The 72089-nt window shown below is 40.9% G+C and overlaps 2 long non-coding RNA genes across 5 annotated transcripts; one reads left to right on the top strand and one right to left on the bottom strand.

Moving 5' to 3' along the window:
- Nucleotides 1–19318: 19318 nt before the first annotated feature.
- LOC139357763 (uncharacterized) lies at nt 19319–26748 on the bottom strand. 3 transcript variants are annotated; one of them, XR_011611426.1, is made up of 5 exons: nt 26614–26748; nt 26336–26487; nt 26181–26258; nt 21211–21291; nt 19320–20155 (listed from the first exon to the last, which is right to left on the bottom strand). It is a non-coding gene; the product is annotated as an uncharacterized lncRNA (long non-coding RNA). The 3 variants fall into 3 exon arrangements; XR_011611427.1 differs by having other exon boundaries at nt 19320–19736; XR_011611425.1 differs by having other exon boundaries at nt 19319–21291.
- Nucleotides 21645–62659, top strand: LOC105486538 (uncharacterized). Of its 2 annotated transcripts, XR_011611429.1 has the most exons (6): nt 21645–22001; nt 23095–23182; nt 30358–30480; nt 31840–31922; nt 60221–60644; nt 62431–62659. It is a non-coding gene; the product is annotated as an uncharacterized lncRNA (long non-coding RNA). The 2 variants fall into 2 exon arrangements; XR_011611428.1 differs by lacking the exons at nt 60221–60644; nt 62431–62659 and adding an exon at nt 32997–51086 and having other exon boundaries at nt 21650–22001.
- Nucleotides 62660–72089: the final 9430 nt, after the last annotated feature.

Below are 72089 nucleotides of genomic sequence, written 5' to 3'. Positions count from 1 at the left end.
CAGACATTGTGGAGGAGTGAGCAGCAGTTTGGGGCACAATGTGGGTGCTTTGGTGTCCTATAATCTCATGAGGGATCTTAAAAATGTGGTCCTTAATGAAAATGTAAGAAGAACAGGGAGAAGTCTGACATAGTTACAATTATTTCAAAAATACCCATTTTAAAAAAGAAAGACAACCATGATATAATATTAAAATTGTTGATAATGGGAGGTAGAAATATATTATGAAGATCAAAGTGAATAAGTAATAAAACAAGAGAATCTTGCATGACCAGTGATAATAATGTACAGTAAACTGAAAAGTGTGTGTGTTTAACTCCATCCTTTGCACTTCTGTGTTTGAGGTTAAAAATCAATATATAATTGTGTAAAGCTCTTTACTTTTTTGTTGGTTTTTGTCTTTTAAAATTTATTTTTGTTATTCTTTTATTGATTGGTTTTAAGAGACAGAATCTCACTGTGTTGCTCAGACTGGTCTTGAACTCCTGGGCTCACATGATCCTCTTGCCTAGGCCTATCAAAGTGTTTAGATTACAGGCATAAGCCAATGCACCTGACCCTAAAACTCTCTATTTAACCTAACTATAATATTAAGGAGACATAAAAGGAAATTAATATATAAAATAATAAGTATATAGAGATACATAATACTCTGACCCAAATTCAGAATTCTTTTGGATTTGACAGGTACAATTGCAGATGATACAGGAGTTGTAGAGGGCCCTCGAATGTCACCAGCAGTGTCTCAGTGAGGCTGTGATTTTTCAGTTTTCTGGCTTTTGGTAAAATCCCCAATAACACAAAGCATATTCTACTTTTGAATTAAAAAGTAGCTGTGTTCTTGGAAAATTAGTAAGTATTAAAGCTGTGCAAAGAAAATTGTGTGTTTATATTTGTAAACTAGAATTAAATTCTAGATTCAAATAATTTTTAAAAGCTTTTCCTCTCACATGAATATCAGGTGAGTGATTTGAAAATTGCATCACATAAAGAGAAGTCTTTGTGGCACATAATTGTCCCATAAATTAGAGGTCATCTGGCATCTAAACAAATGCCAATAAATCCCACCCCCAAAGGTTGTGACAAAAAGATAGACCCGAATACTCATGATTTCTCCTAGGAGGGGATACAGTCTTCCTTGATCTCTATTGGGAATATGAAATTCAGAGTGACTCTAATGGAAATCCAACTTCTTGTTCTCTATATTGTAAGACTTCTATAATCTTCAGATTTCAGAATATGATATCTTGAAAGCGAAGGTTAGAAAAAAGGTAAAATCTCGTAAAAAATGATTTGTAGGAGATGAGAATTTCATTTAAGTTGACCTGAATCAGGTAAGCCTTGGTGGTCTCTGTCATGCTATGATCATTGATATAACGACAGAAGCAATGAATAAATGGTTATTTCCCAGGGAAAATCCCCAATCCTGGTTCAACTGGAAATAACTCATGGCACATGAGAAAAGCTAAAATAATGATTAATTAGAACATGAATTTCCGGAAGCTATGAACATGTTGTTATCATACCAGCAATTTCTGCTTTAGGTATTGAAAAGTCACATGGATTATGATAACTACCCTTGGTCTGATATTGGTTTCCTTTAATATTTTTCAAACTTTTAAAAAAGAGGATCCTATTTTCAAATGAGCTATTAGGTGTATCTGTAAAATGTAAAGCAGATGAAAGATGATATCAGTATTTTGTAATGCAAATATATTTTATAAGCTCAAATTTATAACATTTTTCTTATTATAATATCAAGTAATGACAACATGAGGCAGTTTTTTGGCTTAATTGAAATCAGAGTTATGGATGATAGCCCAGTCTAATTGTTAGCATTTGATTTATCCTGGATTTTTGCTGCGACTGTACAAGATTAAAATATCCTGGTTCATTACAGATAGGTAGTTGCAATTTCTTTTTAAGTTTGCATTCTCAAGACTTAATGTATAAATCTGTTGCCAAAGCCTAAAATATAAATGATAAAATTTTCATTTAAAAATTAAACACATCATCAGCAATATGAAACTTCTCTTGTAGCCAAACCATAGTGCCTGTTCTCGTAGCCAACACATAAATCTAAAAGCTAGACAAATAGCAAAACCAACTAAACTAAACCGAACAAAACAAAGAGAGAAATCACTTAAGCCCTGAAATTAACTGCATTAGGACACAATCACATAGAGGTGTGTCATATGTTCTTTTGTTTTTTTTTTTTTTTTGAGATGGAGTCTCACTCTGCCTCCCAGGCTGGAATGTAGTGGTGTGATCTCAGCTCACTGCAGCCTCTGCCTCCTGGGTTCCAGCCTCAGCCTCCCAGGTAGCTGGGATTACAGGCGTCCACCACCACGCCTGGATAATTTTTGTATTTTTATTAGAGATGGGGTTTTACCATGTTGGCCAGGCTGGTCTCGAACTCCTGACCTCAGGTGATCCACCCGCCTCGGCCTCCCAAAGTGCTAGGATTACAGGCATGAGCCACTGTGCCCAGCCCATATGTTCTTTTATGGCACAGATTATAATGAAACTGGGACAGGAGCACGAGTCATTCACGGGTGCCTGAGCCTTGCCTGGCACTGATGAAAGAAGACCCATAGCTGTGATAGGGCCCAAAACACACTTCAATTTCAGGTAAGCGTGGATTCTTGCAGAAGTTTGAATCTTCTGAAGGTCAATGCAGACCTAGAGTCTTTTTCTTCAATCATTTATCTGGCATGAATTTAGATATATTCATGGAATACATGCAAAAAAGATGTTCAGATCTGTTTTAAAATAAGGTATGCTAGTAGGACAAATAAATACCTTGGTCCAGTATGTTAAAATTTGATGCAGAACTGCACCATTTTAAAATTGTTAAATATGAATATTAAACATAAAATTCTGAGATGCCATTTACACAGCTGAAAGCAATCATTTGTAGAATCTGTCCTATTTAGAAGTAACTACATTTTAAAGAGCTAGTTAGATGTTTCTCGTTAGAAACATATTCTTAATACCAAAGCACAGAGGAAACTAGAAATAAACAGACTTCATGGCTATCGATGAGTTTCCCCTCCCTGGCTGCCATTCCCCTGATTGTTTTGGTTCTTAATCTTCTTATGCCCATTGATGATATTCATCGTGTTTTAATTTGCTGAATAAGATAGTTTTGAGGATCCAGTGATCACTTTTTGTGACAGTGCTTTGATTAGACATTTCAAGCCTTCTCTGCCTCTTACAGATGAGTAATTTGCCTTGTAAACAAGATCCAGGCTTTGCATGCTTGTCGTAAGACAGTAGGTGTCATTCTAAGATAGACATGTCAGTCCAAAAGGAAGTTTAATTATAAGACAACCACGCTTAAGAAATCTTACAATATTTTATGACCTATTCAATTCTAAAGTATTAACTACTCATAAAAATTCACTTTGTGTAGTAAGTAAAAAAGAAGAAAAATCACTCCCACTAACCACGCTCACAGACACCCGAAGTCAACAATTTGATTCACTTCCTACCCATCTTTTATTTTCTTATTTATAGCTCTACTTTTGAGCATGGTCATATTTATACTTTTAATTTCACTATTTTGTCTTAATGTTATAAACAAATATTTTCCCATATGAAACTGTAGATTTTTATAACTCCAACTTCAGAGTGAACAACAAGCTGTCTTATTTTACCCAGAGACAACATATCTGACTTCCTCTCTACCTTTACCCTTCTCCAACTGTCTCTGTCTGTTAACATAATTTTTTAAAAGTTTATGAATAACGAATGGTGATATTTGGGAAACGACTTTCAAGAGTAGTCAGTAGGTGCCTAGTACTATCTAAAATACAGGGCGAGAATTTCTGGAGCATATTAAGACTCACTGGCAGATGTATTTCAATATCCATGGATCAATGTTGTTAGTCTCAAAGGCCACAAGTGTGAGCCATTATAATTGTAGGGGCAAGACTTCACTAGAAGGAAACATAAAAACAAAAAGAGGACTGTGACTGGAGATAGCACAACTGGAGAGGAAGGCTGTCTCCCACAGTGGTTGTGGTGGGCTGAATTCTGTTCTCTGAAAATTCACATGTTGAAGTGCTAACAGTGCCACAGGATGTGACTGTATTTAAGAAGAGAGTCTTTAAAGGGGTAACTAAGGTAAAATGAGGTGATTGGGATGGGCTGTAATTCAACATGACTTGTATCCTTATAAGAAGGAGATCAGGACACAGACACACACACAGGGAGGACCATGTAAAGTCCCAAGGAGGAGATGGCCCTCTAGGAGACAGAGAGAGACGTCAGAATGAAATACAACCTGACGGCACCTTGATCTTGAACTTCAATCCTCCAGAACTGTGAGACAAGAAATTTCTGTTGTTTTAAGCCACCCGGTTTGTGGGACTTCATATGCCCTAGCAAATTATTACAGTGGTTGAACACTGGGAAGGCAGAGTTTCCACGTGGCATCTCAGCTCCATCCTTAATAACTCTGTTCCTGACTCCATCTACCCAGCCCTCTGGTTTACCATCTGTACTTGGTGATAAGGATACCTACACCTACCTATTTCTTGGGGTTTCATGAAGATAGAATGAAGGTATCTAAAGCATTTAGAACCATACCCAATCTATAGTCAATGCTACATAAGTTTCAGTTTTTGTTGTTTTACTAACATTAGTATGATAGAAATAACATGGACTTTGGCTTTATGCTGACCAAAGTTTAAATCTTAGCTCTGCTACTAACTACCTATCTCTTACTGAGACTCATCTCATTTGAAAAATGAAAGAGTAATTTGTTCATGTGAATGCTGGGAGAATTAAATGTGCAATGGATAGAAAGAGTGGACAATTTCAGCACAATAAATATCACCCCTTTACCCAGCCCTCTACCCTACGCCAAGCTGACCAACAGGGCCTTATGGTTGAAGAGAGAGAGACGGATGAAAAACAAAAATTTTGCAGCGATCACAGGCATTTCTAAATGATGCGAATCAGAAAAAACAATTGAAGGAGGAAATGGTGGCTGGCCAGGACAACCTCGGCAGCTCAATGCCTGGACACCCCACTTTAGGAGTGAATAAAAGTCACACTTAACAAGGATTTCTCACCCTATTTTTCTTATCATTGGTCTCAGGATTCAATATGTATCTTTCCAACAGAAGCCCACAGTTGCTCCGTAGGCTAAGTGGCAACTCTGCCTCATAGTTAATTGTCCACATGAATTGCCAGTGTCACTGGAACCCTTGCATTTAAGATATTTTCCTACAAGGTTATGACTTAAGGGTTTATTTCTCTATCTCATGACACAGCTTCTGCTTCAGGTATCTTCCATGATAAGTACTTACTTCTTTCTTTGTGGCCTAGAAGGAGGAAGATTGAATTACAAACAGAAGCCCTCCTGTCCAGTTGTTACTTCCTTATAATACAATTATTTCTTTTTTGTTTGTTTTTGTTTGAGATGGGATCGCACTTTGTTGCCCATGCTGGAATGTAGTGGCACCGTCATAGCTCACTGCAGCCTGGAACTCAGGGACTCAAGCAGTCTTCCCACCTTTGACTCCCAAGTTGCTGGGACCACAGGTGCATGTCATCATGCCTGGCTAATTTTTAAATTTTTTGTAGAGATGTTGGTCTCACTATGTTGCCCAGGCTGGTCTGAAACTTCTGGGCTCAAGCATTCGTCCCATCTTGGCCTCCCAAAATGCAGGCACAAGTCACTATACCGGCCCAATTATCTGTCATTATTCTAAAACACTTGTTGAGTACTTTACAAGTGCCAAGCTTATGCAGGCACTTTCACATGTGTGATCTCACTGAATCGTCATGACTTACTAGGACACTATTATGATAACATATACGAGAAATATAGAGACTGACATGCAGAGAGATGTTGCTCTCCCAGGGCCTGAGAACACATACCTGAGGAGCCAGGTGCACACCCACCCTGTCCACCTTCGGCTGCTTTATACCCATCATGTCTCACTCCTTTCATAAGACACACCTTGGCTTATCTGCCTGCTTTATCTGGCCTTAAATCTCCAGTGGAATTCCTACCAAAATGATTCACAGTAATTTTCACCCTGTAAAAACTGCACCGAAATTTTGGGGAAACGATGTTGTAACCAGACATATTTTTCTTTAATGTCTCTGCTTACCTTTTTAGTTCTGTGTTTTCTTTCTAACCAGCAACCTTGGCCCTTGAGTTTCTTCAATTTTATTACTCTCAAGTATTTGCCTGTCTGTCTCTGCTGGCTCCTGCTCCTCCCACCTCCAGCTTTCTCTCTCCCAAGCTGTAGTCACTTCCCTCCTTGAGGAATGTGCCCTGTCTGTTGAAATCCCTTACCTGAGTCAATGGTGTGGCTTTGCAGTCATCAGTTCCCCACAGTTGAAGATGGAATATTCTCTGGGCTCCTTCACAGGCTGCACCCAGCTTTTTGTTCTGACACTGATGTGAGGGGTAATGGCTGAGATTCAGAACATGAGGCCACACTTGGGACCCCAAGAATCAGGGGTGTGGCTCTTGCAGAAGGGTCCCGACCGCCATGGTGCAGACTTTGAAAAACAGCTTCCTATCATTTTTAGGGAAAAGCAATTCCTAGTGGAGTTATCTGGGTGAGAATGTTTTTCAGGAACTGTTTGGAGACAGGGGCCTTTTCTAACAGCCTGACCTGGGCCTCACACAAAAGCAAACATAATATTTTTTGGAAGAAAAGCCAAGTCTGCCCCTCTGGCCGCAGGCTTCATGCGGGTTCTGCTTCCCTCCAGCTTTGCAACGATTAATGCAGTACGCACCTCTCTGAGCCTCCGCTGCCTCATCTCCAGGATGGGAAGAATGACAACAACAACAATGCCAGCCTGTTACGAGCTGAACTGTACCCCACAGAGTTCATCTGCTGAAGTCCTAATCTCCAGTGTTTCAGAATGTGACCGTATTTGGAGACGATCAAGTCAAAATGAGGTTATTAGAGTGGGCCATAGACCAACGTGATGGTGTCTGGATGAGAAAGGGGAATTTGGAAAAGACATGCAAAAAGAAAAGAAAACACAAAGACACAGAGAGAAGACAGCCATCTCCAAGCCAAGGAGAGAGTCCTGGGACAGATCTTTTCCTCACTACCTTCAGAAGGAACCAATGTCCCCCACACTTTGATCTTGGGGTTCTATTCTTTAGAATGGCAAGACAGTACATTTCTATTGTTTAAGCCACCCAGTTTGTGGTTCTTCTTAGGCCAGCCCTAGCAAACTAGTGCACAGCAGCCTCAGGGGTTTTTGAAAGATTAAATGACACAATTTGTGTAAAGTGCCCAGGAGTTACACAGCGAGCTCTCAAAAATTCACTGTCATCATTGTCATATTCATCACATTAGAGGTGGCAACATCTTCATTGACATTGAAAAGGAAATACCATCTTCATGGACATGGACATTGAAAGTTATGCCCTGTGTTGAAGCCTATACCAAGATCTTCATCTATTCCCATTTTAGAGCAGAATGTCTATATGAATGTGTGTGTGTATTGCATATTTCCATTTCATGATTTTGTGGTGGGATAAATAGCAACTCTTTACTTATCTTACCCAGAATTGCTTCGGTTGCTCATAAAATTAGGAGTTGGGGTCTGTGTCTAGCATCTTGTAAAGATTTCTTTCAGTTCTAGCAGCAACATTCCTATAACTGAGTAATGATTGCATAGTATTTTCTTATCAATGTAGTTACTCAGTTCTCCACTTACAGAGGCAGCAGCAAGGGCACTAAATCTAGAGTGAGGAAATCAGCATTTTGGTTCTGGATCTGCTATTAAATATTTGCAGGCCTTTCGACAAGTTAATTACCTTTTCTGGACCATCTGCAAAGAGATGGATGGCAGAACAGAGCTCAAGTGATCAATAAAGTCTTTAAGAACCTATGACAAACTAAGATTCTGATGGTCACCTAATTGAGGCAATAACATTCCTTCCATCTGTGGAGAGCCCAGTCTTGCTGAACAATGCAGTACATCTCTTACTGAAAAAGTTTTTTTTAATGTAGTTTAATCATCCTCCTGCCATACGATTAGCATTTTCAAGTGGATCTGAGTTAGTTGAAGCAGATGGTTTATCTTCTCTCATAGTGCTTCGACTTGGACATTATATCATTTCTACATCTAACTCCGTCCTTGCAGTGCTCAAGGAATCCTTCCAAATTTTGCGCACTGTGTTTTGACTTATTTAATGCAGACGTACTTTACCCGCAGTAAACATGATTACCAAAATACTTTAACTTGAGAGCTTCTGCTTTCCTCTCTGGTGTAATTAGTCACACTGCACTCTCTCTGCATTTAGGGGAAAAGGGAAGAAAAGAAAACACCACACACAGCATCTTACAAATGTGTCTTTACTTCTCTCCAGCTGCTGGCTCCACTCTTTTGAGTTTTCAGAGTGTCAGACCCTTGGAACAACGGTAAAAAAGTGGAAAGTTCCAAGAGTTGTCACCTGATTACACGCCTTCAAACGCAAGGGATGGAAGCCACACGTGGGTCGGGTGAGAACTCACCAAGAGAGGAAGCTTTGAAACTGAGAAGTCCCCACCCAAGCAATTGGCTTTTGCTGCTGCTCTAAGTGTCTCAACACTGGGCCGAAATGTTTTGTCTTCATGACTTGGAAAGAGAAAAGTCCCTTTGAGTCGTAATAGCAACATGAAATACTAGAACGTCTTACCAGTTCATAACACACCTCACTTTTCAACTTGATCTTCCCAACAGGGAGGCAGCCACTGTAGTCATAACTATGAGACCCATGGAACCAGACCTATCTGGCTCCCATTCCTGATCTTGGCCAAGACAAATAATCCAACTTTCCCTGGGGGATGACCGTGAGTTTTAGAGCTGTAAAGTTGCTAAGAGAGGGCCTTGCGCGAGGCAGGTTTTCGGTAAGTAGTGCCCATTATGTCTTCACATGAGGAAACTAAGGCCCAGAGCAATTTCATAAACTTGTGAACATCATTTAATATCAAACAGATTCAGGTTTCAATCTTGATTGTTTTCTTTGGATTAGGGTAGAATTTACATAGAGTGAAATGCGCACATTTACAGCATACATTTGAGCCTAACCTCTTTGGCAGCACCAAACCCCATTCCCCAGACACCTCAAGCCACATAGACTGCAACTTTCCTCCTGAGGCTCAACTGCTGTGCTGCACAAACTGAGTGTTCCAGGGGGACACAGCATCCCTGGGGACACTCTGTGCTTCTTGCACCTGGTTCTCATGCAGTGAGCGCTTCCCTGCTCTCAAGGCGGAGAGCCTCCCATTTCTGCCTGCTGTTGGCCACTTTGCAGTGCCTTCAAATACACACAACCACTCACACACACACCACCCACCCACATGTAGGTTTATTATCTGATGATAAGCTGCTCCACAATGACCACATTCCTAAAACCCAATCTAATTTTTTTAAATGTTCTTTTCACTAACACTCATTTTCCAAGGGATGAGAAATTCAGAACACACACACACACACACACACACACACACATCTGCATAGAAATATAAAGATATATACATGCACATTGCCTGGGATTGTATGGAAAAATTGTAGCCATCCCCAACCACGAACAGATTAGGAAATTTCTTGAGTTCTGTCTTCTTTTCCAAAGATGTTGACTTTCTCATAATCATGCCAGAGAGCAAAGGAATATTCTAAGTCTCCCAAATGTTTATAACAGAGAGAGAGAGTCTTAAGAAGTATGAGGGGGTCTTAGAGATTTCCTTAGCATTCTAAAAACACTTATGAGTGCAGCCGATTTTCTCTTCTGCTGAATGCACTTTTCAAAGTAGTCATCTCATACAGTCTCTGGCCTGCAAATCCAATGCTAGAATTTTCCTAGAGAAAATGAGGACCCATTTGAACTGGGAGATTTCACACAGCAACAGCCTAAACACTCAAAGATTATGAGAGAGGGAAGCCAGAGAAGCCAAAGGCTGAGAAGTAACGCGGGGCCTTTCAGTGCTGGCTGCCACCGTGTGTTTTTTGTGACGACTATGACTTGAATATGAGTTAATTAGTAACGAATGTGATCTTACAGAAAGGGAAAGAAGAATTCAGCCAGGCGCAGTGGCTCACACCTATAATCCCAGCCCCTTTAGGAGGCCAAGGAGGGCGGATCACTTGAGGTCAGAAGTTCGAGATCAGCTTGGTCAACATGGTAAAACCCTGTCTCTACTAAAACTACAAAAATTACCCTGGCATGGTGGCACACACCTGCAGTCCCAGCTACTCAGGAGGCTGAGGCAGGAGAATCACCTGAACCTGGGAAGTGGAGACTGCAGTGAGCCAAGATCGCACCACTGTACTCCAGCCAGGGTGACAGAGCAAGACAAAAAGCAAGAATTTTACTATTAATCTTTTATCGTGATATCTGTTACACAATAGGATGTACAAGATTGATCATTTTTGGATATAGTTTTTGTGACTCTAAAATTATATTTATCCTTCACTACCCCTCCCCCAATTGAAGAAAAAAAACTATGTATGCATGTATGTATGTATATTTATGTCTATATATACTTGTACCTATATTGAAGGAAGGAACAATTAGAAATCAGCATGTGTGCGATCAGCTAATTTAACCACCTTATCCTACAGAGAAAATCACTCACACTGTTGTGGCATAAGATGTCAGCTGTGCTGGCAGAGCTGAGCTGCATGCAGCCTTGCCCAGTAACTTTTAACTTTGCTGGACTTCTCGCCTGTCCTGATAGCACCACTGATCACCTGAAACCATAAAAGTCATCTGAACTCCTAGATTTTTTTTTTTTTTGCTTTGATTTCAAAATCTCTCGTATTTTTATTGTCTTTTTTGCATTTCACCTGCCAATAACCAGGTTCAGGTCGTGAACCTTAGTCTTCTCATTACAACTTCCAAATAATTTTTCTCTACTCCTAATTCTGCACTTTCAACCTATCCTGTACTTTATTGGTAATTCTAGAGATGATTACTTTTAATAATTGTTAATACATGTTAGAGATTCGTACATAATTAGCACGTAAAACCTGAGCACCTATGGATAGTTTTGCTTAGGATGGGTCTAAAATCAAGAAATTGAGTCAATTTAAGTTTAATTTAAAAGGAAGAATAAATAAAGAATAGTATAAGTAAAGCCTAGCAGAAACTGAACATTTAAAATACACTGGTGCCAACAAGAACACGGAGTGTGGTGAGACAAATTCTCTTGGATGCTTGGTTCTGCCATATAAAAGTTCTGGGTGAGTCACCTTGCGTCTGTGAGCCTTAGACTTGTCATTAGCAAAATGAAATAATGCTATGCACAAGAATTTTTATATATATATATATATAGGTGTACACACACTATGTTATATATAATACTATACATATATAATATATGTATACACACACTATATTATATATAATACTATAGGTACACACATTATATTATATACATATGTGGTGCCTTTATATCAGTTACGAATTTGTTTTGCTTTTTAATGCAGTGTCATCTGTCTCTGAGCCTGTTTTCACCTGGGAGATGAGGAAAATCTCCTATAGGTTTTGATTGATTGTTGCTCCTTCTCTCTGATGTGAGCTAAGAATCCAGGACTTCAGTGGTGCTCAGAAAATAAGGAGCAGGCTGGGCACAGTGACTCACACCTGTAATCCCAGCACTTTAGAAGGCCAAGGTGGGCAGATTGCTTGAGCTCAGGAATTTGAGACCAGCCTGGGCAACATGGCGGAACCCCATCTCTACCAAAAATACAAAAACTTAGCCAGGCATGGCGTGGTGGTGTGTGTCTGTGGGAGGCTGAGTTGGGAGGATCCCTTAAGCCCAGGGGTTGGAGGTTGCAGTGAGCCAACTGTGCTACTGCACACAAGCCAGGGGACAGAGTGGGACAAAAAGGAAAAAAAAACAAGCAAGAAAGCAAGAAAGCAAGAAAGCAAGAAAGCAAGAAAGCAAGAAAGCAAGAAAGCAAGAAAGCAAGAAAGCAAGAAAGAAAGAAAGAAAGAAAGAAAGAAAGAAAGAAAGAAAGAAAGAAAGAGAAAAGAAAAAGACTTACTTCACAGAGATTGTTGTAGCCTCATCCCACAAGATGCTGCTGTGAACCGTTCTTCTCAGGGTGCCTCAGACTTTCATTTTCCACTTTGAAACACATCTGAAGACATTTATGCCAGATTCAGAACATGAAGGCCTGGCAATATTCTTAGGGTGACAAGAAATTTTATTTTTTCCTTAATACTCTCATAGTAGAAAGAACCACACCCACGTGAATTCAATAGTTTCCTACAACATGGGTAACACTGTCTTGAAAGAGCACACATATCAGCTATTCTAAAAATCAGCAGCAGTATTATTTAATGCACAGTTCTCTCCTCATTCCACTCCCTCTTCTTAATCTTTGATGACTTCTCTCACTCCCTGGGTTAGGCCTAATCTCCCCGTCCAGGCATTTAACCCACTCTGCTTTAAACATAGCCTACGTCATCAGCCACATCTCATAAGCCCTCTACAAAAGGACTACCTGAACAGAGCCAGAACCACAAATACATGTTGTCTGAATTAATACCCATCTGTATCAAAGCTGGTGACTTTGAGCCATCGTGGGTGTGCTCAACTCTATCCTCTCATGCCTACTCAAATCTTTCCTAGGTAATTTCCTCCTATTGTACCCATATCATAATTTGCTACCTTTCTGTGAGTCTTTCTCCTAGGTACAGTCTGTAGCTATTTTAGAAAGTTACTGACCCCCTAACTACAGCTTTATGCCTCTACTCTCCTTGAATACCAAATTCCTCGGAAGTCTCATGCCCATCCACTGTTTCCACTTCTCCTACAATTTTCTCTCGAAAGATTGGCCGCGCACTACACCAGACCAACCCTTACAAGGTGGTAAACATGGTGACATCCAGTGTTCAATTGTCACTCCTCGTCCTACTTGACTTTGCAACAATATTTACTATATTTAATATTTCTTCATTTTTAAAATATTTTTTCTGCTTGGGTTCAAGATAATCCACATCGTTTGCTTTCTTCCTTCTCACTGGCCTTCCTGCTAAGTGTCCTTTGCTGGATCCTCCTCCTTTCCCTGCCTTCTGAACACTGTGGCATCCCTGGTCTTAGCACCCAGACTACTCCTGTCCTCCTTACTCATGACCCAGGTGACATCATCCAGCCTTCCTCCTTTAAACACACCTCAGCACTGACAGTCCTAAATGTCTATCTCTAACAAGACCCCTTTCCTTCTGAACCACAGGCTCATATATTCAGCTACTTCTTGACATCACCTCTCTGATGTGTAATAGGCACCTCTACATATCAAACCCTGCATGTCTGAAGTGAACTCCTCCTTGGCCCCACTCTCCAAACTTGTGTGTTTCACTGTTCAGTTATCTCAGTCAATGGCAGCCTCATCCTACCATTCGTTTAGTATCTGGCAGCATGGTTTACTCTGCTCTCTCTAATGCCCCACGTTCACTCCCTAGCAAATCTAGTGGATTCGGCTTTCAAAACACATCCAAGTCTGGGTGCAGTGGCTCATGCCTGTAATCCCAACACTTTGGGAGGCCGAGGCAGGCAGATCATTTGAGGTCAGGAGTTTGAGATCAGCCTGGCCAACATGCGGAAACCCTGTCTCTACTAAAACTACAAAAAAGCTAGCTGGGCGTGGTGGCACGTGCCTGTAATCCCAGCTACTCCAGAGGCTGAGGGACGAGAATCACTTGAACCCTGGAGGCGGAGACTGCAGTGGGCCGAGATCTCACCACTGCACTCCAGCCTGCATGATGGAGTCAGATTCTGTCTCAAAAAAAGAAAAAAGTCCAATCTTGGATCGTTTGTCTCTGCTCCCCTGATACTCCTATGGTTTGAGTCACTGTCATCACTAACCTGATTATTGAAATAGCATCTCACACAGTTTCCCTCTGTACATTTCTGATTTCCTACCATCTATGCTCACCAGCAGCCAGAATGATCCTTTATATTTTTATTTATTTATTTATTTACTTTGTTTGTTTGTTTGTTTTTGTTGTGAGATGGAGTCTTGCTCTGTCACCCAGGCTGCAGTGCAGTGGCATAATCTCGGCTCACTGCAACCTCCATCTCCCAGGTTCAAACCATTCTCCTGCCTCAGCCTCCCAAGTAGCTGGGATTACAAACGTGCACCACCACACCTGGCTAATTTTTTATTTATTTTATTATTTTTGTTTAGTAGAGATGGTATTTTGTCATGTTGGCCAGGCTGGCCTCGAACTCCTAACCTCAGGTGATCCACTAACCTCGGCCTGCCAAAGTGCTGGGATTACAGGTGTGAGCCACCACTCCCAGCCTTGATCCTTTTTAAATATGCTAATTCAAGTTATATCATCTGCTATTTAAGTCACTCCAATAGCTTCCCAGCTTATTCAGAGTAAAACCCAACATTCTTTCAATGGTCCATGGCATTGCATAGTTGACTTACTTTCTTGCTAACCTCCCCGATGCTTCCTCAACTCCAGTCATTTCTGTCTCCCTGCCTGCCCTGGGACATGCCAAATGTGCACTCACCTCACCGTGTTTTGCTATTCACTCTGCCTAGACCTTTCCCTGAGTGACCCATTTTGTCAAACCATGGAAGGTCATTTTAATTACTTTTTATTATGTTTATTGTCTGTCTCCCCTTGTCTGAAAAGTAAGTTCCACAAAGGTAGAGTCTTGTTTTCGTTCACTGTTTTGTACCCAGAATCCAAGACAGTGCCTGGCATTTGGTTAGCATTCAATAGATATTTGTTGAATGAATGAGCGAGTGAATGAATTAATAAGTGGATGAGAGTAATGGTTTGAGAATAGAAGTGGACCAGTATTTCTGTCGAAAAAATATCTAAAATGAAATGTTAAAAACTCCTAAACTTTAGAGTTTTTGAATTGAATTTAGAAACAGCGATCACAAGAGACAACAAGGAATTTCTTGCTTTATTTTTTTCCTTCTTTCCGTCTTTTCTTTCTTTTGGCTGTGAATCCCACTACACTTCATAGAATTAAGAAAGCTAATATAAGAATGTTTTATGAGGTGAGATGTGTTAAGCTAAAGGGAGAAGACCATGTGAAGATGCCTCAAAAATGGTGACAAGGCATGAGTGATGATCGGAAAAAGGGATTACAGTCTCTGGGTCCACGTTCAATAGCTCTACTATTTTATCTACATCTTTTTGAATTTATTGAGTTGCATTCATATCCTCTGCTCTTCATTCAGATATTAATACTAAATAAGCTTAGAAGCACGTGTACAAATCATTGAGGAAGTCAGAGTAGTTCTAGGAAGGTCACATGGCAAATACTAACATTCAACATTTATTCTTTAGAAGTTGTCTCCAAGTTTAAATTGTAAACCTGCATTTGTTTTTCCTCCATACCACTGACTGTTAGGGGAGGGATGAGTGAACTTCTCTAGTCTAACCCTACTTGGCCAGTGACATAAATTTTCTTGACTTTTGTGTTGATGTGTAAGTTTCTGAGTTATTTGCCTAAGATTCAAGGAATACAGGTATGCGTGTGTATGCATATAAATATATATATAGTTTCAGTGAACTCTCATAAATGCTCTAAATTTGATATTTTATTAACAAAAACACAGGCTCAGAGAGGTGGAGTACTTTGTCCAAAGTCACATGACCTGTTGGTCCCAGAGCCAGGATTCAAAGATAAGTATATCTAACTCTAAAATCTATGCTCTTTTCACTGGGCCCCCTTGAAATCTCATCAACACACATTAAAGCAATTTGCATGTCTTGCTTGCAAAAAACCATCTATTGATTCTCAGACCACCCCAGAAAGGTCAGATAATTTGCATTTTCAGTGTATCTGTCCAGTGCATACCGCTCACCGGTGGAAGTGAAGATAGGTAGGAATTCTGAAGGGAGTGCAAATGATGACACATCCAGAGCTGGGATGCTCTAGGTTTGGACATGGGCCTAGGAATCTGCACTTTCAAAATAACTTAACATGACCGTTATGTAGGTAATTAACTCAACTTAAGAAATGCTGTCTTGTTGGGAAAAAAGTCTATTACATAGTAATCTCATAACATATTGGAAATACATGTTAAACAATGCATTTATACCTTAAGAAAAAGAAAAATCACACTGCATAGCAAGAAAAATGTATCCAAAAAGCACAAGAAAGTGTATTCAATATTTAATTATGATGACATTAAAGTTATATAGTTATCTAAAAATCAAAATACCATCTTAACAAGCCCGTCAGAAACAGGCAATCCAAAATTCCTCTTTGTGGCTAATCTAACTAAACCGGGTGTTTCCTCTTTTAATAAAACTTTCCTTGGTTTGAATTTCCCTCAAGTGCAGAGGCTAATGCAACAAATAAAAGAAATGTAGCCTCCAAACTGAGATGGAGAAAGTGAGGCAGTGTCAAGGTATCAAGGCAATAATCAGTTGCCACAGAAGAATATTAACAAGGGAGATTGTGGCCGGGCCCGGTGGCTCATTCCTGTAATCTCAGCCCTTTGGAAGGCCAAAATGGGCAGATCATGAGGGCAGGAGTTCGAGACCAGCTTGACCAAAATGGTGAAACCCCCCCATCTCTACTAAAAATACAAAAATTATCCAGGCATGGTGGCGCATGCTTGTAGTCCCAGCTACTCAGGAGGCTGAGGTAGGAGAATTGCTTTAACCTGGGACGTGGAGGTTGCAGTGAGTTGAGATTGTGCCACTGCACTCCAGCCTGGGTGACAGAGCCAGACTCCCTCTCAGAAAAAAACAAAAAACAAACAAAAAGAATAAACAAGGGAGATTGTAAAGCCATGAGTCAATCTAGTTAAGTATTCCGTATTTGTTGATTTCAACATCAACACTGTTGTGTATTAAACATTGCAATACCAAATAATACTATGGAAATGAACAAGACATATCTCTGCCCTCCGGGAGCTCACAGCTGGGTGAGATGGGAGTGTGAGGAGCTGATGATTCCTCAGCAAGCCCTCCAATGGAAGGAAATGCACACAGAGGCTGTGGATGACCACAGCAGGGGAGTGGTGACGTCTCAGTGAAAAGGACAGCTGAAGTGAGTCCCGAGGGAAGGGTGACATTTAGGGATCAGTGTGTGCTGAGTCATCCTCTGAAGGACATTCACTATTTGTGGAACTAGGAGTGATGAGAGATGAGCCAGTAAGAGTCAGGGGAAATCCCTTCAAGGGCCTTGTGGCCATACCAAGGCCTTTGGGTTTATCCTGTAGCAGAGTGTGAGGCTGGGAGAACCGTGTGGTTGGATGGCTGAAGGTCACTTCTCATTCTGAAAAGGCAAAGAAGACTTCTAAGAGGTTATAGTGTTTGACACCTGGAAAACGTTCAGAGATCCCATGGGAGGGTAGAGACCTGAGAACATGCCAGGCAAAGGTTACAACATATATGGAAGTCCTAGGGTTAGAAAAATTAGGACATGACACATTAAGAACAGAAAGTCACATAGCAAGAGCAAGAGAGGGAGGGGAGGATTCCTAGCAGGTGATTCTCCAAGTTCTTACTCCCTCACCTCACCCTCACAGAAATCCTATGTGGTGGGATTTTTTTTTTTTTTTTTTGAGACAGAGTCTTGCTCTGTTGCCCAGGCTGGAGTGCAGTGGTGTAATATCAGCTCACTGCAACCTCCATCTCCCGGGTTCAAGCAATTCTCCTGCCTCAGCCTCCTGAGTAGCTGGGATTACAGGTGCACACCACCATACCTGGTTAATTTTTTGTCTTTTTGGTAGAGACAGGGTTTCACCATTTTGGTAAGGCTGGTCTTGAACTCCTGACTTTGTGATCCACCCACCTCAGCCTCCCAAAATGCTGTGATTACAGGCGTGAGCCGCCGTGCCCGGCCCAGGTGGGGATTTTTATTCCCATTTGACCAGTGAGAAAATCAGGACTCAAAGAGAATAAGTAACTTGAGAGAGAGGGAGATGGGATTTGGGCATGAGTCCCTCTGACCTCAGAGTCTGTACTCTTGTCTTTTATGTTAGGGGAATTTACAGTGTCTGGAAGGATCTAAGCAGCTTTGTTCCTACTGTAGACACCATGTCTCTGCCATTTTTCGTAACCTTGCAGAACTTTTCTTTCTATTTGAGCATGATGGTTTGGATAACGTTGAAAGAACATATTCAGTTCTGTCCGTGTAAAAAGGAAATAGTCAAATGATTTCAGTCAAAACCCAATCAAAGAAAAGAGAGAGAGTGAAAAGAGAAACACAAGTTTAATTCCAGTTTCCATTGTGCATTCCCCATAAGATCCATAAAAACCTCCTCTGCCAACAAAGGCATGGTCCAGTGTCAAAGCTTAATGGGAAAAGTGAGTGCAGGGAGGCCAGGCCTGGGCATGAGAATCACATTTTCCCACTTCCCTCTCCAAGTCCAAGGCAGGAGACTCATTAAAGCCAACAGAACTGGCAGCAAATGACCTCTCATAGCTGAAGATGCATGCTGAAATGTACAGGGAACCACAAAAGAGCTCAGTCCTTTTCCAGGACCCAAATGAAGGTGGCAGGATGGGTTCATTAGATAGATGTGGCCATCTTAGCCTTCAGAAGAGCTGTGTGGAAGTCGATTTATTTCAGGAAGAGACACGCTGCCTGGGCATCTGCAGCAGAGCTGATGTGTGGTTCCCAGGGCCGTGCTGGATGGTCAGCCTGTATTGCTACTGTCACCTATGTGTCTCGGTCACTCTAGAGAAAGTCTGAATTTTTGCTTAAAGAGTCATCTTTTCCAGGAGAATCACCTTAAGAAAACCCTCTTCAGCATCAGAATTTCTTAGGTGTAATGGAAGAAGGAAAAAAGAGAGAAAGAAAGAAGCGAGAGAGGGAGAAGGACTGTGTGTGCCAAGCTACTAAATCCAAGGGTGAAAAATGGGAGAAAAGTTCATGGGGTGAGAATTGGGGTGAAGGGTTGATCAAATTTGGTCAGAGTAATTGCCTTTCTATGTGGAGTTTTAGAATAGAATTCAAGTAGTGTTTAGCCAGTGATGACTATGAGCCAGCCACTTCCACGTACACTGCCTTAATTCCTCTTCCTCAATCCCTGGGTGGTATATAACCTTGGCTCAGGACTGCAAAGGAGACGACAGAGGTTCAGAGACACTTTATAACTCATTCAAGGGCACACTGATGATGGCAAGTATCTGTATCTGAGTCAGGCCTGAAACTTGTTTCTCCCAATTCCAAACCAGTGCATTTCCTATGCCACCTGCTCTCATGATGGGACTCTTAAAAGGAAGAACTCTTCCTTGCTGCAAAGACTCAAGGGCTAGCTCATTTCTCAACCATCTCCTCACATAGTACCTAGGAGAAGTCCTCCAATCCCTTCTCATGGGCGAGAAGACTTCTTTGTGGAAGAATGTAAAGACAGTCCACTCTCTGCTGCAACCGGGAAGCCCTGCCTGAGATCTTTCTTATCTTTGGATGGCCATGAGTTTGTGGGATGGGGAGAGAATGGCAAAAGCTGGGGTGGAAAGATGAGTAGGTGACCTGTGGGGGGACTTGTGTGCCAACGGTGACCCTGTTCATTCATCCATGAGCCACTGAAGAGCTTACAGCAAGAGAGTTACAAATCTTGATTTTTATTTTTTTAAGAAAAGTCATTGTTGGCCATGAGAAGGGTGGACCACAGGTAGGACTGCTGGCATGAGACTTTGTCACAGCAGCTTATGATTGCTTCTTCATCATACTGTCAAGGGATTGAAGCTCCTTCTCCTCTTTAACAAATGTAGGGGTGAGATTCCCAGGGGAGACATTTCCCTGCCATCACCCCTTGATCTGTTTGAAAAACCAGACAGTTTCTAAATCTAGGTGAGCTTAAAAGGAACCACCTGCACACTCTCCGTCTCAAAAAAAAAAAAAAAAAAGAAAGTTCCTCTTATATTCCTCTAGAGTAGAAGCCAGAAACTCTAGTTACTTCATGGAAATGTCTTTCCTTTTGGTTTTCCAGCCTGTTTTGGCTGATGCCCAGCCTTCTGTGTAGGTAAAATAATTTTCTGGAAAGTATCCGAATGATTCAGCACATCCCCTGAGTTTCTAGTCAGGAGTCTGGCCCTGTCCCTGGTGATGGAGCTTCTGTTTGGGATTTTCCCCTTTTACTGGTCGACACCAAGATTTCCCCAATTGACACTTTAAATGCCAGTTCAAATGCTGCCCTCCGATACTTTCTTTTCAGAATCGATTCCAAACAAGTTGCTCTTTAAAGAACAGATGAAGAAGAGCATATTGAGGCAGAAAGGTTAGAACCGAGATGTGGAAGAGGGAAAAGAACAAACACACACACACAACAAAATAAAAAGAGGAAAAAGGGAACTGAAGGAGGCTGAGATCTGACCACCAGCGCAGACCCCAGACTTGCATGGCCGGGCACCCAAGGACACCACGCCTGTAGACTCCAGAGGCAAATCCAAAGTGACTCTCTCCTCAAAGCATTGTGCACCCTGGATTTTCCATTCACAAATGTTAAAATGGCCATTGCATAGCCTGCACCTGGGATTTCAACCTGGAACTTTTCACACCCTCTGTGCATTTCCTCGCGACCCCTCCCATCATCCACGTGATCACTAAGAGCACCATAGTCTGTCAGTTCTGCCAGCTAAACTGCTCTTGAATTCACTTTCATCCAGATGGACTTTTTCAGAAGGCCTCCTCGGCCTGTGCAACCCCAGCCTCCAGCATTGCTCCTTTCTTACCGCAGCGGGAGTGATCTTTCCAGGATGTTTCTCTATATCTGTTAGGTGGCCATTCCTCCCCTGCTTAAAATTCTCCAGCAGGACTTCAGAGTTGCCAGGGTGAAATGCAGAGCCACTGGCTCACCCTTCCTGGTCTGATCCTGTGCATGTCTTCTAAACTTATCTCTGACAGCACGGCCATGTGAAATAGTCATTCCAACATTTCTTTAAACATATCTTTTTAATCTTCTTTTGCCTGCTATTCCTTCTATTTGAAATGTCACCCACATCACTTCCCCATTAATAGCTGCTTTTCTGTCTTGCTAGCTCCTACACATGTGCACATCACCTGGACATTATTGGCTCCTAGAAGCCTCTCCTGGCATTGTTCCTTCCAGAGTGAGGTGCCCCTTTCGGTTCTCCCATAAAACCATGGGTTGCCCGGCCACTGCACTCCAGCCTGGGCGACAGAGCGAGACTCCGTCTCAAAAAATAAAAAAAATAAAAAAAACCATGGGTTGCACTGCATGTAGCTCTCTGGACTCTGATTGTTGATTTACTTTCCTTTCTCCCTTAGTCACCTTTGAATTCCATGTGCTGTCAGCCCATCCCAAACTCATGACACAACTGTTGACACATAGATGGTAGCCAGTGCTTGTCAACTAAAGAAGAGAATGGGAAAGGAAGAAGACAAAATGACCAAAGGAAAAAACGGTAAACTCAGTGCTGATGTTAAAGAATCAAACGATGTTGTGCTACCTTGAGAAGGTTTTTGCACACTTAAACATGGGTCGAATATTAGAATGTCAAAAAAGGAGAGGCACACAATGTTACCAGACCCCTCTCCTCCCTGGGCTGTGTAGGAACAGTGGTAACCTCAGCCTTCACAGAGAGAGAGATCTTCCTGTAATAACCTGCATGTCAGGGCGGTGTGTGCTATCCTACGCACGCCTGGGTGCTGCGTTAGCCTCCTCTGTTTCCTGTCTGCCCACTCACATTTGATTTGACCTCTTTCTCACCGGAAAAGCTATATTGTCTCACAACATATTTTTTTTATTCTACCCATCCTTCTAAGATGCTCGCATCTCTCTTTAACATTTGTCAAAATGGCTTCACCTCATGACTTTATTTTGCAAATTCACTTATTTAGAGACTTGTTAAAACAAAGATCTGCCCTTGCAATTTAGGGATGCAGCCACCAGGTGGCAGGATGGTGCTCAAACTGCAGGGTGCGGGCTATTCCTGAATTCTTCGGGATTCAGCTTTCCAGTCCATATAAGAAGCCCTTCTTCCGTCCATTCAAGATCAGCCTGCTCTCCGCAGGGCGCTTCCAGGGACAAGACCTCATGAGGACAGCCCACTCCATAAACAGGTAAATCTTGGGAGTAGAGACACTCTGGAGCAGGTGAACAGTATTTCCTGTGCAAATGCCAGGGACCCAGCGTTTGATAAGAGCTGCAGATATCAAAGATGCTGAAGAGGTTCTCTTAAGACGAAATCTCTTTTTAAGAGCTCACATCACCGAAAATGTTTTCCTTTAACTCAGGTGGAATACTGCCTTGATAAAGTGCAGCCTGCTTCCCAGCTTGGCAAGCGCACCCTGGGCCCTGACGTCCCCATCCTCCTTTCACGCAGCCTCACACTGACGTGTCATTGCTCCACAGTCCCTCAAGCCCTCAAGCTTCTCCCTGCCCCAAAGAAACCTGACAGAAGAAACTAAACTTAAATAAAGAGGCTTTGGTAGCTCTGTGTCCTAAGATGTTTTGTTCTTTTTCTACCCATAAGGGAATGATTCAAAATGTCCCTCCACCTGGGTCCAACCGGTTTGCCTGAAGTTAATTCACTCACCAGCTGTTAAGGCTGCTTCTGTCCTTGGGTGAAATTTGGCTGGCTCACCCACTCTTCGGAGCTACAACTGGGCCTGGCCTCATTAGAAGCCATGTGGCCTCTGTAGCTGGCACCGTGGCTGTCCCCCGAGTCAGCCTGGATTGCATCAGCTCCTCTGATGGCCAGAAGCAGATTTCACGCTTTTTCCTCTCTCAAATGTGTGCTGTCTTCTTGCTGTGTTCTGATTTAGCTTCCTATCTCCGGGACACATATTTAGCTCCCATCTCATTTGCAGAGGTGCTGTCGTGCTTTTGAACGATGTGGTCTTACTTTTCCAGCAGTTCCATGTCCCCAAACCAACATTCTTTGGGGTTACACTTGTGGGGAATTGTCTTCCAAAGTATTATCTTTCTATTTCGAGTTTTGCCTAAGTACCTCCAGCAGACATTATCAAAGATATAATTTTTGGCAAACTTAGGAGCGTGATCCTGCATACCAGATGCTTAGGAGAGCACTGATAACTCACACAAGATGATTACCATTCCACCGGCTTGACCCTCCTAGGTTGAGAGCACATGGCAGAGGGTTTTTTTGATAGAATTGATGAGACTGAAAAAGATCTGATTTTGGTCTTTCAGTGTCAGTGGATACCACTCAGAATGTGTTGAACTGGGGAGTGAAGCTGGCCTCTACTAAACACATACCACACGTCCAGCACTCTGTAAGGTAGGCTCAGCTATTCTCCAGGTAACCCTGTAAGCATTCTGCTATTGTCCCTTTTTAAAGATGTGAAACTAAAGACCCCAGTCTAAGAAATGTTTAGCCAGTACTATACAGATCATAGGGATTCAAAGCAGGCTGTAATTCAAGGTCTAAGAAATGTTTAGCCAGTGCTACACAGATCATAGAGGCTCAAAGCAGGCTGTAATTCAAGGTCTTTCTGTATTCAAAGCTTGTGCTCCTCAAAAGCAGTGTAATTTCTTTCTAAATTAACTTTGATTTCTTTTTTCTGATTATAAAAGCAAAAGTTGCTAATGTAAAAAAAAAAGGAAAAATACATAAAAATGTAAACAGAGACCTCAAATCACTTTTAATTCATTAACATTTTGTTATTTTTTTTCTTCTGTACCAGTTTTTCTAGATAACTAATTAGACGGATGAGACAGACAGACAGACAGATGGCCCATAGTATCTTTAACCATTTCTCTATTGTGGTTCTAGTTACATATGTCAAACTGACTTCTAGAAATAAATTAGTAGCAATTCATAGCAGTATATGAGTATATCTATTTCATATCAGAAGAGACAATAATGTAGTAACTTCTATGGCCTTGGTTTTTAAGAGAAATTGACATCCTATTACTTTAATTACATTACTAACTAGATTGAACAATTTTCAATTTGGTCATTTTTAGTATTTATTTCCATATTTACTTTTCAATAAAAAGTAAATTTTTTATATTTTCTCTGTTAGAGGTTAGATATTTCTTTTTTCAGAACTACAGACCTCTTTCTCATTTTATGGCAAACAAATCTATATTTGTTTTATATGGATCTATAATTCTTCCTGGTTTTAGAAACGAAAGCTAACTTCTTACTCTGGAAAATAATGCTTAAGTAACTTCATTCAGGGTAGTCTTTGGGCTAATAGGGAATTCCTACAAGTGCCAGTCTGCAAATGAAAATGAATTCTAGCCAAGTTATTATCATTTTGACCTTTAATTACATGTGTCCTTCTTCTCCCTCCTTTGAAGATCAAATTTAAAAAAGCAAAACAAAACAAAACACTTGGTTTTTGTATATCTCCTAAATCTTACAAGCAATTTTTGGTTTCCTCCTAAGTTTCTGTTGCTGTTATTTTCCATGGAATTTTTAAAGATACAGTATATAAGGAAAACAATTTGTGTTTGCTTTTACACACAGTGGTTAATTTTTAAAATTTAGACATTTAAAACTCCTTAAATAACTGATTTTTGAAATTTGTGTCCCTCCAGTTGCTTGGAAGATTAAAACATTCTTTGGAGAAACTGTATATCCTTTTAAAGATAATTAATGATATAAAATTTAATATTTATGGTTACTAGTAATCAATCAATACATATTCTTTGAGTTAATGCCTGAACTATTCTTTTTTTCCCTCTTCATCTACCCAAATCTTAACCACTTTTCGAGGCTCAGGCTAAGCCCCTTGCCCACCCACACTAGGCTATACAGAAAGTCCTCACCCGCCTTAGAAGCCATGTTGTCCTGTTAAATCTCCCTCGGCACAAAGCAAAAATCACTCCAAACATTTTTAAACTTTCCATGCGTTTATATTTTATGTTTTCAACTAGCTTCATTAAGTGTGCATCCATTCAATTCAATTTATTGAACGCTTTATTAAGCTTCACTTAAGTAAGACTTTGTAAAATTATGTAATTTTTACATACTGGTAAACATACCCATATGATATACTTGTTCCAAAAACTGAAGGAAATGGGGAGACTGGGTGCCCAAGTGGTGTGTTGGAGCTGACTTGTACCAGCCTGCAAGAGCCTATGGTCAAATTTTCAGCAATTTTGTAATTTGGTTGTTAAACACAGTCATTATTAAAAATCAAGTGTACTATTATAACTTCTCTGCCCAACTTTGCCTTCAGTGATATCATGTTGATAGCTTGAAATTGGGCATGGTATAAATATTTATAAAACAGAAATTGGCAAACACTATAAAACAAAACTTGATTTAATGCTCTGTTGACTGACTAGACTTAAGAAAGTATTGCAGAAAATGTCAGTAATGTAGGTTAAACCTAATTGTGTGCTGTGCAGGTAGCTACTACATTGTGTATAGCAAAAGATATTGAAGAAATATTCTTCCTGTATTTGAATACCATTATCCGATTAGACAAAAAAAAGTTCCTGACATCATTGAACAAAGAGTGAAATTCTGACATACGTAGTGATGAAGCAGAAACAGGCTTTGATTTACTAAATGTATAATAGTTTGTATGAGAATGAGAACTAGTTTAACGATAGATCACATATTGGACTTAATGATAACAAATTTAGTGAGGAAAGAGTTAGCAGAAAGGGATTCAGTTTCAGTTATCAAATCATAACTGAATCGTAACTATTGGTTGGCTACAGATACTGCAGCTTGGCAAAAATCAATGAAAGCATTCTGTAAGAATTAATTGCTTATGTAAAATTTGCAATAAACATTATTGTGTATTTTATTATTTGTAAAGTGTGTGATATACATCCTTTATATGAATAAAGTTTATAATGACATTATATATATGTATATATAGTCTAACAATTTTTTTTTTGGTGAGCTTGTTGTTAAACATCTACCTGCAAATCACTGTATGTGTTCTTCATTGTAAAATTCAACCATAGTTGATTTTGAACAAGGGAATGTAGAGCTCTGGCTACATTATGGGCATTATCTCCCCACTCTTCCTAGAGATGTATCCTCTCTTAATACCTTATAAAATATATGTTGCTTACCTTTTGTTTTCTGGGGGGTAAGGGCATTCAGAATATCCCCATCTCTGCTCTGCCTGTAAAATACCTACACATGCTTTATCTTTTTGTTAATATCAAAAAGCATACAACTAACATATGCTTCTTAAAAAGACATCAGGACAAAAGACTTAAGCTTCATAACTATCAGTGAGATCCCCAGAATAGCATATTTCAATTTTCCCTGCTGTAGTTCTCTAGCTTAGAAATTCCCATACCTCCAGTGATGACTCTGGTAACTCTCTTCTCCACTAGAAATCCCATCGTGTAGAGCCCCATTCCAAAACCAAAGATACCTAAGGAAGAAAATAAATGTAGATTTTGTAAATAAATAAATCAGGACTCATGAAAGCTACTTCTCAATTTTACATACCCATAAGGTTGCCCATTTTGCCCTCAAAGGATGATGATTATTTTGTCTTCAGGTAGATGATCCTTCTGTCTGAAACTCTTTTGCCTGTGTGTGGTATTTAATGTTGACCCCGCGGTCTCCATCTCTGGGTTAAGTCATGGAGGAAGGAAACCCTGTGTGTGGACAAGATGCCTAGCTCTGGTGACCTTCTCCATCATCACGTGATCTCACCTATAAACACAGCATCCCAAAGAAGATGACCAATTAAAAAAAAAAAAAAAAAAGCTTATCTGAATGACCTTCAATCAAAGGCTTCCTCAAGGTCTCACTTCCTCTTCTCTACTCTCAAAACCTGAGCCCTAATTTTTTCCTCTAAACCTAAAAAGATACCCAGTTTTGATTGCTAAAATGTTTCCCACAGGAAGCAAAATAATTCGACTTAATGGATAGAGGATGGCTACTGAAATTCATTTATCTTGATTTGGTATATTTAAATACCAAGAAAGATCAAGGAATTCATATGAGTTACATATTCACTAATGAGATAATCAGGGTTTAATGAAAACCAACAGTTATTAGCTAATCAGTTCAGCTTGGTGAGTATTGGTCTGTTATGGCAGGACAAGAAAAATTAAGTGACACTTAGAGGTACGAGAAGAACGTTAGTCAGAAATTGATGTGTCTACAGAAGGCTCCAAATGGCCGACGTTTAATGGTCCTCTCTACGTTGCCATGGCAACTCACTTGGTAACTCGTGTATCCTCAGTTTAGGAAAACAAGGGGCAGAGTGTTCTTAGGAAGGTGCCATCCCCTTTAAGCGGATCTATAAGCATCACAGATGAACAGAACTTTAAACATTCCGCCATGAATATTCATGAAGTAAGTTGTTTTTTGTTGCCTGCCTAGTCAGCAGTCACAAAACACATGGTGTGTGTTGGCAGCATCTTGCCTAGGTAGAGGGCTAGGGACTGAGGCAATGGCAGGAACCAGGACCTGTGAGGCTGACTGACATTTCCATCTGTAGCGAAGGCTGGTAATTAACAGGAAGGAGTATGCCTGCAGCATTGCACCATCTGCTAGGGAAACGGCTCAATAAGAAAGGAACTGGATGGAATCTCAGCAGTGGCGCGATCTGGTTCCGACATGAGGCTGGGCATCTGTTAGCTGAGGAGATAGACTATTAGGAAATTCAACTGGGAATGAACAACATGGAAAGAGAGCACTCTGACCTAGCCCATAAAAGCAACTCTTCAGAAATGGTGTCTTTTTATCTTACTTACCCAAGTCTTCTGAAAATGGTTTGCTGAGGGACCATTACAGATCTGTTTGAAATAACACAATGGTTTCAAAAATGCTGTTTTATTCCAACATGAAATTCTTGAAATCAGGATACAGCTGTCATCTTTTGACAATAGAGCTAATTTCAGAGCGAGGATATGAGGTTAAATTCCTTCTTTTGTTGTTTAGATTGGGGAGCAGCGGGGAGAAACAAAAATGATCATTTAAATGCTATGCTGTTCAAAATTGAGAAGGCAAAAAACCCTGGGATGCCCTGATGGAAAGTGAGCAGGTCAGAAATCACCCAAAAATTCTTACAATGTCTTCCTATTCCTGTTTTCCTTTTTCTATCTGACATCTGCTTCACAACGCAAATCTTCCTCACTGTGGAAACCACACTTCCTGGCTTCAGGCATAGCTGTACTTGGCTACTTTCAGGACTGTGGTTTCAGGTACCAGATCTAGAGTAAGTGCATGAAACAGATAGTGTCTGTTACTGTCACTGGCCCTGTTTGAGGGCACGATGAGTAGGGAACACATTTCTGACACTTCCCTTTGGCTTGCACCTGCTCTCGCCCCGTACTCTTAGGAGGTACATAAACCCCTTCTGCAATGGAATGCATCTTTGAGAGGAACCAACACACAGAAAACTTGATTTTTAACATAGCTTATAGTTGATGCCACTTTTAAGAATATAAAGGTGTTATTAATCTTTCAACAATCAGGAAGAAGTTATTGACTCAAACTATCTCAATCAGGTTAGAGGTTCGTGTCTATGAGCACCATTCCATTGACTGAAACTACCGACTCTCACATGAAGTCCAGCAGATGGCAGATGACTCGTGTGTGTGTGCGTGTGTATGTGTGTGTGTGTGTGTGTGACAGTGTTACTAAATCGGAGCCATTGAGTGATATTTACTGAGACCTCATGGTACCATATGGAATTGAAGAATATATAGGCCTTGGAATTTAAATTCCTCTAAGAAAGATGGACACAGGCTTCAGATTTAGAACCTTTTTTTTTCCCCCTCAGTCTCTCTCCTCTTGTGAATGCTGATTGTTTTGCTAATCCAGGGAAATGCTGGTGTCTGAAAGGGCTAGTGTGAAACAAATAGAAAAAAATCTTATCCTTATCAGATACGAGAAAGATTAACTGGAAAAAACAGACATTTTGTCCAGTCTTGTGTTGGTAAAGTTTTAACAGCCTCTCTCAGAGGAGAATAAAGAGGTCCTGATTTGTAGCATTTTCCAAATTTTATGGTGTAAACACTCTCACTGTGGCCAAGGGCAAACTACCCTCATTAGATCACTGAAGGCTGATTTGGGAGTAGATGGATACAGTCAGCTCTCTGGAACTGGTGGGAGCTGACTTTGACACACCTCTGATTTTATTCCTGCATGCTTCATATGTCACAAATTGGTAACACCAGTTTTTGTTATGTTGGTGAAAGTGGTCCTCCTTCCACATATCGAGGGCATAATAGATTTGAATACTGTTTTACTGCCGACAAAATCCATTCATGTGTATTAATTCATTTGATATTCATAGCCCTAATGATAAAGTCAGAAATGGAGGCTCAGTGACATGCCACAGTCCACATCATTTAGCAAGTGGAGGAGATGTGACTATGTTTCTAAGGTAGGTCTTTTCTTATTTAAGAGTTTGCTTCTAGATAGACACCTGTTCATCCCTTGGCATGGAACTGAGCAGCCAACTGGATCAATCCATGCTTTTGTCTCCCTGCCTTTGTATTTCTGTTCTGCGCTGTTACTTAGCTGTATTTTGACCTCAACCTTCACCCTTTACCTCATCTCAGCTGAAGTACTTGAAGTTGTCTTAGAGTATGGATAGCAGTGACATGGCAGCACAGTTTCACTATTTCTCCCGCCAGACTGGAGGGGCTGAGAGTGCAGCCCTCACATCCCCTTCCCTTGTCCAGCCCACAGGGCCTGGGCAGCACTGGGCATCCTCAAATCAGGAGCCTACGTGCCAGGCTGTACTCTAGGGGCTCATTCCATGTTACTTATTGTAGGTTACAACAGTAAAGAATTTAAAAGTCATTAAATAAAGAATTTACAGAGTCATTAAATGAGAAGTGCCACTGCATGTAGGAGGCTGGACAACATCACAGCACTGCAGATTTAAAATGCAAATGTCATGACTGGAACCCTCAATCAGCGATTTAGTTTTTTTTAGCAAACACACCAGTATCATTGAGAAGAATTCTACGTGGCAAGTATTTTGCTGCTTACAGGTGACACAGACATTAACGAAACAGTCTCTGCTCTTAAACATCTCACCTTATATTGTTCTTCCAGGGGAAATAACCCTGACTATAAATTCTGTAAATGCTCTAAGCAGTCATACCACTTAAAGTCACCGGAGTGACTTTATAGCAAACCAATAATACCATATAATACCATTGCATCTTTGGGGAGTCACTTGAGGGTTACTTGTTGCAAAGTGAGTGCCTCAGCTTCAACATAGGGAAGACCCCCATAATCTGGAAGGTTTCCACAATGATAGGATACATTGGTAAGATGGATGGCTTAGGATTGGAGAGAGCTCCATCAACTCCAAGGGTGCTGGAGAGCTGAAACCAATTGTCTTATACGGGCCTGTCTCCCCGTGTGTGAAGATGATAACTCTGATCCAAGAAAAACCATGAATTTAAACGACTTGGTTGTTGTATGGGTGACTTTTCTCTCTCTCTCTCTCTCTCTCTCTCTCTCTCTCTCTCTCTCTCTCTCTCTTATTTTTTTAGACAGCGTTTCATTCTTGTTGCCCAGGCTGGAGTGCAATGGCGCAATCACGACTCACTGTAACCTCTGTCTCCCGGGTTAAAGCGATTCTCCTGCCTCAGCCTCCCGAGTAGCTGGGATTACAGGTATGTGCCACCACACCTTGCTAATTTTGTATTTTTTGTAGAGACGGGGTTTCACCATGTTGGTCAGGCTGGTCTCGAACTCCTGACCTCAGGTGATCTGCCGGCCTCGGCCTCCCAAAGTGCTACTTTTTTTTTTTTTTTTTTTGCCATTCAAACTCTCCCATGTGTTTATATTTACCACTGGACCGAGTGATAAACATCCCCAATGCTGATCTAAGGGATTGGAGGTGCATTCACTTAGATGATGATGGCGATAGTCCCCCCTGGGCTTCCACGCATCGTTTGTAGAGGTTCTGGAGCTGCGGCACCCATCATCGATTGACACCAGCCTTAAGTTGAATGCAACTGTCCCAAATGGGAATTATACTAATGCCACTAGCCCAGGGAACACAGTGCTCCAAACTACCTAGAGAACCACACTGTTTAAAGTAAAAAAAAAAAAAAAAGATGTCATGTTTATTAGGAATAGGTTAGAGTTCTTCATGGTTTTTTTTTTCCTCTCCATACCCCTTCTGAACACTAGAGATATGAACTTAAAACTAATCTTGGTGTTAGAATATGTATTTCACTTTAGCTTAGGAGCAGTGGAATTATTCATTAATTTACCAAAAATTGATGTGAGTGCCTGCCACATTCCGGATGCCTGAGCTAAAGCAATAAACAAAACAGACAAAGCCTTTACACACACACACACACACACACACACTCACACATACATCAGATGATGGGGTGTGGTGTGGCTGGGGTGGGTTGAAGCTATTTTAGAGAGAGGTCAGAGAGGGCCTCTCCGATAATTGATATTTGATCAGAGACCTACGGGAAGACATTGGAGTAAGCTGTGGAATATTTAGAGGAGAAAGGGTAGGCCGGGAAGAAGGACACAGGAATCTTAAGGCTCTGAAATAATTGCCTGGAAGAACCTCAGTTCATTACAGGTAAACTGGGACATCTAATGCTGTCCTGGTCACTATATAGGTGACAGCTGGTGAATCTCTGCCTAGATATATTCTGAAACTTTTTTTTTCTTTTGAGACAGAGTCTCACTATGTCTCTTAGGCTGGAGTGCAGTTGCACAATCTTGGCTCCCTGCAACCTCCACCTCCTGGGTTCAAGTGATTCTTCTGCCTCAGCCTCCCAAGCATCTGGGATTACAGGCACCTGCCACCATGCCCAGTAATTTTTGTATTTTTCATAAAGACAAGGTTTCACCATGTTGGCCAGGCTTTTCTCCAATCTGAAAGTATTAGACATAAGGAAATGGAACACGGGCTCAACGATATCCCCATGATATCGACTTTAAGAAACTGATGCTCTTAGAAAATTTGGTTTCTCATCCTTTGCTTCCTTGTTTTGTTCTAGTTCTCAGAATCATGAGTGCTTGGAGAGCAGAACTGATCAATTCTCCTTTGAACCTTCCACTCTGCCTGCCCATATAGGGCCTGGTAGGTAGTAGCTAACTAGGTTTTCATTATTAAATTACATGTAATTTATGGAGGCCTTTTTTTTTTTTTTTTTTACTATTTTTGTCATTACTTTCTTATTACATGAGTAGTGAGCATTCATTTTAGAATAAGTGCAAAATTTAAATACAAATAAATATTTTAAAAACATCTCTTGCTTTATTCAAAAAACTGATGTTAACATTTAAAAAATATTAATATACTTGCAGAATATTTGTGTATGCTTATGTTTCAATTATCAAAAATATTCTATGCTGAACATGCCATTTAGATATTTGTCTGACTTTTTCACCAAACTTTTAAAAATGTATTTTCATGTGGATAAATGTTCTTCTACAATATCATTTTTAAGTCCACATAGTGTTGTACTACATGGTTGATCAGTTTTATTGAACTAGACCTCTGTTACTAAACATTCTGGGTTGTTTAAAGTTTTCTCTTATTTTAGCACTTTGGGAGGCTGAGGTGGGTGGATCATGAGGTCAAGAGATCAAAACCATTCTGGCCAGTATGCTGAAATCCTGCCCCTACTAAAAATACAAAAATTAGCTTGGCATGGTGGTACATGCCTATAGTCCCAGCAACTTGGGAGGATGAGGCAGGAGAATTGTTTGAACCTGGGAGGTAGAGGTTGCAGTGAGCTGAGATAGAGCCCCTGCACTCCAGCCTGGCAACAGAGCAAGAACCTATCTCAAAAAACAAAAAACAACAACAAAAAAGAAACAAATTTTTTTTGGTAAAAGAAAGTTTGTTGAGCATAATTTTACTTAAATTGAATAACCAACCACACATTTACCTTATGATATATTCCTAAAAGTAGAATTGATAGATTACAGGCCTTTGCCCTGTTGATATCCCTCCAGAAAAGTTGTATCCTTTTGTGAAGTTATTAATACAACGAACATTTATCTGTAGTATTATTTGGTTCTATGTTCCTATAGTGTACAATGAGGGGGCTCGATCATCAAGCGTTATCTATGGAATTTCTCACATTTACCAACAAAGGATCGTACAATATCAATACCTTACACATTTTAAATTAATATTGCCTTACAGAAACTCCACAAGACGTCAGAAAAACAGACCTATATCTAATTCTTTTTATATCAGTCATATTGATTACTACCGTACTAATTATGAGATGAAGACTCTGAAATACTCAATTGTTTGCAGTGTCAGCATTGTGTCTAACTCTCTTACCTTCCAACAATGTGTGTGGCAGGGTGATTTACAGGATGCCTTTCAAAAATCTAGTCTTCAATCAAGCAGTAGGTTTCACATAAATTGATGCTTTACATCCTCATCCCCAAAGACGGAAAATTCCCCCCATAGCTCCTTGGACTCCTTTTGTTTCTCAGGATTCCTGCTGTTGCCTCCTTCTTGGTATCTGCTTGGAGTTAGAAGGTGGACAATGTTTCATGGATCTTGACCGCTGTGTTCTGTGTTCTATGGAAATGCAGTCAGTGATCCAGCAGATGCTAATTCTAGTTAGAGGACACCATTGTGCTGGATGATTAGCATGAGTCCTCTTAGGGGAAACATTATATCTGGCTCAGATCACAGTGGAGCCTCTTTCAATCAAGACATCTAGAATATTTCTCAGAAACGCATCCTCCCTGGGCAGTGATGATTGGTGAGTAACTGAACTCTGCAAAGAGGAATCCTCAGAACAGTCACATTTAAAACCACTGGCTCTACAACTCTGGGAAGTAAGAGAAAGCTCCATCCTTGGCTGGTAGGGAGCCAGATCTCCCACAGGAATAAATGATAAAATCGAATCGCTGCTAGTGTCTCCGAGAAGATACCCAAGTTACATCTTCGATGGTCACTGGATTATAAAGCCCCAAGTCTGCATTCAAAGGCTGTAAATACGCACTCTCTTCCTGCCTTACCCTTCAGGCCTTCTGGCAAAGTTGGAAACGATGGGATAGAATGGGAACCAGTTAGGAAAGCAAAGGTTTGAACAGTTCTTAGCATTGAAAAGTTCCAAGGCAAACTATGGTAAGATCCCTAGCAATTTGGGGGCCTGGATTTCTGGTAGACAGCACGACATCTCACTCCATGTGATGCTCACTGTGGGTGGACAAACAGCTTTCTCCACAGCTGCTAAAGTGGGCAGACCTATTTTTCCCTGCCCCCCTTTTCCCTTCCCCTCTCCCTTTCTCATCTATTTTTCTGCCAGCAGGTTTCCTTCAGCATTCAATCAAGGGCAATATGTCCTCAATCAACATTTTTCATTTTTTATGCAACACTGTCCTTTAAAGCTTTTTGCAGCTGGTTGGCAACTGAATTGCTGCCAATATCCTCTGAGAGCTTCCCCGTGGTGTGCACATCGCAGCCTTCCCAGAGCTCTCCAAGTGCCCTTGAGGCAGCTTGACGTGGAGTGTGTCTAAGTTACTCACAAGGTTATGTGGGCTCAAGGTGGACAACTTCCTGGGGCCCTTCCTGGTGGTGAGGAAAAACACAGGGAACATGGTACTTACTAGCATGTAGCTGACAAACGGAGAACACTTTGCACAGAAAAAGAAAAATCTAGTGTTTAATGTGGGGAATGGTAAGTCCATCAGTAAAATGACAAGGAAGCATTCTGATGGCAAAAAAGAGCTGGGCAGGGGTTCAAGGGTCCTCTGTGTTCTTGGCCCTGCACTAACTGGCTGTGTGGCCAAACTGACTCAGCCTTGTAATTCTCAGGTCTTAAACAGTTAGCTTATTTTTATAATGAAATTTTAAAAATGGGATTATTAATCTGTTCTCATGCTGCTAATAAAGACATACCCAAGATTGAGTAATGTATAAAGGAAGAGGTTTAATGGACTCACAGTTTCACATGGCTGGGGAGGCCTCACAATCACGGCAGAAGGCAAAGGAAGAGCAAAGGCACATCTTACATGGTGGCAGGCAAGAGAGCGTGTGCAGGGCAACTGCCCTTTATAAAACCATCAGATCTCGTGAGACTTATTTACTATCATGAGAACAGCCTAGGAAAGACCCACCCCCATGATTCAATTACCTCCCACTGGGTCCCTGCCTTAACATGTGGGAATTACAGGAGCTACAATTCAAGATGAGATTTGGGTAGGGACACAGCCAAACCACATCACAGGACAATAATTGACTAATTATCTCCACTTGCATTTTCTACCCTAATATTCCAAAAGTCTCTTCCTCCTGCTTAGGAGTTGTGGTGAGAGTATAAAGATTCCAGGAAGCAGCTGCTGTCCAAGGTAACACTGTGTGGATCTCTGCAGTGTTTTGAGAGGACAGAGTCCTAACTAATGAGCTGTTTAGCTTAATGTGCTTCAGAAATGCTTCTTTGGGTATTTTAAATTTTAAGCTCTCTTAAAGTCCTCGTTTTCTACTCAACTTTTGAGCATGAGCCCCTCTGGGAAATCAATGCAGACATGAGCCAGCACCAATGCACCTGTGCATTTTATCTGTGAGATGATTAGTCTGCAGGAGGGACCATGAATCTCCCAACTATGCATTTCCTAAGTGAAGAGCTTTGGGTCCAGCAATCACCATGGAACTCAACATGTTTTTCCTCACTGAAACCTGTGTGTGTTTGCATCATAGCCTGGCCATTAGGAGGAGGATGGACAGGACAGAGGGGAGGACTTGGCCACCATGGGGGCCTCAGACCTAGGCTAGGCCCTCAGGTATACATTTCCTAATTTTGTGTTTAATATGGTTAGGCTTCACATCCCCACTCAAATCTCATCTTGAATTATAATCCCTGTAATCCCCAACTGTCAAGGGAGAGATTAGGGGGAGGTAATTGAATCATAGGGGTGGATTTCCTCATGCTGTTCTCGTCATAATGAGTGAGTTCTCACAAGATCTGATCATTTTATAAGTATTTGGTAGTTCCTTCTGCATTCATTCTCCTTCCTGCTGCTTTTTGTAGAAGGTTCCTTGCTCTCCCTTTGCCTTCTGCCATGAATGTAAGTTTCCTGAGGCCTCCTCAGCCATGCTGAACTGTAAGTCAATTACACCTCTTTCTTTTATGAATTACCCAGTCTCAGGCAGTCCTTTATAGCAGTGTGTAAATGGACTAATGCAGTGTTCTTGGGAAAGTTGTAATTATTTTCTCTAGGCCTCACTAAACATTCGATAAATTAGAGTTAAAAATGTTTCTATCTCAGAGACTTGTTGCAGAGGTTTAGTAAAATAATTTTTATCTTTACTAGGATGTTTCAGAGGTGTCTTACACATACTGTGGAAGAGAAGACCCTTAAAAATGAAAGACAAAAAAACTTAACCCTATTCTACTTAATCCATGTTTATTCCTGGCCCAGTATTTTACTATATTTGTACATAAGTGAAACTGATATGAGATTGCTGGGAAGGGAAGAGTGTGGTCCCTTTCAGTCATACAGAAGTGGGGACAGGGAAGTGCTGGGTAGAGAAAAGGGGGTTCCTGGCTAGGGCTGCACCCCCACAGACCTAGGTGAGGACAGACACTTCCGCTTTTGCACCCAAATGTTGCATTTTCCAAGATCACCCTGGCCGATCACGCCCCTATCCTATGACTGTAAGAACCTGAGACCCTAGCAGGCTGACACACAGGTAGCTAGACATTGAGAGGAGCAGATCAGTGGAAGAAGACACAAGTGGCTGGATGTTGAGAGGATGTCGAGGGGAGCACACTGGCGGAAGAGCACACCGGCAGATGCCAGCCCACCATCAGGTCACTGACCAGCAGGATGAGGCAGAGTTTGCCCAAGGGTCGGAGGAAAGCTGGGGCCACCATGTGACCCAACTCCAGGGGGAAAAGCATCTCCCTTCTGGCTCTGCCATCTGCTGAGAACTACTTCCACTCAATAAAAGTTTGCATTCATTCTCGAAGCCCACATGGGATCTGATTCTTCTGGTACACCAAGGCAAAAACCAGGGACGCAGACAGCCTTCTGTCCTTGTGACAAGGTAGAGGGTCTAATTGAGCTGGTTTACACAAGCCACCTATACATGGCTAAACTAAAAGAGCACCCTGTAGCACATGCCCACTGGGGCTTCAGCTGTAAACATTCAACCCTAGACACTGCGGTAGGGTCGGAGCCCCACAGCCTGCCCATCTATATATTCCCGGAGAGGTTTTAGCAGGAGGGAATTCAAGAAGCAATTCATACCTCCATTGCATGCCCTGCGAAAGGGACAAGGGAACTTCTCCTGTTTCAAAAGCAAAGGCTTAAGAATGAGCCGGTTTTAGGACGGTGTCTCCTAGCCACCCTTGTTTCTGCTGGCGGCATAAAATTGGAAGAAAATTACTTACTCTCTGTATTAGGCTTATCTAGAGAGACAGGACTAATAGGACAGATTTATATATGAAAGGGAGTTTATTAAGAAGTATTGATTCACACGATCACAAGGTGAAGTCCTACAATAGGCCATCTGCAAGGTGACGAGCAAGGAAGCCAGTCTGAGTCTCAAACCTCAGAAGTAGGGAAGCTGACAGTGCAGTCTTCAGTCTGTGGCTGAAGGCCCAAGGCAAACCACTGGTGTAAGTCCAAGAGTTCAAAAGCTGAAAAACTTGGAGTCCAACGTTTGAGGGCAGGAAGCATCCAGCATAGGAGAAAGATGGAGGCCAGAAGACTCAGCCAGTCTTGTCTTTCCACATTCCTCTGCCTGCTTTATCCCAGCTGCACTGGCAGCTGATTAGATGGTGCCCACCCAGATTAAGGGAGGATCTGCCTCTCCTACTGACTCAAATGTTCATCTCCTTTGGCAGCACCCTCACAGACACGCCCAGGAAGAATACTTTGCATCCTTCAATCCAATCAAGTTGGCACTGAATATTAACCATTACACTGTCTAAAACACAGTTTTTCTTATTTATAAAATGAAGATAAAATCAGTAACTGCTTTATAAGTTCATGTAGTGTTTCAATGATAAATACGTGTACAACTTTTAGCAAAGTCCCTGATACATTATGAATAAATACATTTTAGCCCCTTCTACATTTTCTTCTTTTTGTTCAATCAGCTAATTGCTGAGTTTATTTGCTATTGCTAAAAGACCGGAATTTGGTAAAAGTTTCCAGTATTTTTGTCATTTATTAAATATATTTTAAAAAATCTCTCTGGTGCATTGTGGCATGCAAATTTGAGGAAAAAAATAATCCAAATGGTGTCAGAATATCTAGGTCAAAGAATTTGATCTTGAGCACATAATCCTCATCTGTAAAATAAAGATAATACGAACTACTGCCCAGGGCTGGCTAGATGAATGAGTAGAAAGCACACAAAACTCTTGCCCGCTCATGAATGCTAATGCTCTTTCCTCCTTCAGTTTATTTTCAATATACTCTCACACATTCAAAATTCTTTTTAAGAATAAGTCCAATAACTTAAATGTGTCACCAATTACTGATTGCATCTAAAGTCCCCTAGGATTTACTGAGACAGGTAATGTTTAGAGAATCTTGTAAGTCTTTTCTGCTGGTTGAGTAAGTAGATCACCAATGAGTACAAGACAGGAAGTGCTCCCTTTACAAGACCATCAGTTCAAGCCTGATTATATCCAAGGAGTTTAAAGATGCTTACAACTTGTAAGCTAGAAATGTGTTTTAGAAAAGTTTAGGAAGTTTAATGTCAGCTTCTTACCTTCTTGTGACCTTGCACCTTGCTCCATAGAATAGATTCAAATAAACTAAACTTGGCATTGATGGAAATAATAGTGAATTGAGAGCCAAAGTTCTAGCTAACCGACTGTGAGAACTGAAATATGTTTTAACTCTGTGATTTCCATGTTCTCTACCCGTAAATTGGACAAATAGTACCAATTCTACTTTATGTCCACTTTTTAGTGAAGACTAATTATACAATAGTTTAAAATTGTAAAAGTAATTTGCAAATGATATAAGCTGAGTAATAATATTAGCAATTAGATGTATTTGTTTAAAGTCAGAATAAAATTAGGACACAGAGCTTCAGGAAGAAAAATTTTGGCTCATGATAAGGAAAAACTTCATAGCAAGATTTATTGTTTGACAATAAAATTAGCTATAGTAAGCTCTGTCACCAAAAATGTTAAACATAATTAGATAACTATTTGGGGACATTTGATTTGATCTTTCTATGAATCTTTAAATTGTGTAAGGGTCTATTAAATAATATGTATGTTATAGTAGCAATGGAAGCACATTATAATGTTTAGAAATTATGTATAAAACAAAGAACTACTAATGGAAATTTAAATAAATCGAGAGATATACCCAACTTAATATTGTGAAGATGTCATTATCTCCAAATTGGTTGATAAGTTCGACACAATCCCAGAAAAATCCTAAAAGTCTTTCCACAGCACTCATTAACATGATTGTATATTTTATAAAGAAGGGTGAAGGGCTTGGAGAAGCAGGGTAGTCAAAGATGTTTTAACTGGCACTGGATTTATTCTTCGTAAACAGCCATAACATTGGAAAAACTACATGAAGCAAACTATGTAATATTATTCCCAAGCATTATACAATAGAAGGATCAGAATGGTGAGCTCTGTATTTTTTCTGGCTTCCTGACTAGGGCCTTCCATAGGTACCTTTCCCTACCAAGTTGCAGACAGGTGGAGCCCACAGTGAGCAGTGATGTCATTGAACTGAAGGGGTGAAGACTGGAGTTCCAGGGTGTTGATGTGGCTGGAACTTGTGGACTTAGGTGTTAAAGAAGAGAGAGCGCCATATGATGTTGGCAGTGGGGCAGAATTCTGCATGGGGGTTCACTTCAGGTCCTGATCAGGTGTCAACAAAGTATAACAAGGCCAGAAAGAAATTGGTTACTCTATTGCTTACAGCTAATTTACAGCTGTATGTTGTGAAGTAATGGAAGACTTGGAGCTCCAACCCGGCCTGAGCAGAGAGACTTTGCTGGGAACCTCAGGCATTCAGTGGAGACCTTAATAAAGTCATTTCTTAAGATAAAGGTCTATACCATATTCTGAAGAAAGAACCATATCCTCAAATACAGAGCATAACCAAAATAAGCTATCCCTAAAAGGATAAAACAACAATTAGTATGAATAGAACAAAATTTAGTTGCAAGATTAAAAGCAAAACCAATTTTCCTTCCTTGAAGAAACACAACACAATCTAGATTTTTTACTATGTATCATCTACACAGTGTGCAATAAAAAGAAAAGTTACATGCCAAAAAGCACAAAAATTAGGCTTATATTAAGGAGAAAAATAATTAATAGAACTAACCCTAAGATGAAGCTTCATGCTGTCACTTAAGAATCCAGAGAAAGAAGAACAATTTAAACCCCCAAAAGGCAGAAATAGTATAACAAAAAGAAAGAAGATCAGTGAAATAGCAAATTAATAATTGTTTAAAATCAATAAAATCCAAAGTTGTTTTTTGAAAAACCGTAAGAGTAAAATTTATAAACCTTTAACTAGACTGACCAAGAAAATAGAGTACCCAAAATATTTGTAATAGGATGAAGTTGAAATAATGCTGTAAATCCTACAGCTATTAAAAAAAATCATATTACTTATACTTTCTGCCAATAAATTTGACAAAAGGATGAAATGGACACATTTGTTGAAAGATTCAAATTATCAAAACTGGAAAAAAATAAGACAGAGAAAATCTGAAAAACCCTGTTTCTCTCACATTAAAATTTCAGTTAAACCTTCCCAATCTCTATGCCCAGATGGCTTCACTGGTGAATTTGGTAGTATGTTTAAAGAAATAGTACACATTTCACACAGCCTTTTGCAGTAATTAGAGTATAGGATACTTGTCTCACTTTGTGAGGTCAGATTATTTTAATAGCAAAGCCAGACAAAGACTGTAATGAGTCTTACTTGAGTTTTTGATGTTTGCGACGGCTTTTAAATCCCCCCTCTTGACTTTCTCTTTGCGCCCCACATTTTGACAAACTGAAAAGAAAACCTGGGCATTTTATCCTTTGGCACTAGATCTGTATTAAAGGTCTTCCCTGCTCACCTCAGATAAGCCTATCGTGTATATAATAAGCCTTTCTGTAATGTTTCGGTGTGTGTAGCATCACCAGTCTTCACATCCAGTGATGCTTTGGCTGAGGAGTTCGACTGTTTCTGTAGCTGACTATAAAAATGGCATTACAAAGCCAAATCTATAGATGAACCACTTTCATGTGCATAGATACAATAACCTCAACAAAATATTAGCAAATAAAGATAAGCAATATAGAAATATATCATGGCCAAGTGAGAATCATCCCAAAAATGCAAGGTTGGCTTTACATTGGAAAACCAATTAATTCACTTCACCATATTAACAGAATAAAGAAAAAAAATTACATTGTCATCTAGTTATCAGCAGTGAATGCGTATGGGTCTGTGGCAAATTCAATCTTTGTCTCCTCAGAGAAAAGAATTCAGCTAAGGGGCAGAAGTAGGTTTAAGGCAGAGAGAGAGACTGCAAGTTTCAGAGCAGGAGACAGAGTTAATTAAAAAGTTTTAGAGCAGGAATGAAAGGAAGCAAAGTACACTTGGAAGATGGCCAAGTGGGTGACTTGAAAGATTCAAGTGTCTCATTCAACACTGGACTTGGGGTTTTATACACTGGCTTGGTTCTGGGGTTTGTGTTTCTACTCCCTTTTTCCCTTGGGGCAGGCTGTCCATATGCTCAGTGGCCTGCCAGCCCTTGGGAGGGGCTGCACATGCAGTGTGTTTACTGCAGTTGTGTATATACTCGCTTGAGGCATTTTTCCCTTACCAGTTGAGCGTTCTTAGACGAATATCATATACCAATTAAGCTTCACCGTTTTGCCACTTAGTGTGCATGCTTGAACCCACTCACTCAACTCCTGAGAGCTTCTCTGGAAGCTGCTGATCACCAGTTTCAGGTATTTTCTCTCTGTTGGGAGACTGTCTTTCCCTGGCATTGGCTGTGACTAATTATCATTTTAGAGACAAAATTTAGCAATCACCTGACCATCACTTGATGGTTGCCTGACACTCCTGGATAGGGATGCTCTCCTGCCCTGCTCATGTCTGCCTAACTACTTACTTGAACAATCTACAGAGATGTAAAATAATACATATTTAACAAATTCCAACATCAATTTATTACACAAACTCTCAGAAAACTAGGAATAGAAGGGCACTCTCTCGACCTCACAAAAATTTCTAGAAATGACAATGACAAACTACAGCTAGAATCATTCTTAATGATGAAAGACTGAACATGTTTTCACTAAAATTGATAAAATAGCAACAACTTTATTCCCATTACGTTTATTCAACACTGCACTTGGAGTTCTAGCCAGTGTACTAAGATAAGAAAAGAAATTAAGGTGTGCATATTAGATAGGAAAAAGTAAAAATATCTTTATTTGTAATTGATGTAATCATCTGTGTAAAACAAAAACAAAACAGCCTATGAGGAATTTCTAAGAAAGTTACTAGAACTAATCAGTTAACTCTTCAGATTACAGAAAATCTACAAAAAAACTGGTAGATTTTATCTACTGCTAGATCTAGTAAGTGAATTAGTGAGAATACACAATCTGGAGACAATATACAGAAATCAATTTTCATTGCAGGTATTAACAACAAATAATTGGAAATGGAATTTTAGAAAAGCAATACCATTTATAATAGAATAAGAATATGAAATGGTTAGGGATACATTTTTTAAATTCATGCAAGTTGCATACTTTAAAAACTAAAACATTACTGAAGAAATTAAGAACATGTTAAATGAATAGAAAGATGTACTGTATTCATCTGTCTAAAGCCTCAATACTACTCAAGTCAATTCTCCTCACATTGAGCTATATATTCAGTGCAACCCCAATCTAAAGCTCTTCAAAGTTTGCCTTTTTCAGACATCGAAGAGCAAATTTTAAAATTAATATGGAAATTTATATGCACATACAGTGATGGCAATTTGACCAATGGATCAAGTAGACGACCCACATACTTATGGAAGTTTATATGGAACTGGTATCTGAGATTGGGAAAGAAGTATATGTTCAATATATGAAATTGAAAAAATGATTATCCTTATGAAAAGAAAAAAGGAGAGATTAAATTGAATCTTCATCTTCACAAAATGAAAAAAAAAACTCCAAATTAAACACCATTTTAATTAAATGTTTTAAATGTTTAGAAACAATTTAAAATTCCTAGTAAAATATATAGATTGATATTATTTAGATCTACTGATCTAAATCAATGCAAAATGGCTTGCTTATTGAAAAAAGATTAATTCAGTGTATCACACTAGGTTTAACTTTGTTCTTCAACATAAAGTAAAATAGTGATATGGTTTGACTTTGTCTCCCATCCAAATCTCATGTCGAATTATATTCTCCAATGTTGGAGGAGGGGCCTGTTGGGAGGTAATTGGATCATGAACAGGTTTATTTAGCCCTTGCTGTTCTTGTGATAGTGAATGAGTTCTCATAAGATCTTGTTGTTTAAAAGTGTGCAGCACTTCCCCATTCTCTCTATTCCTCCTGCTCCAGCCATGTGGGACGTGCCTGCATCTCTTTCACCTTCTGCCATTATTGCACGTTTCCTGAGGCCGTCCCAGCCATGCTTCCTGTGGTACCTGCACAACCATGAGCCAATTAAACCTCTTTTCTTTATAAATTACCCAGTCTCAGGTAGTTCGTTATCAGTCTCAGGTAGTTCTATATAGCCATGTAAGCATGGACTAATACAAATAGTAAAATGACAAATTACCAAATGACAGAAGGAATTTATAAAAGACAAAACTAACAAGGATCAGTAGCAAGCACAGTATATAAAAGGAGCTCTTCAAAATTAATAAAGAAAGCACAGATAACTTTTGACTTTTGAAGAAAATGGGCAAAAAAGATGAATAGCCATTTCATAAAAGAGAAAATAAATAGGCCAAATATCATTAAAACTAGAGATATGAAAATGGAATCTCCTTCTATTCCTATTTATTTAGGAAAAAAATTTGAAAATATCAAATATTGGAGTGATTATGAAATCACAGAATCCCTTTCAAATTGCCCATAAATTGGAGCAACCATTTTGGAAAACAGTTTGGTATTTTCATGTAAAGTTAAACATTTGTTAACCTACGTTTTCGTAATTGTTGTCTGAGAGCTACAGAATACACATGCAAGGATATTCGTTTGAGTTCTATTCACAATAGCAAAAACCCGGATAGAACTCATGAACAGAAAGTGCAGAGCATGAATAAACTCTCGTGTATTCACACAGTGGAATACAGTAAGACATTATGGATCAATCTAAGCAAAATAATATTCAGTGCAGAAAATAAGTTTCGAAGGATTACATCCGTCATAATACCCTTTTATAAAGTTAAAAACAACCATGATTTTTAAAACAATTCATTGTAGCAGTACTTAGAGATGCAATAGATTGACCTCAAAAGGAAGGAAGGGAGGAAGGAAAGGAAAGGAAAGAAGGACAAAAGGAAAGAAAGATTAACCTGAGATACAAGTAGATAATTACCTAATGGTGAAGGCAAGGGAAGGGGATGGGGCCATATAATTAAATGTAGGTTATTTGTTAGGTTCTAAAGTTTTGCTTTGGCTAACGGAAGATTAGGTGTATTTTAAATTATTCAAATAAACAAAACAAATAAAGATGAGCCATGCGTGAGCCACTGAGGATGCCATAAATCAAGAACTTCAAGTAATTCAGCTCCACGCCTCTGAGAACCAGAAAAAAAAAAAATATTTAAATAAAAAGAAAATAAGGGGACAATACCATTTAAGAAATGTTTACAAAAAAAGTTCCATTCTCCAATAATACTGTAACGCCACTATAAGCTTACTGTTTCTTTCCAAAATTTTCACCTACATGAAAGTTTTTCTTCACAACATTTTAATTATGCTGCATTTACACGTTTGTATATAATGTTTTCATTTAATTTCATTTCAGAAGATTATAGTGTTGGGGGTCATTTATTCTTACTATTTTTGATGCTTCTAAGGCAGAAAGTAAATTAGGAAGGTTTCCATTCCTAAGTGCCTGAAAGACTCTTGTTGCCAAGCAGTGACATAAAGCCTTTACAGCTCAAGGATGGTATGGTTTTCAGATTTGTGATTCGGACACGATAGACATGAAATAATGGAATTCCATCTGTGACCTACATTCTAATGTTTCTACTTTCTTGCCGAAGGCATCTAACTAGTCATGGTAACTTGCCCGTTTTCTTCTTTGGTAGATTGGACGCGGTGAACGAGCCATTTGTGGGTATCGTGTTGATTCTTTTTCATTCTTCTGACACCGAATGTGTTTTGTATAACCTCAAACACACCAAACTGCAGAAGAATCTGTACCTGTATTTCCTCCTACAGGAAATGATCATCACCATCACCACCGCCACTTCTGCCTAGCTCTTTCTCCTCCTCAAACTTTCATCTCTGCCAAAATGGTGTCTTCACAAGTTGGACCCTGACCACCCCCTCTCAATTTGTTCCACCCTCCTTTCTCCCATATGAGGTATTCTATCCTTGTGAAATATTTCTAACATACAAGCCTCTGAATTTTTGTTTAGCCTTTTTGCCCCTCTTGACTTGAAGCTCCATGAAGGCAGAAGCCACAGGTATCCTGTTCTCTCGGCCTTCCCAGACTTGCAGGGGCCACTTCCCTTGCCCATTGTAGGCTCTCGGTCAATAGTTGAATTACTGTGAACAAAGAGCGTGTCAGCTGGCTTGGAAATTGTCTGGCATTCGTTTGATAACTGTGGTCATCTGTAGCCTGAATGGAACAACTCCCCTGATTCTTCTTAATGAGAAGAGTGACTCTGGGTCACTGTGGCTGGCTCTCATGCCTCTGCTGGCATGGATTTTGATGGGAGCAATGAACTTGAAATCCATAAGAAAACTCATGTTTTTCAATGTAGTCCCATAGCATTATTTATTTTTCTCTTTGAAAAGCTTTTATTTAAACAGTGATTTTTACAACAGTATTTAGAATACAGTTCATCTGTATGTAGCTGGCAGGTTTTGAAATGGGGTTAACTTTTATCTCACACACAGACACAGACGCACACACACAAGCACTTAGAAATGGATAAAGTTTTTCTTGCATTTATTTTAACATAGCAGAGAACATATTTCTCCTCATCTTTGAGTAGGTGAAGGGCCTTCTTCATTTTTGAGGGGGCCTAAGCAAATTTGGTTTCACTGAGTAATTGTGTCTTTTCATCCATGTGACTCTGATCTCTGTCATATTTTTCTCTCCTTGTTGACCATGCATATTCCTTATCTTGCCTACATCCTAGCAGTATCCTTTTAGCAGAGATTTTGTAAATTCTGCTGTTCTCATTGCATGATTCTTTTTGGATATAAGTATTTTATTGATGTGTCAGAGATCCTATGTGTCTGCTTTACTCTCGGGTAGAAAGAGTTGTATTCAGATCTGCATTTGATTCCAAAAACTGTGTTCATTCTGCAAAAATCTCCGTGGAGGGAAGATTCAAGTTTATCTGGTTTGCTGCTGAACCACCAACAATGTGCACAGTGCCTGGCTTGCAGTGGAAGATATAAATAATGTTAGACAAAGTAAAGATTAAGAAAATCGTTCCTGCCTATCCATGAGAGGGAAGAGGGCCACGCTTGAGAGCGGGCCAAGCCCCACAGAGGGGGACATGGGTGCTCCTTCTGATCGGAACTCAGCCAGGTGTGGTTTTCAGATTTGTGCTTAGGACACCATAGCCATGAAATAATGGAATTCCATCTGTGACCTACATTTCCATGCTTCCGCTTTCTTGGCAAAGGCATCTAACTAGCAATGGTAACTTGTCTGTTTTCTTCCTTGGTAGATATCTCTGAGAGCTGCCATCTGAGGACTGTTATTGAGTTCTGCACTTAAGGTTTCAAATCTAAAAGTCACAAGCTCATTATAGACATATTTATTCCCTACAAGTGTTTTTTGGACCTAAACAGATGGTTTGGACACCACCCAGGCTAGTTTAGTCAGATCTTTTTTATATCCAAACAATATTTTATTATCATGACGAAATTGTAGAGCACAACAAATAATGTAAATGCTATTTATTGGCACTTACAAAATTTCCGTTTCGAAAAGTCACCAGAATTAAACTCTTCCAAGCATGCAAATATCGACTACTTTTTCTTAATTTGTCTCAGTGAATATAAAAATTAATAACTTGTTGAGATATGTCTAAGTTAACAGATTATACCTTTCTAGCACTGGTGACATCATTTATATTGTTCATTTATTCATTCACTCTATAAATAATTATTGAGAGTTCATTATATGAACACTGTGTTAGACACACTAAAAAGGATACAAATGCAATTCACACCACCGTTCTTTCATCAAAGAGTACTAAAGAGAGTTGGAGAGAGAAGCCATGTTTGTGCATGGCTAAGATACCAAACTTAAAGTGTATAAAGACCATTAAGAGGGGTATGAAGAAGCGGGTGTTGCCATACAGAGAGAAAGTAATACAATCATTACCATCCAGGAACAGCATCTCACACCTGTGCTCCCAGCACTTTGGGAAGCTGAGGCGGGAGAATAGCTTGAGCTCAGTAGTTTAAGACTAGCCTGGGAAACATGGGGAGACCCCTGACCCTACAAAAAATACAAAAATTAGGTGGATGTGGTGGTACATGCCAGTAGTCCAAGCTACTCGGGAGGCTGAGCTGGGAAGATAGGTTGAGCCTGGGGGGTTGAGCCTGCAGTGAGCTGTGTTCATGCCACTGCATTCCAGTCTGGGTGACAAAGTGAGACCCTGTCTCAAAAAAAAAAAAGTATTACCAGTGTTTGGACCTCTGCTGAGGCAATGATCAGAAGAGCTCTTAATCCCTATAAGTCTTTGAAGAGCCCTTAGATCTCACTTTGAATAAAGCATATCATCAAACCTTAATATCAATGAAAAGATGTAAATAAGGAAGTGCAGACAATTCAAAGCATCCATTTATCAATTTAATATTATTTCCCCTCCTAAATGTTAAGAGCTCAACTCCATGCCAAGTCAGTCACAGGGCACCGTAACACCATTTCCAAAGTGTATTTGAAAGCACACAATTTACAGCTGGAGATGGAGAATGTGTTGTCAAAAATATTGACAATATTTTATTTCTCCTCCTCGGTTAGACTCAATATAAGGTTTTTAAGTTTTTGATGACTTGTGTTTTTGCAGAGAAGAAAGGAATCTTGGAGGTAACCATGGTGATGTGGGTCTCTTACCACTGACCTTCAGGGTATCTTTCCTGCTGCATCAAGAGAACACAATACCTCGTGGAATGAGAGAGAAATAAGCACATGCCCTATTTAAAGTAAACATAATTCTGACTTTTTCTTAATGCTAAGAATCCATGAAACGAGCTGTTTCCAAAAAGTCACTGTGGTGAATGTCACATGTCACCCTCTCCCGTGTAGATCTGGAAAAGGCATCCATCCATCCCATGGTCCATGTGCTGTGGCCGCCTTCCAGTGCTCCCCCCTGCACTTCACACCTCTAACCCTGAGTCAGTGCAGCCCTCTCCTGATTCAAGCTGTTATCTTGGTTTGTGGAGACAATCTGTTTGAAAATATGCAGTTTCAGCTTCTACGCAGTTCATAAATGGAGCCACTTTCGCTAGCTCTCCCTAGACCTTATTCAGAGTATTGTTTCTTGCCAATGTATCTCTGGATATGTGCACTACTGGAAACATTTTTCTCTTTCTTATTTTTTTTCTTTTTAAGCTTTTGCCCTTTCAAAAACGGTTTCCCTGAAATCAAAACAAAACAAAAAATACAGATATGAGCAAAAGCTTAATGTAGATGAGGCTCACTCCCTAATTTTCTGTCTGTTGTATTTCCTGTTAAAGTGTTCGTGAAACTGGGGAAACGTTTATTTTCCTAGCAAATACAGTTTTGGGGTAAAAATGATATGGACAGTGTTCAAATTCTTTAATACTTCTTAGATTAACATATTTCTTTGGTTCACAGGATAAAGCATAATTTAAAATTTTCTTCTTTTTAAAAATTACCTTTAAAGGCTAGGACAGGTGGCTGATAGGGTTTGGCTATGTCCCCACCAAAATCTCAACTTGAATTGTATCTCCCAGAATTCCCATGTGTTGTGGGAGGGACCCAGGGGGAAGTGATTGAATCATGGGAGCTGCTCTTTCCCATGCTTTTCTCATGATAGTGAATTAAGTCTTACAAGATTTGGTGGGTTTATGAGGGGTTTTTGCTTTAATTTCTTCCTTGCTTTCTCTTGCCACCACCATGTAAGAAGTGCCTTTAGCCTCCCACCACGATTCTGAGGCCTCCCCAGCCATGTGGAACTGTAATTCCAATTAAACCTCTTTTTCTTCCTAGTCTCAGGTATGTCTTTATCAGCAGCGTAAAAACAGACTAATAGAGAAACTTTGTATGAGTAGAGTGGAGTGTTGCTGAAAAGATACCCAAAAATGTGGAAGTGACTTTTGAACTGGTTAACAGGCAGAGATTTGAACAGTGTGAAGGGCTCAGAAGAGGACAGGAAAATAGGAAAGTTTGCAACTTCCTAGAGACTTTTTGAATGGCTTTGCCCAAAATGCTGATAATGATATGGACAATAAGATCCAGGCTGAGGTGGTCTCAGATAGAGATGAGGAACTTGTTGGGAACTGGAGTAAAAGTGACTCTTTTTTTATTTTAGCAAAGAGACTGGTGGCATTTTGCTCCTGCCCTAGAGATTTGTGGAACTTTGAACTTGAGAGAGATGATTTAGGGTATCTGGCAGAAGAAATTTCTAAGCAGCAAAGCATTCAAAATGCTACTTGGGTGCTGTTAAAGGCATTCAGCCTTATAAGGGAAACAGAGCATAAAAGTCTGGAAAATTTGCAGCATGAGAATGTGGTAGAACATTCCATTTTCTGAGAAGAAATCTAAGCGGCTGCAGAAATTATATAAATTACAAGGAGCCAAATGTTAATCCCTAAGACCACGGGGTAAATGTCTCCAGAGCATGTCAGAGGTCTTCATGACAGCCCCTCCCAACGCAGGACTAGAGACCCAGGAGGAAAAGGTGGTTTCGTGAGCCAGGCCCAGGGACTCTGAGCTGTGTGCAGCCTAGGGACTTGGTGTCCTACGTTCCAGCTGCTCCAACCATGGCCGAAAGGGGCCAATGTAGAGGTCAGGCCAGGGCTTTAGATGGCGCTAGCTCCAAGCCTTGGCAGCTTCCATCTGCTGTTGAACCTGCGGGCTCACAGAAGTAAAGAATTGAGGTTTGGGAACCTCTGCCTAGATTTCAGAAGATGTATGGAAACGCCTGGAGGCAGAAGTTTGCTGCAGGGGAGAGGCTCTCACAGTGAACCAATGCTAGGGCAGTGCAGAAGGGAAATGTGGAGTCGGAATCCCCACACTGGGGCACTGCCTAGTGGAGATGTGAAAAGAGGACCACCATCCTCCAGACCCCAGAATGGTAGATCCACCAACAGCTTGCACTGTGCTCCTGCAAAAACTGCAGACACTCAACGGCAGCCCATGACAGCAGCCAGGAGGGAGGCTGTACCCTGCAAATCCACAAGGCCAGAGCTGTCCAAGACCATGGGAACCCACCTCCTGCATCATCGTGACCTGGATGTGAGACATGGAGTCAAAGCAGATCATTTTGGAGTTTTAAGGTTTGACTGCCCCACTGAATTTTAGACTTGCATGGGCCCTATAACCCCTTTGTTTTGGACAATTTCTCCCATTTGGAATGGTTGAATTTTTACCTAATGTCTGTACTCCCACTGTATCTAGGAAATAACTAACTTGCTTTTGATTTTACAGGCTCATAGGTGGAAGGGACTTGCCTTGTCTCAGATGAGACTTTGGACTGTGGACTTTTGAGTTAATGCTGAAATGATTTAAGAATTTTGGGGACTGTTGGGAAGGCATGATTAGTTTTGAAATGTGAGGACATAAGTCTTGTGGGGAGCAGGGTGGAATGTTATGGTTTGATTGTGTCCCCACCCAAATCTCATCTTGAATTTTATCTCCCAGAATTCCCACATTGTGGGAGGGACCCAGTGGGAGGTAATTGAATCACGAGGGCCAGTCTTCCCTGTGCTATTCTCATGATAGTGAATATGTCTCAGAAGATCTGATGGGTTTATCAGGGGTTTCTGCTTTAGCTTCTTCCTTATTTTCTCTTGCCCCCACCATGTAAGAAGTGACTTTTGCCTCCTGCCATGATTCTGAGGCCTTCCCTGCCATGTGGAACTATAAGTCCAATTAAACTTCTTTTTCTTCCCAGTCTCGGGTATGTCTTTATCAACAGTGTTAAAATGGACTAACATAGTGTCTCACACCTGTGATCTCAGCACTTTGGGAGGCTGAGACAGGTGCATTGCTTGAGTCTAGGAGTTGAAGACCAGCCTGGGCAGCATGGCAAAACCTCATGTCTACAAAAAAATGCAAAAATTAGCTGGGCTTGGTGGCACGTGCTGGTGTTCCCAGCTACTGAGGAGGTTGAGGCTGAAGGTTCACTTGAGCCTGGGAGGTCAAGACTGCAATGAGCCAAGATGACCTCACTGTACTTAGCCTGGGTGACAGAGACAGTGACCTTGTCTCAAAAAAATAATTACCTTTAAGATTGTTAGTTTAGCTCTTTGCTGTAAAGGGGAGTCAGTGATCACTGCAAACCTCCCGTTAGCTCTTATATGAACTCTTTGGCTGGATCTAGAAGCCAAATTTGACACCAGGCAGATTAACAAACAAGAGAAAAGTATACCAATTGTATTAGCTTTTTATTTACCTGGGGATCTTCACAACAGAGTGAAGTTTTGAGGAAGTGGCCAAAGCAAGATGCTTTTATGCTTTTTAGTCAAAGAACAATGAATTTGAGAAGAAATGATAAAACAAAGGGGATCTGGGTAGGGGCAGGAAATTTCTAGGTGAGTCATGGCGAGATGTATGGATGTGTGTAAAACTAGCAGCAGATAAGGGTTACATCAGGAAGTGGATTTACTCAGGTTTGTTGCAGCCCCCCAATTTCAAGTCTCTGGTGATGAGGGTGACTTTCTCACCCTGGTACAGGGAGGGTGCTCCTCCCAGAGTCATCTTTATGGCTTACTGAATGCAGAAAGATACAGGTCGGCTAGCCCTTTCTGAAACTACAATTTCTCCAATGTTTTCAACTGACAATAATCATATTTTATGTAATCATATGCTAGTCTGGCATAATTTGGGATGGCACATCCTTCAGTCCTTCAGCTGCCTTACTTTCAGATGTCACACATCTCATTGATTTTCAAAGATCACTGTAAAAGTGATTGTAAAACTTCATTCTGAAATGTAACCTTTATGAAGCTGAAATGAGCATCACCAACCCATGAAGTGCACTGCTGTGTGAAGAGGGAAAGAAACCCATGCTTGTGTGATGCACACTCAGTTTCATTCTTTAAACAAAGTGCAGAAAAAGGAAAAGGACTGATTAGCAGAAATGGTTTCATTTTCCAATACTTTTAAGATCTATCATACCTAAGAAAAACTTCTTACTCCTATGAAATTGGCAGCTTTTTGTGGCTGTTCAGAAAAAAAATAATAAGAGTATATCAGTAGCCAATTTATCTTCCAAGCATGTGAATATTAATCTACTCCTGAGTAAATGCCCTTGGCAAGATTGTATTATTTCAAGGGCATTAACAGTAAAAGAAAGTTGACTTGACTCCTACGTTTCTCAGTTTTCCTTGAAAGTCTATAGCAATGCTAGATACTAGTACATACTTAAGTAATTGACTCTACACTAACTGAGTATTACTTTCTAGTTTTTCTGTAGAATTTCTTCTCTTTTCCCCTCTCCATTGAGGAATACAACCATAAAGTCTTTAATAAGAGCTATGGCTGATATTTGCATCTGTTCTTAGCATGGAGGCCACTGATAAGCACACACAAGTCCTCTGTGTTTCTCCACATGTATGATTCTGATATGGTTTGGCTGTGTCCCCACTCAAATCTTAAATTGAATTGTATCTTCCAGAATTTCCACATGATGTGGGAGGGACCCATGGGGAGGTAATTGAATCATGGGGGCTGGTCTTTCACGTGCTATTCTCGTGATAGTGAATTAAGTCTCACAAGACCTGATAGGTCTATCAGGAGTTTCTGCTTTTGCTTCTTCTTCATTCTCTCTTGCCCCCACCACATAGGAAGTACCCTTCGCATCGCACCATGATTCTGAGGCCTCCCCAACCATGTGAAACTGTAAGTGCAATTAAACCTCTTTTTCTTCCCAGTTTCGGGTATGTCTTTACCAGCAAAGTAAAAATGGATGAATACAGTAAATTGATACCAGTACAGTGGGGTGTTGCTGAGAAGATACCCAAAAATGTGGAAACGACTTTAGAACTAGGTAACAGGCAGAGGCTGGAACAGTTTGAAGGACTTAGAAGAAGACAGGAAAACTTGGGAAAGTTTGCAACTTCTTTTTTTTTTTTTTTTTTTTTGAGACGGAGTCTGGCTCTGTCCCCCAGGCTGGAGTGCAGTGGCCGGATCTCAGCTCACTGCAAGCCCCACCTCCTGGGTTCACGCCATTCTCCTGCCTCAGCCTCCTGAGTAGCTGGGACTACAGGCGCCCGCCACCTCGCCCGGCTAATTTTTTTTGTATTTTAGTAGAGACAGGGTTTCACTGTGTTAGCCAGGATGGTCTCGATCTCCTGAACCCGTGATCCACCCGTCTCGGCCTCCCAAAGTGCTGGGATTACAGGCTTGAGCCACCGCGCCCGGCCATGCAACTTCTTAGAGACTTGTTGAATGGCTTTGCCCAAAATGCTGATAATGATATGGACAATAAGATCCAGGCTGAGGTGGTCTCAGATGGAGATGAGGAACTTGTTGGGAACTAGAGTAAAGATGACTCTCGTTATGTTTTAGCAAAGAGACTAGTAGCATTTTGCTCCTGCCCTAGAGATTTGTGGAACTTTGAACTTGAGAAAGATGATTTGGGATATCTGGCAGAAGAAATTTCTAAGCAGCAAGAGGTGACTCGGGTGCTGTTAAAGGCATTTGGTTTTATAAGGGAAGCAGAGCATAAAAGTTTGGAAATTTGCAGTATGACTATGCAGTAGAAAAGATAAACCAGTTTTCTGGGGAGAAGTTCAAGCTGGCTGCAGAAATCTGCATAAGTAGCAAGGAGCCTAATGTTAATCTCCAAGACCATGGGGTAAATATCTCCAGGCCATGTCAGAGACCATCATGGCAGCCCCTCCCATCACAGGCCTGGAGGCCCAGGAGGAGAAAGTGGTTTCATGGGTCAGGCTTCTTGTGCTGTGTGCAGCCTACAGACTTGGTACCCTGTGTCCCAGCCACTCCAGCCATGGCTGAAAGGGGCCAACGTACAGCTTGGGCTGTGGCTTCAGAGGGTGGAAGCCCCAAGCCTTGGCATCTCCCATGTGGCATTGAGCCTGCCAGTACACAGAAGTCAAGAATTGAGGTTTGGGAATCTCTGCCTAGATTTCAGAAGATGTATGGAAACATCTGGATGCCCAGGCAAAAGTTTGCTGTAGGGATGGGCCCTCATGGAGAACCTCTGCTAGGGCAGTGTGGAAGGAAAATGTGGGGTCAGAGCCCCCACACAGAGTCCCTACTGGGCCACTGCTTAGTGGAGCTATAAGAAGAGAGCCACTGTCCTCCAGACCCTAGAATGGTAGATCCACTGACAGCTTGCACAATGCACCTGGAAAAGCTACAGACACTCAACACCAGCCCAGGAAAGAAGCTGGAAGGGAGGCTGTACCCTGCAAAGCCACAGGGGCTGAGCTGCCCAAGATCATGGTAACCTACCTCCTGCATCAGCATGACCTGGATGTGAGAAATGGAGTTAAAGTTGATCATTTTGGAGCTTTAAGATTTGGCTGCCCTGCTTGATTACAGACTTGCATGGGCTCTGTAATCCTTTGTTTTGGCCAATTTCTCCCATTTGGGATGACTGTATTTACCCAATACCTATACTCCATTTGTATCTAGGAAGTAATTAGCTTGCTTTTGATTTTAGATGCACATAGGCAGAATGCACTTGCCTTGTCTCAGATGAGACTTTGGACTGTGGACTTTTGGGTTAATGCTGAAATGAGTTACAACTTTGGGGGACTTTTGGGAAGGTCTGATTGGTTTTGAAATGTGAGGACATGAGATTTTGGTGGACCAGGGCAGAATGATTTGGTTTGGCTGTGTCCCCACCCAAATCTCAACTTGAATTATATCTCCCACAATTCCCATATGTTGTGGAAGGGTACTGGGGGAGGTAATTGAATCATGAGGATTATGATTCAATTAAGAGTGAATTAAGTCTCACAAGATCTCATGGATTTATCAGGGATTTACACTTTTGCTTCTTCCAAATTTTCTCTTGCTGCTGCCATGTAAGAAGTGCCTTTTGCCTCCCATCATGATTGTGAGTCTTTCCTAGCCATGTTCAGGTGTAAGCCCAATTCACCTTCTTTTTCTTCCTAGTCTCCTGTATGCCTTAAACAGCAGTGTGAGAATGGGCTAACACAGGCTCCATGCCTCCAAACAGCACCATGTGTTGGACATTCTTATGACCACTCTCAGGTCTAATGATTTTCTAGAAAGAGTCATAAAATTCTGAAAACTGTCTTTCTCATGCTTACAAGTCATTAGAGTGAAATGATAGTGATTAAAATAAGCCATTAGAAAAGGAGCATAGGTTGAAATCTAGGAGAGAACACACATGAGATTCCAGTTGTCTTCTCACAGTGGAGTTGTGTGGATGGCGCTTAATTTTCCCAGAAATTATGCATGACAACACTTGCGAAGTTGTCAACCATGGAAGCTCCCTTGAGCCTTGGTGTCCAGGGTTTTTACTGGGGGTCATTATGTAGGTAAGCAATGCCAATAACTAACCTTAGCTACTCACCCCCAGACTCTCTGGAAGCGGAATTGACACAGCATGACCCAAAGCCACCACTTACAAAGCATATATGAATAAGCATTCTCCATAAACTCCATTGTTAGCAAAAACTAACTGGCATGGCCCCAATCATAGGTAGGCAAAGAAACTCTTATCAGTGAGTTTATTTCAAAGGCTCAGAGGCAACTGCTGGAAGCTAGTCAAGGGCCAGTCTTGAAGGCCTTTGGAATGTGGAAGGTTTGGGCAACCCAAGCCTGCCATGTTAACGCTTACTACACTTATTAGATATCTGGATCTTTAAAGTCGTTTTTCTAGTTACTAATTCTGGCATTCAAGGGAAGAACATAGACTGAAAAATCAGCCTGAGATTGGGAGAAAGTACATCTCTTTTAAATCAAGGCAATGGTGCTACTTAATGTTGATTTTAACCATGAAGATGGTATCAGGGCAAATTTAGAAACAAACAAACTCAAATAGTTACACAATTTTTAGTGCCATTTCTACCTTACCATATCTGTGATTTGAGGAAAATTCTCCAGTTCTTAAATCTTTCCTTTTCTAATCTATAAAATAGATCCAACAAAGATGCTTTAAGAAATAAGTCAAATAATGTGAACAAAAACATTATGTTCAATGCTTGGTAGGCTACGTTCTCCAAAAACTGTTAAGGTTAAGAGGACAATATCATTGAAAGGAAGAGAAAAACATTGAGAGAGAGAACAAGTTAATAGCATTTATAGTCTATCATAAAATTTCACATTCTGGTACACGTAGAAAATGATTATCTGTTTACAGCACCCCGGAGTAAGGAGAGCCTACAGGTAGAATTGGACAAAGGGTCTGGAGTTATGGATGTACTACGTCTCTGCCCTGCTACATCCTACCTGGCCCATTAGAAAGCTAAAGAGATCACTATCTTGTCACATATATTACCAATCATTGATAATTGAGTAAGAAACTCCGCATTAGACAGCTGAGAGATTTATTGGACCTAGACTGTGATATGGGTCAATTTGGGAAGGAGAGAGAGATGACATCATAGCAAAAACAACTTGTTTGATTCAGCAGCTTCTATTTATTGCGTTGTCCACAAGAAGCCAACTCTGTTCTGACAGCTTCTTCATAGTTCTGGGAGAGGAAAACAAGAGGGAAACAGAAAGGGAAAATTGAGGTACAGTATGGATATGAGTTGAAATGGACAGATCGATGGACAGCTCCATTTAAAAATTGTGGTGAAGGATTAGGGGATCAGACAGTTTAGTTTCTTGATTTCCTTTTTTTTTCCCCCTAAACATTGCTGCTGGCAATCTGTAGAAATCTAAGATGAGATAGTTAACTTCTGTTAGACAAAGTTAGCTTGTTTGTTGTTTTTTTTGTAATTAAGGAGTTGAGCCATATTAGCAGTTGTCAACTCTTGCTACACTTTAGAATCACCAACAGAGCTTAAAAAACAAAGCACAATAAAAACAAACAACAAAAACAAAAGATGAAATTAGGGCCCCATCTTTATCCCCAGAGATTCTGATTTAATTAATTATAAATGAGCCACCGTGGGATGGCACTTTGGAAAGTTTGCCAAGCCATTCTAATATCTGGCTACTGAGCTAGTAAATCAGAGTCATTTTACTCTATTATCACTAAGAGAATTTGTAGCAATAATGACAAATGACACAGAAGAAACAATAAAAAGGAATGCAAATGCTAACCTTTGAATGAGTGACAAAGTTATGAGGGCTTTTCAACATTCTGAGGACAATTTCAACATAATTTTGGAAGACGGTGAAAGGGAGAAAGTCTTCGTGGAAAAGGGGGCATTGGAGCTTTGTAGTAGATGCCGGGATTCAGCAATATGCCTATGGAGAATGTAGCAACACAAAGACTAGTATCTCATACCTAGGGAGACCAGCTATACCAGTTCACCAGGGACTATCCTGGTTTAAAAACAGAAATTCTCACATTTTCAGGAAACGCCTCTTCCCCGGGTAAACTGATAGGATTTGTCATCCAATACATACAATTTTACCTTTTCAAAACTGGATATAACTTTTGGCTGAACTGATGTAGGTGTAGGAGCAATGAGGAACACACTCACAACCAGCGGCTCTTTCATTGGCAGCTGTTTAGAGCTGTCTTAAAACGAACCAATGGATCTCTTAAACATCATACATACATAGATGAATAAATGCAGAGAGAAAGAAAGAACAAGAGCTCTCCGTATACTTGGTATTTAAAGTCTGAATTCATCACTGTCTCTAAGCTACAGATGAATTAATGCCAGTGACTGCACTAAAATGTTACCTGACTATTTAAGAAGCAATCACATCTCTATGTATCTCTGAAGGTCCCGCCTGTGCCTCTGCTACACACTGAGACTGAGAGAAATCTGCTTTCTTGGTGAATGATCTTTTTATGCTTTCTTGAGCAGAGATTACAAAAGGTTTGAAAGACCACTAATACTTAGTGGTATGACTGAGGCAAGCATAAAAAAGCAGGGGGCAGGGGAAGAAATCCCTCCTTGTCATTCCACAGAAGAAAATCAGAAATTACACTGACTTTAGTGTATCCTGAATGCTGGGAGGCATCCGTGCAGCACCTCTGTGAGCCATATTCTGTGCTGTGGGCTTCCTCTGCCTACCCGTTGGCAGTCCCCGTGGATATGTGCTCTTCATCTTCAGATAGTGTCCATTTGTCCAAAATAAAAAATATTTATATTCAGGCTTGGTGCGGTGGCTCATGCCTGTAATCCCAGCACTTTGGGAGGCTGAGGCAGGTGGATCATGAGGCCAGAAGTTCGAGACCAGCTTGACTAACATGGTGAAGCCCCATCTTTACTAAAAATACAAAAATTAGCTGGGCATAGTGGCAGATACCTATAGTCCCAGCTACTCGGGAGGCTGAGGCAGAGAATACTTGAACCTGGGAGGTAGAGGTTGCAGTGAGCCGAGATCATGCCACTGCACTCCAGCCTGGGTGACAGAGTGAGACTCTGTCTTAAAAAAAAAAAAAGTATTAAATAAATATATTGATCCTGAATCAAGGATTTATCTACTGTATGCAATTCGAGGATTTATCCAGTCTAAAATCCAACAAATCCTTTACCTTATTTTGTACTCCTTTTGCCTGATGACAATATGTAGCTGTATTTTTGAATAGACCATGAGTCAATCAAAACTTCATGGGTACTTTGAGTAGTGTCAGTGCAGAAGCAGCCACTTTCGTGAAGACTGTACGCAAGTGTGTTAGGCAGCTTTTGCTGGGTTTCTTATGGTAAACAACAACAACAACATCCATCAGTGGTGTACACATACACAAAAAGTTGTATTTTATGCTCTGGTTGTCTAATAGCCACTGCGGTTTGCCTGCAGTTCCGCTCTGCCTGTCTTTTCACTGGGGGACCCAGGCTCCAGGAGAAGCCGCATATGGGGCAGAGACAAAATACAAGAGAACTGGCAGGCACACAAAAAGGGTTTACACTGCTCCTTTGGTGAATACCATGCTGCTTTGGCTCACTTTCCTTTGGCCACAGGAGGTCACACAGCCACGTGCCTCATGAGTAGGGCGGGGACACTTCTTCCCCCACACAGGAGATGCTGCAAGTCACACAGCAAGGAGCTGAGACCTAAACATCGTCTCACAGGAAGAGCAAGGGAATAATCAGAAACAAGAGTGCAATCCATCACAGAAAGCTCTTTCACCTACTTCAGCCCATGCCTTCTGCTGCGAAGTGTGGATTATAAAACCCACTTGGTATGGTGGTTGTGAGAATTAAGTTATATCTGCATGGATGGCATCTAGGAATGATGGCTGGCTCCTAGAATATTGTGCAAAATACACATGCCCTTTCAGGAGATCTTCTGATGCATTTAGGGGCTCATAAGTTTTCATGAATGTTGGGAAACACCTAGGTAAGAGGGCCACTCAGCATTGATGAGTGAAATACTGATTACCTGAGAGAGATACCAGTGGAGGTGCCGTGCAGAGCGAGAGTGGCTGGGGTTGGAGGCTTCATAGCTCCAGGGTTTTCGGCAGACCAAATTGACAGTATCCTAGGAATTCATCTAGAGTGGCTCCCTGAAAGCTACTAAAGATGTTGCTCAGAGGGATTAGAGGATCTATTGAGTTCTACCTTCTACTAAATTGGACACATTACTGAAGCTGGCTGAGTCTCAGTTTCTTCGCCCGTAAAAAGCGAATAATTATGCCCACTGTGAAGGGTCATAAGGAAGATCACAGATCATGTAAGTATACCACCAACGTATTGTGGTACTCAACAAAATAATTATTGTTAAAAATAAGACTCAGGTCTGAAAGCAATTTAGCACTTTATTCTCACTGCGTCCTGGGTGTGGGACCAAGAAACTCTGGCTAGAATGGTATTGGCAAAACTTTTGAACTGATTTCCAAATGGTTCTTAGAAATCCTGCTCAGTGTACTTAGCTATCTAAAAGATTCTGGAAGCCATGTCTTTTAACCCATTCATTTTGCAGAATAAGAAAACTGAGACTCGGATGACAGAAGTCATTTTCCACATTTCATGTGGCTAAATGGTAAAAGGAATTGGAAAAACTAGAACACAGATATCCTTACCTGGTGCTGTGTCCACCCTGTAGCTGTTCTCCATCAACCTGCTCTATGTTCCCCATCAACCTGATCTAAAAAGACTTGCAACGTAAGAAGGGGACGAGAACTCTGGGAGATGACTTGAAGACGGTTAAAGCAGTCTTCACTCAGCAAAACATTTGGGAAAAAATTTTTTTTTATTTTGGATGAATGGACACTATTTGGAGATGAAGAGCACACACCCACAGCCACTGCTGAAAATGCCAGGGAAGGCAAAAGAAACCCACAGCACAGAATATGGCTCACAAAGGGTGCTGCACGGATGCCTCCCAACGTTTAGGACACACTAAAGTCAGTATAATTCCGATTTTCTTCTGTAGAACGAAAAAGAGGGATTTCTTCCCCCCCTTTTTTTTGCTTGCCTCAGTCATACCACTAATTATTTAGTGGTCTTTCAAACCTTTTGTAATCTCTACTCGAGAAAGCCCTGAAAGATATTAATTCTTAGCCATGTGCCTCATAAATGAAGGCCATTCTGCTATACTTAATGACAAGGCTGAGGCAGCAAGATGTCATTTGCTTTTTTCTCGGTTTTTAAATTGCTTTCTAAATGAACTACAGCTGTGAGGGCCAGGTGCTGTGATCCCTTTAGAAAGATCAGGAAATGATGAAATCCAAAATTTCAAAGTGTGATGGATGTCAGCTCCCGATTTGGTGTGTGTGAGGTCACCCCGTGCACCTGGTGCCATCTCCACAACAGAATTACTTTTCTGTGGAGAAAAAAAAAGGAGAGCGAGCGAGGGAGAGGGAGAGAGAGATGCACATGTCTAATGCAAGTGCAACAATAAGAGAAACAGTTTATAATTATCTCTTTGTTTGCTCCTCATCTAGATGGAAATGGTGAAATGTGCGGCCTCCCCACCCCCACCCCTTCCCCATTATAGGTATCGTTGCTGTATTAAATGCAAGATTTTTGCGGATCACAGAGTTGGTGTGGTGGCAACTCAAAAGTCACTATGAAGCAAATGACATGTTATAGTGATGGGGGAGGGATTGAGAGACAGAGAGAGAGAGAGAGAGAGATCATTAAGAGTCTTTTTTCACTTAATTAATTAAAACCAGCACTCATACCACCAGGAGCACTGTTTGCTCTGGGGAGCCTTGGCTGAATCCGAAACTCAGTGGGTGCTATATTTGAAGGTGGACAGCTGGGGTCAGCCATCCCTCTATGCCCCAAGGAGAGTAAAGACTGCTTCACATCCACCTCAAGCATCACTAGTTACTCATTCTTCTTGCCCAGCTTGAGGCTCTAGGTGAAACCTGTTTATGAGACCTTGTTCTTGCAGTCATCCAACAGAGGAAATAAGGAATGATTGTGCTTATTATCTCTAAGCACTGACCCCCCCCCCAGGATGTGTATTTGTCAGAGCTGGATGGCTGCCAGGTCAACCCCATTTTCTCTGGGACGTCTGCCCAGTCTGCCCCCAGGAGGAGTGGGGACTCCTTGAATTCCTGTAGCCCTTCTGCTCAGAATCGCTGCTGGGGCATTGAACTTGACTGCCTCATGGGCAGACGGCACAGGCCAAAGCATGGGGCAGGGCTGGGGTTGACTCTTGACCCTAATTTCACTATGTGCTCTTGGGAGAGTTGTTTAGCCCTCTTGAGTCTTAATTCCTCTCTTCTCTAAAATGGGGACAGAAATAGCACATGTTTTGGTGAGGACTCACTGAACACTGCATATGTAAGGCACCCAGTATAATGCTCTGCACAAAGTTGATGATATAGAAACATTAATCTTCGCAATATCGGTGTCTCTTATTCTCTGCCCTTAATGCTGTAAAGAGGAGTAGAAAGCACGAGAGAGTTAAGACTCAGGGGACAACATGCAACTTCCAGTTTCTGCATTTTCGGAATATCCAGCATTACTTTGATACCGTAGCCTCTGTGGGCCTTAGTTTCCACATCTGTACCATGGAGTCAATATTCAGTCTCATTTATCCTTACAAGGACAGAATGAGATAATTGATGTCAAAGTTCTTTGCCTTTTGTAAAGAGAGAAATGATGGGTTGAAGGAAGTTGAGAGGAACTTGGTGTCATCCCCCAAATGAATGATGACTATTCCCTTTCCTTTTACAGCACCTAGCTGATGTCTGTATCTATCTCCTCTCTCAATACTCATGACCACCCCACACATAATTATGAGAATTAGGCAGAGCTAAGTGCACCCTGGGGAGGTGTGACAGTGGAGAGCATGAAGAAGAGGATACAGCTCTAATGGATGTCAAAGACTTAGGATAGAGCATGATCCCAGCCAAAAGGTAAAGCTCTCAAAGAGGTTTTAGACAAAATAAAATAAAATGTTATCTTAAAGTTGTAGCCTGAATGAGAGGAAACTGAGATGTATTTGAATAGTGGAAAGTCTAAATATCTCAATTACTCCTTTGAGAAGGCTTTGTGTTCAATAGCCATAAATGTAGAGTTACATCCTGTCATATCCAGAGCTATCCCTGAGGCATTCCAGATTCCAGAGAAGAGGTCTGGAGATGCCAGGCTCGCCTCCACCCCCCACAAGATGACATCATGTGGTTGTTATCAACTCTGGGATGACTGGTCATGTGGCACAGCTACCTCCTTAGCACAAGCCTCTTCCCAAATTCGGAATGCCCTCCCGATGTCATCGGGGAAATGGGCTACAATGGGCATTCCGAATTTGGGAAGAGGCTTGTGCTAAGGAGGTAGCTGTGCCACATGACCAGTCATTCCAGAGTTGAACCACGATGCTTGGAAGAATCAGGAGCAATGAATCAACCAATGGGAGGCAGAACCTGTCCCCTGAGCTCCACCCCCATATTTCCTGGGGACATTGTACCCTTCACCTCAGTATTCCCAAAACTGATGTCATTATTTCTCCAAGACCATCCTCTCCAGATCTGTTAGACCATCTTCAGTTTCAGCCACTTTCTACTTCAATGAGCACCTCCCCTCTCTTTATCAGAACTCAGGCCCCAGTCCAGAACACAGTTTAGAAGGGTGATCTTCAAGTTCATTAATGTTTAAACATACTTATTCGCCTCCTTCTCTTCCATACACCAAATAGTCAGACCGAGACTACTGTCTCCACGGCAGAAAGCAGTTGCTCCAGTACCACACGGAGGCATGACTGCCGGGTCACTGATTTGAGAAGTGCTGAGTTTGTCTCCTATGTGGCCACCCCCTTTTTCTTCCACACTGATTAAAGGTGACAAAGTGACCCTGGCTGAAGATGGAACTCACAATTTGATTTTTGAATCCTAGATGAAAACACAGATAGAAATGGTCTTTAAAATTTGTGAGCACGTTTATGCTTCTTACCAGGTAGAGGCCTATATTTATCTTTGATGCAGACTGTTTTTTGTTCTGGGAAAACCACCCAAAGGACCTTTAGATATGCAAATGTAGATCAAAGACCCTCTTCTGGAATAGATTTAAATTGCTGTGAATAAAAATTTGGAAGTTTCTCCTCATAAGGGACAGAGCTACATTTCTATGGGTTACCTTCTACTAAAAAGAAACAAACAAACAAAAAACTTTTTTTCCAGATCCAGGTAAGATGTACCTTTAAAAAACATTGCTAATTTTAGAAGAGGAGTGTGTGTGTGTGTGTGTGTGTGTGTGTGTGTGTGTGTGTGTTAATGTTCAAATACATGCTCTTGGAAAATCAGGAGTAGTGAACCCCAAAGCTTGCTTAGAAGATGTGAATACCTGAAGAGGAGAGCTTAGCAAAGAGGCTGGGCATGGATGGGCACTGTTGACCCTAAGAGGCTGGGCATGGATGGGCACTATTGAACCTAGATTTGGAGATCAAGCTATAGTGCTCTTGCAACTTTTAAGTCTTTGGTGTGTTCTTTGGGGGTAAATAGCTTACCCAACCCCATCGTTCATGCAAGTGGTTTCAGGTTTACCTTGTGCTGCTTCTCTCAGTGTCTGCTCATATCACTCATATTGGTCAAAACTCCTTTTAAAATTGAGATGCCCAGAAGTGAATATGCAGCCTAGCCAGTACAGAGGGGAACTCAACTATGGTCGCTTCATTTATTTATTTATTTATTTTTATTTTTTTAGACGGAGTCTCGTTCTGTGGCCAGACTGGTGTGCAGTGGCATGATCTCGGCTCACTGCAACCTCAGCCTCCCGGGTTCTCAGCCTCTCAAGTAGCTGGGATTACAGGCTCCCGCCACCATATCCAGAGAATTTTTTATATTTTTAGTAGAGATGGGGTTTCACCATGTTGGCCAGCATGGTCTCAATCTCTTGACCTCCTGATCAGCCTGCTTTGACCTCCTAAAGTGCTGGGATTACAGGCGTGAGCCACCTCGCCTTGCTGGTAGCTTTATTTTTTAAAAAGCTATGCCTCTATTAATGTAGCCTAAGAAGACATTCTCCTACTTGGGTACCACATTGCAATGTTGACTCACACTCAACTGACTAAATTTATGACAGATTAAACTCTTAAATATAGTCTTCACATTTCAGAGCTTAAGTTGCTTTCTTAGAATCCAGTATAAGACCAAATTTCCCACCCATATTAAACTTAACTTTGTTAGATTTACTTCCATCTGTTTTGATCTTTTTATGACCCAGAACAGGGCTTGAGGACACAGCTCTGTCATCAAACAACTTAATCTAGGTTGGCACTGATCTATTAATCAGCATCATTTGGGGCAGAACCCTTCATCCAGTGAGAAATCCTTCTGAGTTTACCATCACCCAGATGTATCCCTGTATTTAGACCAAAATGTCACTAGAGGTCTTGCAAAGGTCTTTGTTGAAATTCACATCTATCCTTTTATTTTCTGAAATACCTGTTTAAAACTCTAACAAAATTAGAAACACAGTAATCCTTACATACTATGTGAAACTTAGTCTCTGGGTATAATGTCTACTCCACGAAGGCTCATGTACACATATGAGCTTACTTGGGATTTCCAGCAACTCCATGAAGAGAAGTAAGGCATCCCCACCCTCCCCCATTTCTATTTTACATGTGAAAAAGTTGAGAATCATGCTGATCAGTTTTGACCAGAATCAGAATCATGGACTCACACATAGTTCACCTCTGGTCCCTTTTTGGTATATCTAATTGGGATTGGACACTGCACCTACACTCCAGCCCAAACTTTCACAAGCCATGGGTCAATCATCAACTTGGCCTGTTCTAAACAGTCCCACAAAAATATCCAGAATTGTAGGATTCCAGTGCTGTGAGCCCCCAAGGGTTCACCTCACTCAGCCTCTACTACACTCCAGAAATCCCAACTACAACTCCTCGAGACAGGGCCAGCCCCCTCTGAATTTACACTGACTCTGGAAGGGGGCTCGTGCTTTTGGGAGGTGGTCCAATTCACAAGTCTAGCCTGTTGGCAGCACCTCCTTCCACAACAGACAGGGCCGTGGCCTCTTCTACCTTCTGTTGGGTTCTGATTCCTTCCCTGATAACTGCCCAGATTATGTCTTCTTGATTTTTAGGTATTTAAAAAATTGCTTTCACCTCTCTTCTCCAGACAACACCGTCCCAGATTATCTAACAAACTCACCAGTGGACCAGTTCTCAAGTCACCTCTCTGCTCTCTTCCCTCCTCTCAGTGAGCTCCAGCTTTTCAGCATCGTAAAATGTGACACCCATCATTAAACAGAAGGCTCCAGATGTGCTCTGACTGGCACAGAATTATTTTATCTTTTGTTCTGAACCATGTTGCTCCCTAATGTTGTTTACTGCTTTTTCTGTAATCGTTATTTCATACTGGAGATACTTCTGATCTTGAAATCCCTAAAGCCAGGGACCTTTTCTTTCCTTCACGGAGCTAATAGCTCTGGTTTCCCCTGATCTGTATGCCTGTACTATTGATCGCTGGGGCTTAAATGCTGGCTTTCATATTTGTCCTTGTTAGATTTTATCCCTAGGTTTGCCTCATAATTCAATCTACTGAACTCTCTGAACTTCAGTACATTTGCTGTTTAATATTTATGTGTCTGATTAACATATCTTTTATATTTCAGCAAAATTCTGGATGAAAATACAGGAATGAGTCCTTCAGGCCATGTTATCTTTCTTGTTATTCATTGTTTCCTTTCACTACTCTTACCTATCCCTATATCTTTTGATACAGGACATAAAAGAGATTTATACCAGTCAGGACTGTTTAAGACACCTTGGGGGATAGGGAAACACCCAAAGAACTTAGTTTCTAATTGACGAAACAACTCTAGCACAATTGAAGGCAACTGGTAGGAAAAAATTAGGTAAGACCTTGCTTTAAATAGGCTTCAAACATTTTAAAGACTTAGAGGAGAGGATCAAAAGAACCAGGAGGATATTTTTTAAAGGTTTTTTTTTTTTTTTGAAAAATAGGTAGAATTTGAACTTAGACTTGCATATAATTCAAATACAATGTATTATGTATTAGAAGAAAATTAAGTACTCAGTGCCAAGTCCTGCAGAGATGGGAATACGACTCTAGTAATATTAGTGTAAGTTTGATATGGTTTGGCTCTATGTCCCCACCCAAATATCATCTTATAGCTTCCATAATTCCCATGTGTTGTGGGAGAGACCCATGAGAGATAATTGAACCATGGGGGTGGGTCTTTCCTGTGCTATTCTTGTGATGGTGAATAAATCTCACGACATCTGATGGCTTTCAAAACAAGAGTTTGCCTGCACAAGCTCTCTCTTTGCCTGCCACCAACCAGTTACAATGTGACTTGCTCCCCCTTGCCTTCCATCATGATTGCCTTCCCCAGCCATGTAGAACTATGAGTTCTGCATTATACCTCTTCCCTTTGTAAATTTCCCAGTCTTGGGTATGTTTTTATCAGCAGCATGAAAACGGATGAATACAAAGTTTAAAGAGACAGCTACAAGTCGATAACATATGGAGAGTGCAGAATCAAGAGTCAGGCAGAGAGGGGACAGGACAGCATTTGAGTCTTAAGGATCTAACTTCATACACTTGTTCATTCATTCACTTAGCAAATATTTGCAGAGTTCCTGCTATATGGCAGGCATTGTTTTAGGATTCAGCAAGGCATGAAACAGACAAAATTCCTGCCTAACTGGAGTTTATAGAAATGTACTAGGAAAGAGAAAAAGGAAAATCTATATTTGGTAGGAGAGTGAAAGTACTAAGGAGGAATATGGAGCAGGGGAGGAAGACAGAAGATGTTAGAGTAGGAAGGAGTACTTGAATTTCATTTCAGATACGGTGCCCAGCGGAGGCCTTGCTAGGAAGCTGAAGAAGTGGGTGGGGTGTGAGTCATCATATTCCGCAGGAAGTACGATTTAGGCAGAGGGAATAGTGAATGCCAACGCTTTAAGAAGGTAGAATGCCTGTAGTATCTGAGGAATAGCAGGAAGGCCAATGTGGTTGGAATGCATATCACAGAAACACAGATGGGGGAAAGTGACAGTGTTGGAGAGGTAGCAGGTTGGTAGGGGCAGATCAGATTAGCCTTATGGGTCATTTTAAGAACTTTGACTTTCATTCCACATGAGAAGAGCAGGAATTGCAGGGTTTTGAAGCTACAAATAGAATGATATAACATTTTAATGAAATTCATCTGGTCATTAGGCAAGAAAGGGCAGAAGCAGGAACATCACTTTGGGTAGGAGGTAGTGGGTATATCGGCTAGTTATTGCTGCATAACAAACCACCCAAACACTCACTGGCATAAAATAATAAGCATTCACTACTACTGGACAAGTCAATAAGCATTCACTATTACTGTACAAATCAATGGCATAGTTCTTGCTTGGTTGTGCTCACACAGGGGTCTACTGTTAGCTGTAGGTCTGGTGAGTACCTCTGCTAATCTTGGAAGTGATTCTCACATGTTTGCTGGTTTATTAGGCATAGGCTGGTCTAGAATGGTCTCCACTGAGATAACTGGGTTCTCCTCCTGCAGAATAAGCTGGGCTAATTCACATGCAATGGCAGGATTTCCAAAACAAAACAAAAAAAAAAATGTAGAGTAAGGCTTAGGCTCAGAATTGGCAATTTTCTACATTTTTAACAAGGTACAGGCATGGTTTAGGTCTGTATGTGTTGGGGGGTACAATTTGCCTCTTACTTGGAGCAAATGCAAAGAAACATTGCATAGGTGATGGTACAGAGAGAGTTTAAGATTGTGGTCATTTTTGTAATTATTCTAACACAGGGGATATCCAAGTGAGAGATGAGAGTGGTTTTGATAAGAGTAGAATCAGTGGGGTGATGACAGTTATTGGATTCTAGGCATAGTTGGAATATAATGGGTTCAAACATGAGAATGAGTGTGATGGAGAGAAGACTCTAGAACAATGCTCAAGTTTGGGGCCTGCAGAACTAGAAAGACAGAGTTGCCATTTACTGAGTTGAAGAAAGAAGAGAGGAGCAGTTGGGATGGACAATTGGGAGTTCAGCTTTGTACACATCAAGTTTGAGAAGCTTATTACATGCCCAAGAGAAACTTCCAGTAGGAAGTTGACAACGTGAATTGGAATTCAGCAGTCGGTGGGTGGGGTGTGGTCTGCAGAAAGCTTGGGAGGCATTGCATATGGGGTTTAATGCTGCAGTGTTTGAGGAGATCACCAAGGTAGTGAAGTTAATAAAATTGAGAAGAGATACAAAAGTGAAATTCTGGGCTCTCCCACCGGAAATGAGAAGGAATGAGCACAGGAGACAAAATTAGAGACCACAGCGCAGAGCAGCTAGAGATGAACAAGCAGATTGTGCTTGATGAGGCTGGAGTGCAACGTCTGGAGGGAGCAGAAGATGAAGCTGACAGAATAGATTGAGACCATCAGCAGAGCCTTGCATTCCTCCCCATCTCTAGGAAAATGGATTTTTTTGGAGGAAAAACAGTATGATGTTTTAAGCACAACAGGCTTTTTTTTCTGTCCCTACAGACTGATGAAAGAGACACAGATTTAAAACCCCAAAGTCATCTTGGGGGGTTTTCCCCACTGAGAGGCTTCCACATGCCTTTTGAATCCTAGTTATAACAACTCCAAGGGTCCTATGGTGCATCTAAAATATCTGCAATCATCAGCATGTAAGTGATTGGCCAAGGCAAGGGACTGAAGTTTGGAGACTCGCTTCACTCAAACTTGAGTTCCTGTAGGTCTCATGGCATCACCTCATTTGAAGGGCATATTATTGGGTATGGTATAGGGTGGAGTGGGGCTCCAGGGGCAAGTCTTTGGGTATCCAGCTTTCTATTCTCTCTTTAGGAACACAGGATATTGATATCTCGAACTTCCAAGCTGAACAGCTAAGGTCTGGAGAAACAAATTTGCTGAAAAGGACCAGCGATTTAATTTTATTCATCCGGTATCAAATTTCTGCATCTCACAGTTTGGGCACAACAGGAGGTGACACTGTTAACTGTTGCTCTTTTCACTTCCTTTTTTTCCCCTCACTGAACATAAACATATCATTACACAGTTACACTCCACTATATTTAGAGTTGATTTTTAACTATCTATTAAATCAAACAGGGAAGCTCATCTGTTCTACCTGGATCAGTGGAACTGGCTGGGGAGGTGGACTGATTCACTGGGGAGGGCAGGATGAGAGTGAAAGCTATTTTGCCAACCACCATGTGTCCCCTGGAGCTCACATTCCTCTTTTAGGAGAGGCAAGCACCACTATAACCAGGGCAGGGCCAGCGTCCTGCCCACAAATGGCCCTGAAAACCTCTCATTCACCAATGATCTGGGCTTCAATTCCATCACATTACAGAGATGGAAAGGACTTTACAGGTGTCCATAGTCTCTATTCTAAGCAGTTCACTCCTTGAAAACATGATCTACATGATCTCAAGAGCCCAGGGACATGACATGTTCAGCAAAATGACAAATTTTGCTTGCTCAACACATGTGGAGAGTCCTGCCTCCTGTACCTCCTTCTTGGAGCCTTGCAGCTCATATCAGCATCCAGGCAGTAAGGCACTCTGCCATAGAGGACCCTTTCCACCATTGTCCATCCTGCTATTGTTTATTCTATTTCACTGTGGAATCTTCCAGTTTTGATCATGCTTGTGAACACTGACAGAACCACCAATGATAGAACACATTTTAGGAGACATTACTACAATTCAGACCAGTAGAGTAGTTTACAACATGCCAACTGGGCTTTATTTGTAGCCTATATCACAGCATTGTGTGTGAAAAGCTAGGACTATTTCCTCCATCTCATGATTTGAGAAACTGAGAAATGGAGAGCTTGGGTGGTGGCCAGATCAACACTGATAATGGTGGTGGAAGCTCTAAAGAAGAATGCAGCTCCTATGATTCCCAGTGCAACCTGTTTTCTTTAGACAAAGAAGCACAGGGGAGAAATGAGTGGAGGCAGGGATTGGAAATGGGCTGATGAGGTAATGCTGGGAAGGGAGAGCTACTGTTGGAGACAGAATCACTGTGGGGAAAATAAGGACCGGGAAGGTGGGGGGTGAGGTTACCAAGTCACCAACTGCCACTGTCTACACCTCAGATTCTTCATAATACCCTTTTTATCAAATTGAATTACAATGTGAGTAACAGAACTATGGTCAAGTGGTCAGAATTCATTCTCACTCCTCCAGTTAATATTTGCCATCCATATTATGGGATATATTGCTGTTCACTAGCTAGACATTTTTTAAAATTTTAAATCTAATATTCTTTTCTTCTTCTCATCCTGTCATGAATTTCCCTCTTCTAGCCTCAAAATGACATCTAAGAAATTTAAAAGAATAGGAAAGGTCTTTAAAACATTTCAGGCCGGGCATGGTGGTTCACACCTGTTTTCCCAGTGCTTTGGGTGGCTGAGGCAGGAGGATCACTTGAGGCCAGAATTTTGAGACCCATCTGGGCAACATAGTGAGATCTCATCTTTACAATAAATAAAATAAACAGCCAGGTGTGGTAGCATGTGCCTGTAATTTTAGCTACTTGGGAGGCTGAGGCGGGAGGACGGCTTGTGCCCAGGAGTTCAAGGTTACAGTGAGCTATGATTGCGCCACTGCACTCCAGCCTGGGCAAGAGTGAAACCCTGTCTCTCTAAAAGATATATTTTTTTTCTTTAAAAAATTTCACAGATGAAAGACACTATGACGTACTCAAAAAAATACATTTAAGAAGTTTTTGTACTAAGCCTTGTATGACATTGCCTAGTCCACAATGGAACCATGTCGACTTGGTGAACTAGAAAGTCCTAGGATTCCAAATTCTTCCTGCTTTCTTAGTGATGAGAAAGCACAGCATCTTGTATCAGTAGAGAGGCACAGGGTACGCTGGAGGGTTTCTACAATATGCTAATGCCCTTGTTCTAGGTGGCACTATGACTACATATCAGATAAAGCCATATCTGTATTTCCATTTGATGATTTGTGTGCCAAAGTTTGTATGGGTTTTACATAATGCATTTTCAAGACATAATGACTTTATTATATTATTCCACATATATTATTGAGTTTCTATTTTGTGCTAGGTGCTGAGGATTTAAAATGAATGGTAGCTCCTTCCATTATGTTGCTCAGTTTCTCAGAGGAGTTCAAAGTCTAGCTCACTTCTAAGACTAAATAAAATAAATGTGTGCTTCAGTTAATATGGCATAAAATGATATTGATATAAAACATATATATGTTCTACCTTTAACAAATTACAGATAATCAATAAAACTTGCCCCACACCTATTATACAACATAACTCTATGAGATACTTTGGAGAATTAATTCAAAGCATGGGTGCCAGTCTCAAGGTGCTTATATTTGCATAGGGAGATGATTCATACATTTAT

This window comes from Macaca nemestrina, chromosome 13 (assembly GCF_043159975.1).
Source record: "Macaca nemestrina isolate mMacNem1 chromosome 13, mMacNem.hap1, whole genome shotgun sequence".
NCBI lineage: Eukaryota > Metazoa > Chordata > Mammalia > Primates > Cercopithecidae > Macaca > Macaca nemestrina.
This window is presented reverse-complemented; position numbering and strand designations above follow the sequence as displayed.